The sequence below is a fragment of the Canis lupus genome, chromosome 11 (genome assembly GCF_011100685.1).
Source record: "Canis lupus familiaris isolate Mischka breed German Shepherd chromosome 11, alternate assembly UU_Cfam_GSD_1.0, whole genome shotgun sequence".
Taxonomy (NCBI): domain Eukaryota; kingdom Metazoa; phylum Chordata; class Mammalia; order Carnivora; family Canidae; genus Canis; species Canis lupus.
Genome location: NC_049232.1, coordinates 19,507,841 through 19,579,929, shown reverse-complemented (window position 1 = coordinate 19,579,929; position 72,089 = coordinate 19,507,841). Strand labels below are relative to the sequence as shown.

The window sequence follows — 72,089 nt, the reverse complement described above, 5'->3', positions numbered from 1 at the left end:
CCCTATTCCAAATATTTGTATCAACCCACCAGGCTGGCTACAATTCTGAGCCATTAGTACTCAATAACTTTGTTTTTCTCCTACATTTTCTCTGTATACTATTGGAATAGCTCCTACCATCCGTTATGACGGCTGCCCCTGTAATTCTAAATCATCAGCTTTAGCCATAAAGAATACACATTCACATGTATGTTTGTTTTTCTAGTAGAAAAACTACCCAGTTTCCTTTCTGGAGTGAATCTATCTTTTCAGAGTGACTTGCATACTTTCACATTTTGAGGACTAGTGGATCCTGCTGCTGTGACCTAACCCCTTAGGACTTGCATTTCTCAGCAGCCCCTCTTGCTCCTGGGATCATGGAAACCTGTGGCCACTCACTCACCCTGAGGTTAGCAGACAACTTGGGCTTCTGCCTCCCTGGGGCTTAAGACACCAGGCCCAGTCCAATTTCCATTTTTTAAAATGTTTTGGGGCACCTGTGTGGCATGCTCTGTTAAGCAGCTTACTCTTGGTTTCAGCTTAGATCATGATCTCAGGGTCCTGAGATCCAGCCCCACAGAGGGAGTCGGCTTGAGATTCTCTCCCTCTGCCTCTTCCTTCATTCTCTCTCTCTCTCATAAATAAATAAATAAATAAATAAATAAATAAATAAATAAATAAATAAATAAGTTTTAAAAAGAGATAACATCCTTTCTGTGCTTAAAATGAATGTTTTCTGTAGTTGTAAGTGCAGCCTTTTCTATTTTGCATTAAGTCAAGCTTGCAAATTATATTGCTTAAATTTCCTTACCCTTCTGTTTTTTATATCTATTTATTTTATCAATTTCAAAAGAAATCCAATCATGAAATGGGCAGAAGACATAAACAGAAATTTCTCCAAAGAACATATACGCATGGACAACAAGCATGTGAGAAAACGCTCTGCATCACTTGCCATCAGGGAAATACACATCAAACCCACAATGAGATACCATCTCACACCAGTGAGAATGGGGAAAATTAACAAGGCAGGAAACTACAAATGTTGAAGAGGTTGTGGAGAAGGGGGAACCCTCTTGTACTGTTGGTGGGAATGCAAACTGGTATAGCCACTCTGGAAAACAGTGTGGAGGTTCCTCAAAAAGTTAAAAATAGAGCTACCCTATGACTCAGCAATTGTACTACTGGGTATTTACCCCAAAGATACTGATGTAGTGAAATGCCAGGACACCTGCACCCCAATGTTTATAGCATCAATGTCCACAATAGCCAAACTGTGGAAGGATCCACAATGTCCTTCGACAGATGAATGGATAAAGAAGAGATGGTATATATATATACACACACACACAATGGAATATTACTCAGCCATTAGAAAGGACGAATACCCACCATTTGCTTCGACGTGGATGGAACTGGAGGGTATCATGCTGAGTGAAATAAGTCAATCAGAAAAGGACAATCATCATATGCTTTCACTCATACATGGAATGTAAGAAGTAGTGAAGGGGACTATAAGGGAAAGGAGAGGAACTGAGTGGGAAAAATTAGAGAGGGAGACAAATCATGAGAGACTCCTAACTCTGGAAAACAAACAAAGGGTTGCGGAAAGGGGAGGTGGGTAGGTGGATGGGGTAACTGGGTGATGGGCACTGAGGAGGGCACTTGATGGGATGAGCACTAGGTGTTATACTATATGTTGGCAAATCGAACTTAAATAAAAACATACTTAAAAAAATATCAAAAGAGGTGGTTTAATATCACCAACTATGGTTTTGATTTAGTGTAATGTCAGTTTTATCTCTTAAGTCTATACATACTTGGAATTTTATATCTTCCTAGTGAACTAGACCTGGACCTTTTATTATTATTATTAATTATTATTATTATTATTATTACTTTAAGATTTTATTTTTAAGTGATCTCTATACCCAATGTGAGGCTTGAATGCACAAGCCAGAGATCAAGAGTCACATACCCTACCAACTAGGCCAGCCAGGTGCCCCTGGACCTTTTATTATTATTAAGTGTTTTTCTATCCCTAATAGTAACTTTTCACTTTAAATCTTGATAATTCTTATTTTTTTTTAATTTTTTTATTTATTTATGATAGTCACAGAGAGAGAGAGAGAGAGAGAGAGAGAGAGGCAGAGACATAGGCAGAGGGAGAAGCAGGCTCCATGCACCGGGAGCCCGACGTGGGATTCCATCCCGGGTCTCCAGGATCGCGCCCTGGGCCAAAGGCAGGCGCCAAACCGCTGCGCCACCCAGGGATCCCCAATCCTGATCACTCTTAAAGCTACATCAGTTTTTGGTTAGTATTTGTGTGGTTTAATTTCTGCCATTCTTTTGCAGAGAGAGAACTTCAAGATCTCCACTCAAAACAATGAGAGTTTACTGAATTCCACAGCCACTTTAGTCAGCACATTGAAACTCAGGTCCAGGGATGCCTGAGTGGCTCAGTGGTTGAGTGTATGCCTTAGGCTCAGGGTGTGATTCCGGGGTCCTGGAATCAAGTCCTACATCAAGCTCCCCAAGGGAACCTGTTTCTCCCTCTGCCTGTGTCTCTGCCTCTCTCTTGTGTCTCTCATGAATAAATTAAAAAATAAAAAACAAAAAACTATCAAGTCCACTGTTATCTGGCTTCCATTGTTGTTGTTGGGACCTAACTGTGGCTCCTTTAAAGGTATGCACTTCAGATATGAGCTCGAGAAACAGGAAGTCCAGCTCAGACAATCCAGAGCAACTGTTCCTAGATCAAAGTCCTCTTTCTCATGTACTGAGATTATGAACCTCCTGGGCTAACCGAGAAACACAAACTTGATCTATAAGCAACTTTAACTTTTTTGGACATCAGAACCTCTTCGTTTTCACCAAGAATTTTTGCTTCAGAAATGAAAAAGTACTGAGATCAAGATTGGTTACCTAATTCATATGCCCTGTACAAAATGAAACCGTGAGGCTACTTATTAAAAATCGTAAGAGGGATCCCTGGGTGGCGCAGCGGTTTGGCGCCTGCCTTTGGCCCAGGGCGCGATCCTGGAGACCTGGGATCGAATCCCACATCGGGCTCCCGGTGCATGGAGCCTGCTTCTCCCTCTGCCTGTGTCTCTGCCTCTCTCTCTCTCTCTCTCTCTCTGTGACTATCATGAATAAATAAATAAAATCTTTAAAATAAATAAAAAATAAAAATCGTAAGAAAAAATAAACTCACAATTATATGCAGTGGGAAAAAGACAGTCTCTTCAACAAAATGGCATTAAGAAAGCTGGAAAGCTATGTGTAAAAGAATGAAACTGAACCACTCTCTTACACCATACATAAAAATAAACGCAAAATAGATTAAGGATCTGAATGTGAGACCTGAAAACATAAAAATTTTATTTTTTTAATTTTTTATATATTTTTTTATTTATGATAGTCACAGAGAGAGAGAGAGAGAGACAGAGACAGAGACAGGCAGAGGGAGAAGCAGGCTCCATGCACCGGGAGCCCGATGTGGGATTCGATCCCGGGTCTCCGGGATCACGCCCTGGGCCAAACCGCTGCGCCACCCAGGGATCCCCATAAAAATTTTAGAAGAGCGCACAGGCAGCAATTTCTCTGACGTTGGCAACACTTTTGTAGATATGTCTCTTGAGGCAAGAGAAACAAAAGCAAAACACTACTGGGATTTCATAAAAATAAAAAGCTTCTGCACAGCAAAGGAAATAATCAACAAAACTAAAAGGCAACCTAAGAAATGGAAAAAGATATTTGCAAATGACATATCCAATCAACAGTATCCAAGATATATACAGAACTTGGGATCCCTGGGTGGCGCAGTGGTTTAGCGCCTGCCTTTGGCCCAGGGCGCGATCCTGGAGACCCGGGATGGAATCCCACGTCGGGTTCCCGGTGCATGGAGCCTGCTTCTCCCTCTGCCTGTGTCACTGCCTCTCTCTCTGTGTGTGACTATCAAAAAAAAAAAAAAAAAAAAAAGAACTTATATAACTCAACACCAAACAAATTAAATAATTCAATTAAAAATGGGGCAGAAGACATACAAAACAACAACAACAAAACAAAACAAAGAAGATATACAGATGGCCAATAGACACATGAAAAGATGCTCAACGTCACTTATCAGGGAAATGCAAATCAAAACCACAATGAGGGCACCACGGGTGGCTCAGCGGTTTAGCGCCACCTTCGGACCAGGGCCTGGTCCTGGAGACCCAGGATCGAGTCCCACGTCGGGCTCCCTGAATGGAGCCTGCTTCTCCCTCTGCCTGTGTCTCTCTCTCTGTGTGTCTCTCATGAATAAATAAATAAAATCTTAAAAAAAAAAAAAAGCCTCAATGAGATGTCACCTCATACCTGTCACAATGGCTAAAATAAAAAAGACAAGAAACAAGTGTAGGAAAGGACGTGAAGAAAAAGAAACCCTCATGCATTGTTAATGGGCATGCAAACTGGTACAGCTACTAGGGAAAATAGTATGTAAGTTCCTGAAAAAAGTAAAAATAGAACTGCTCTATGAGCCAGTAGAGTATTGTAGAGCCAGTAAATACTACTGAGTATTTACTCAAAGAATATGAAAATAACTAATTTGAAAAGATACATGTGCCCCTATGTTTCCTGCAGCATTATCTATAATAGCCAAATTACAGAAATAGCCCAATGTCCACCAACTAATAAATTGATAAAGAAGATGTTGTATATATATAAATAAATACAATGGAAAAATATATACAGTGGAATATTACTCAGCCATAAAAAGAATAAAATCTTGCCATTTGTCGCAACATGGATGGAGTCAGAGTATAATACTAAGTGAAATAAGCCAGTCAGAGAAAGACGAGTGCCATATGATCTCACTCATATGTGGAATTTAAGAAACAAAACAAATAAGCAAAGGTAAAAAATAAAAGAGAGAGAGAAACAAAAAAAAACAGACTCTTAACTATAGAGAACAAACAGATGGTTGCCAGAGGGAAGGTAGGTGGAGAGATGGATGAAATAGTTAATGGGGATTGAGAGTACACTTAATCACGATGAGTGCTGAGTAATGTACAGAATTATTGAATCACTATATTGTACAACTGAAACGAACACTGTATTTTAACAACACTGGAAAATAAACAAATAAATAAACAAATAAGAATATCAAGACAGCAGTAGCAAAATGTTAAACCAAGTTTAGGATTTTTCTGAACCTGCAAACCTGTGTGACTTCACAAGTTGCACATCCATGATGCTGGCCTGAGTGAGACAGACTCTGCTTGCTGATGTGCTCTATTACTCTTTGGCACAAACAGAGCCATTTGTTGCATTACGACTTCAATGAAATTCAAAGGAAAAGAAAGCTGACCACAAGAAAGGAATCCTAAAACTTTAGAAAGAAATTGATAACCTTCTTGCAAACATACACAGACTTTTTCTAGAAAGTATATATAAACAAATGAATTGTTACAACTCTCAGCTATTGATTTCGGAAGTTAACTCATCCCTAATTGTACTAAATAAGCAGAAGTGTGACAGTGAAAAGACTCATTTACTACAACTATGAATTTAGAAGAGGGTGTACCGAGGCAGAAGGAAGAAAGAATCCAGAATTCAATTCTGTTTTCTGAACATTTATCTATAACTAACATCCATCCTTTAGATTTCAGTGTGAAAACAATAACTTAGAGGAAATAAATGCATTCTAGCAAGGAAACTGTAGTGGTGAGATCTGTGGAATGTTGGAGTATCAAAGCGAATTAAAATTCAGATATCTAATAAGATACCACGCTTTCAGTAGGTTAGACAAATAAAAAGCAATATCATTCATTCATTCATTCGTTCATTCAACAAATGTTTATTGAGTGCCTACTATGTGTCAAGTAGAGAGATAGTAAAAAATAAGATTGTATATATATGCACTGGAGATTAGTGCTAAAGAGAAAAAAAGTGGGTAAAAGAAATATGGAGCAAAGAGGAATTGAAATATTATTTTATAAATTTTAAAGATTTTATTTATTTGAGTTGTGCCAAGAGGTAGATGACATGCTGCTTGTGAAGGGACTGGCATTACACCTCATTGCTGGACACAGATGAGAACTTCTGCCAAGATTCAGCAGTTCAGCTATGATCTGTGACTTTGGGGATGTCCTCAGGGGCAGGTCCCCTGTCCCTGAGGGTCATAAGGGATAGGGAGGAAGACAGTTATGCAGAAAGGGCAGGTGATACTGTCGAGGAAGGATGTGTGGACTCTCTCTCTCTCTCTCAAATAAATAAAATTTTTAAAAACAAAAAAAGAAATCAGATGTACAGTTTGAGAGATAATCAGGCAAAAATATAGATAAAAAGAAAGGTAAGAAGTAGAGAAACTCAATACTGCTATGTTTATGAAGGAACAGAATGGAAAAGTAGTTTATATACTCTGCTAAGCATAACATAATAAAAATCCCTAAGATAGGGACGCCTGGGTGGCTCAGTGGTTGAGCATTCTGTCTTCTGCTCAGGGCGTGATCCCAAGGTTTGGGATCAAGTCCCACATCGGGCTCCTTGTAGGAAGCTTGCTTCTCCCTCTTCCTCTGCCTATGTCTCTGTCTCTGTGTGTCTTTTGTGAATAAATAAATAAAATATTTTTAAAAATCCATAAGATAAAAAAAAATCCATAAGATAAATTTTGAAATTCAGAAAAATGTTGCATAAAACAGAGAAAAGTTTAAAGTCTGTAACTAAGCCTATAAGAAAGAAAAATTCATAGGTGCCAGAAATAAAAGATAATTCATTTCTGGAGTGGGAAATGTATTAAATGCTACTAAGGCAAATTACTGGATACAACTGTTAACACTAAGAGCTGGAGGCTGGGGTGTAATAATCTTAGGAGAACATAACAGCTTTGGCCCTTTCAAAGAAGAGATATGGAACTGATACTTCCTATAATAAGAAATGACCTGTGGGAGAGTTTCCCCTCTGGGTAGACAAACTGTCAAATCAGAGAAACATCAAGGAAGTTTGCTCTGAACAGGACTCTGGGATAGAGATCTCCACTCCCCCACTGAAAAACAAAATGTTAAGTTAAGCTTTCCTCAGATGTGGAATCTGATTTTATTCTATCCCTATGGTGAGAGAACTCTCAGTCTAGTCATTAATATTAATACTGGTGCTGGACGCCAGTGAAAAACACTTAGCGTGCGGGGCAGTAGCAAATCCGAAACTGCTCTATAGGGATACTTCTTCAAAAACGATCACATGAATTTTGTACTTGAGGTTCCCAATAAAAAAGGCAAATCTGCTCAAGATACACAATAAAAAATGACAAAACATCTACATTATGTCCACGAAAACCCAAAAAACAGGAGAATAAAAAAAAAAAAACAGGAGAATAAGGAGCTCTGAGAACTTAGTTCAAAGAAATATTTCTGCAAAATATTTTTTCAAATTATTAAAAAGATGAAATAAAATAAATTTTAAAATTATTATTAATAGTAATAATGAATTTTTAAAAGAAAAATATTAAAGAAAAACAGGAAACAAAATTACAGGATAATACATATGAAAGACAGCACAAAATTTTGATTTAAAAATACATAATTTCTGTGCTCTCTTCAGCAGCACATATACTAAAAATATGTAATTTCCAAAAGCACCTGACTGGCTCAGTCAGTGGAGCATGTGACTCGATCTTTGGGTTGTGAGTTCAAGCCCCATATTGGGTGTGGAGATTACTTAAAAATAAAATCTGAAATATATATCTTTCTAGAAAATAGAAAAAAAATATTTTTTCTATATATAATTTCTAGAAATGAAAAGCAGTGATTTGAATTGAAAAATTCAATGACCTTATTAAAGATTATACACAGCCAAAAAATACCCCAGTAAAATGGATGATGAATCAGAGAAAATTATTCAGAATATATCATGAAATGATAATAAGATGGAAAATAAGGATGAGTGAAGGATGAAGGAATGAAGGATGAAGGATGAATGAAGAATACGACACCTGGCTGGCTCAGTCAGTGGAGTGTGACTTCTGATCATGAGTTTAAAACTCACGGTTGTGAGTTTGAACCCCATATTGGGTATAAAGATTACTTTAAAAAGTAAAGTAAAATTTAATTTAAAAAGAGAGAGAGAGAGAGAGAGAGAGAGAGAGAGAGAGAGACATGATAGACTGAAATGCCCAATATAGTCTGAAAGGATCTTTTAAATTAATTACTTTTTATAGGGCAGCCCCTCTGCCTGTGTCTCTGCCTCTCTCTCTCTCTCTGTCTCTCATAAATAAATAAATAAATAAATAAATAATATTAAAAAAAGAAAGTTGGTAAGAGAGTAAGTCTTAAAAGTTCTCATTAAAAGGAAAGAAAATTTGTAATTTTGATGGTGTACATTGTATACAGTATATATAAATATCCAATCACATTATATACCTGAAACTGATGTAATGTTAAATGGCAACTATAACCTCATTTTCTAAAAAGTTTTCTCATAGTATTTCGTTAAAGTTTCTCAAGCTAAGATATTTACCCTATGCAGTTCTCTAAGTTCTTTCTGCTTTTGTTTACTGGATGTTGTTACTCAGGGCAACTTTGAAAACTACTTGTTGAAGACAGAATTACCCTCAACCTAGATCCCTGAGTGAGTTCACAGATCAGACTCCCTTTACCTGTTGCCACTACTAGGAAATCCTGCGGTGGACTATTTCATGTACAAAAATTCACTTCTGTTATGTAAATGAAATTGTAAGGTTTATTTGAAGCAGCAACTAACGTTTACCTATATGTTATCACCTTCAAGTTCATCAAATATATTTTTACCAGTGATTAATATTTTTAAAAAAATATTTCTCCATACCCTTAATAGTGTGTTAGAAACTCTTGTGTTGTTTACAAATCAGATAGGTAAGGAATCCATCTTACTGGAGTCTTAAGTTGCATTTCCTTTAATGTGACTCAAGTCAAGTCTTTCTATATGTTTTCATACATTAAGAACCATTGGTATTTCCTTCTCTGTGAACTGTCAGTTCACATCCTATGCTCACTTTTCCATACAATTGTTGGTTTTTTTCTTTTGTTTATAATATTAATTGTAAGATCTTTTCCCCCAGATTGTCATTTGTCTTTTAATGTTTTTATGGGATTTGCAGGGAGTTTTTGGGTTGTTTTTTGTTTGGCTTGGTTTCTGTTTTGCTGTGCAGGAATTTTTGGGTTTATATATAATAAGTTTATTAATATTTTCTTTTACAGTTTCTGGGTTTTTCATCACACTTAGGAAAAAGTCTTTCCCACTTCAAGATTTTTAATAAATAATTCCTGAGACCCCTGGGTGGCTCAGTGGTTGAGGCTCTGCCTTCTGCTCAGGGCGTGGTCTTGGGATTGAGTCCTACATGGGGCTCCCCTTGAGGAGCCTGCTTCTCCTTCAGCCTATATTGCTGCCTCTCTCTCTGTGTCTCATGAATAAATAAATAAAATCTTAAAAATTTTTTAAATAAATATTCTATTATATTTTCTTATAGTATGTTTATAGTTTTAATTTTTTTACATTTAAGTTTTTTATCCCCCTAGATTTTATTTTGGTGTGAGGTTTTAGTTAGGTAAAGATTAAATTTATTTTTTTCCCGGATATCTGTCAGTTATTTTAACACACTATTTGCCTAATCTATCTTTGCTTCAAGACTTGAAGTGCTATCTTTGTCAAATACAGATCTTCCCTGACTTATGATGGATGGGTTTATATCCCAATAAACCCAAAGTAAATTGAAAATTATGTAAATTGAAAATGCATGTAATCTGCCTAACCTACTGAGCCTCATACCTTAGCCTAGCGTAGCTTAAATGTGCTCAGAACACTTACATTAGCCTACAGTTGTAAAAAATCATCTAGCATAAAGCCAATTTTATAATAAAGTGCTAAATGTCTCATAATTTATTGAATACTGTGCCGAAATTGAGAAATGGAATGCTTTTAAGTTGTTTACTTTCATGATTGCATGAGTGACTGGCAGCTGTGGCTCCCTGCCACTGCCCAGCATCACTAGAAAGTACACATGCCTATCCTGAGAAAAGATCAAAATTGAAAAATCAAACTATGATTTCTATTGAATGTGTAATACACTTGCACCATCATAAGTCAAAAAGATGTAAGTTGAACTGTCATAACTTGGGGATCATTTATACTGAATTCCAACACGTTACAGCAATTTTCATGTTTTCTATCCTGTTCTACTGATATGTCTGTGTGTTCAAATGCCAGGCTATTTTATCCTAATTTTAATCTTGATAAAAATTTTTGAATATCCTGCAGAGAGAGTCCCATTCATTACTTGCCTATATCATAATTTTCCCAACTATTTGGATTTATTTTTTCATGTAAACTTTACAATAAGCTTATCAAATTCTAAATAATATGTAGCCTATTTTTGGAGGAAAGAGGGGGAAAGTACCTATTTTAAACACCAAATCAGTCATTTTTGCTGTTGTTTTACTAGATCAGTATTTTCTAATCATGTAATCACCATTGTTTCTTGCATCTCACTCTGCTTTAGTTGAAATTTCTTTTCATTCAGGAAGTTCTTTTCCTGAAGGTCTGTGAGAAACTGACTCCCCTAATCAGTTTATCTAAAATGTCTTTATTTCTCTTTGCTTGTGAATGATGGTTTCACTTGATACAGAATTCTGTTCTGGGGGTGCCTGGGTGGCTCAGTCTGTTAAGCACCTGCCTTCAGCTCAGGTCATGATCCCAGCCTCCTGGGATGAAGCCCCACATCCGGCTCCTTGCTCAGCAGAGGGTCTGTTTCTCCCTCTCCCTCTGCTCCTCCTCCTTGCCTGTGTTCTCTCAAATACAGTCTTAAAAAAAATTCTGTTCTGACAGGTCTTTTCCTTCAGCACTTTGAAAGTATTATTTATTGCTTTCTGGTTTCTGTAGTTGTTGATTCAAGTGTTATCAATGAAATTGTTTTTTCAGGTTATCTTTCAGATTTTTCTTTCTTTCTAAAGTTTTTTTTAAAAGATTTTATTTAAAAAAAAAAAAGATTTTATTTATTTATTGATGAGAGAACCAGAAACAGGCAGAGACATAGGCAGAGGGAGAAGCAAGCTCCCCGTGGGGTGCCCGATGTGGGACTCAATCCTAGGACCCTGGGCTCATGCCCTGAGCCAAAGGCAGATGCTCAACCACTGAGCCACCCAGGCGTCCTCTAAAGTATTTTGTAGTATCCATCTTTTCCCAAGGTTGCCATAACAGTTTCCTTTTATTTTATTTTTTTTAAATGTTTATTTATTTATGATAGTCACAGAGAGAGAAAGAGAGAGAGGCAGAGACACAGGCAGAGGGAGAAGCAGGCTCCATGCACCGGGAGCCCGATGTGGGATTCGATCCCGGGTGTCCAGGATCGCGCCCTGGGCCAAAGGCAGGCGCCAAACCGCTGCGCCACCCAGGGATCCCAACAGTTTCCTTTTAATCTGTACATTTTGTGGTATCACTGCAGTGTGTCTGGATGTAGACTTATTTTTTAATTATTCTTCTCCAGTCTTTCTCCATTCTCCTGACTTGGGAATTTATCACATTCATCATTTCCGGAAAATTCTTAGCTATTCTATTTTCATATATAGCCTCTCCTATATTCTCTCTATTCACTCTAAAAATCATTTCAGGGGCACCTGGTTGGCTCAGTTGGTTAAGTGTCCAACTCTGGATTTTGACTCAGGTCAAAATTTTGATCTCAGGGTTATGAGATCGAGCCCTATGATAGACTCTGTGCTGTCCATAGAATCTGCTTAAGATTCACTCTCTCCCTCTCATCCTTCTAAAAAAAGTAATTATTATTATTATTTTTTTTAAAGATTTTATTTATTCATGAGAGACACAGAGAGAGAGAGAGAGACAGAGACAGAGACACAGGCAGAAGGACAGGCAGAGAGAGAAGCAGGCTCCATGCAGGGAGCCAGACATGGGACTCGATCCTGGGACTCAAGGATCAGGCCCTGGGCTGAAGGCAGTGCTAACTGCTGAGCCACCCAGGCTGGCCCTCTTACCAATGTTCAAATATGTCATGTCATATTACTGACTATAGTCACCATGGTATACATTATATCCCTATATCTTTATTTATTGTATAACTGGAAGTTTGTACCTCATGACCCCATTCATCCAGCTTCCTCCCCTCTGGCAACCACCAGTCTATTCTCTGTATCTATGAGCTTCATTTTGTTTGTTCATTTGTTTTTTAGATTCCAAATATAAGTGACATCATATAGTATTTGTGTCTTTCTGTATAAATTATTTCACTTAGCATAATACCCTCAAGGTACATCCATGTTATCACAAATGGCAAGCTTTAATTTTTTTTATGGCTGAGTGGCTCTATCTATCTACCTACATAGGTATATGTCTATATATATATATATATATATATATATATATATCTCAGATTTTCTTTATCCATTCATCCATTTAGCCATTCATTTCTGTATCTTTGTAAATAATGCTGCTAATAAACATAGAGGTGCATATCTTTTCAAATTGGTGTTGTTATTTTCTTCAGACAAATACCCAGAAGTGGAATTGTTGGATCATATGGTAGTTCTATTTTTAATTTTTTGAGGAACCTCCATACTGCTTTCCATAGCAGCTGCACCAATTTGCATTCCTACCAATAGTGCACAAAGGTTTCCTTTTCTCCACATCCTTTTCCACACGTGCTCACCAACACTTTTGTAACAGGAAGTTTAAATGGGACAGCTATAGGAAATCAGTGAAATTCATTTGGAGAATAATATGCTGAAGTTAAAACACACATGCCCTGTGATGTATGCTCTGTGAGGAATTTATACTACAGATATATATACATATATGTAAAATGAGTTTTATACAAATATGCTCAGTTCAATATTGTTTTTACTAGAAAAACATTAAACTACCTAAATACCCATAGTAGGTGTTTTTAAAAATATTCTATGACATATGCACGAAAAGACTATTATAGAAAGAATGATAAAGCTATTATGTTATTCTCTTGTTTTTATTTATTTATTTTATTTTTAAGATTTATTTATTTATTTATTTATTTATTTATTTATTTATTTATTTATTCATGAGAGACACAGAGAGAGAGAGAGGCAGAGACACAGGCAGAGGGAGAAGCAGGCTCCATGCAGGGAGCCTGACGTGGGACTCGATCCTGGACCCCAGGATCACACCTTGAGCTGAAGGCAGACGCTCAACCACTGAGCCACCCAAGCATCCCCCTCTTTTTATATGTATAATATAAAGTATACATATTTATGTATTATCAATATATAAATTATTACAACTAATGAGAAAGCTCTATACATACTGGTATGAAATAATCTTGAAGAAGTATTTTTGGATGAAAAAACAACGGGTAGAACAGGATAGGGTCATATACCAACATTTACATGAAAAAAGAATATTATGTACACATCTACATTTGTATATGCATATCATGTTACTGGATGAATATACAAGAAACTAGTAGTAATGGTTGTCTCTGTGGAGGGGGCCTTAAAAGCAAGACACAAAGATGGGGGAAAAAAATCTTTCACCATACAGCTTTTCTTAGCTTTGAAAAAAATTGTTTTTACTATGTACAGTACATAAGATATTAAAAAATAAACCAAAATATAAGAGAACAATAACATGAAGGATGCTAGAAGTTGGGTAGAAACAACTTGAGATATTTTATTTGTTTTCAACTTGAGATATTTTATTTGTTTAAAGATTTTATTTTAGAGAGAGAAAAAACACAAGCAGGAAGGGGCAGAGGGAAAAGCAGACTCCCCGCTGAGCAGGAAGCCATGGACTTTATCCAGGGACTCAAGGATCATGACCTGAGCTGAGGGCAGATGCTTAACCAAATGAGCCACCCAGGTGCCCCTATACTTAAGCTATTTTAAAGACATCTATGCAGGATAAAAATCCAAGTAACCATTGACAGAATAGATATAAAATGTATAATTCTGAAATAGAGTAGAGGTAAAGAAAAGTTAATTACTTTAGCAGAAGGCAAAAAAGTTAGAAACAAATGGAAAGCACAAAACAAGGTATGTAGTAATAATTAAAATATGTGAGAAATTGTCTTTTTTTTTTTTAATATGTGAGAAATTGTGATGAATAGGAGCTCACTAGTAAAAGGAAATGTCAGAGAGGTCCTTTTAGATTGTCCAGCCTGCCAACCAGCAGAGATGTGAGAAAAGCCACGTTAAACCATTCAGTCCCCAAACTGGCCCAGACCAGGAGGGATCATCCAGTCAACCCACACAATCATAACAATAATAAATGTTAAGCCACTATGTTTTGCAGCAAAAGCTAATTGACAGTGTTGGAATTTTAAAAATTATAATAAAGTATCTCAAGAATTTTATGTCATTAAATTTAAAAACCTTAAGATAATTTTCCAGAAAAAGATTAATTCCAGAAACAGATTAAAACTGGAGAAAAAAAAAAAAAAAAAACTGGAGAAAATGCAAATGAACATAAACCATTAATCAAAATACACCCTAATTTAAAACACCAGGTTTAAAGTTTATATGAGACTTGAAAAAACCTCAAATAGTTAATTTCTAGAGAATATTGAAGGAGTTACAAGGCACCTCTGGTATGACTTTGATACAGTATTACACAAGAATAGATGGAGAGGGATGCCTGGGTGGCTCAGCAGTTTAGCACCTGCCTTCGGCCCAGGGCGTGATCCTAGAGTCCCAGGATCGAGTCCTGCATCGGGCTCCCCTCAGGAAGCCTGCTTCTGCCTCTGCCTGTGTCTCTGCCTCTCTCTCTCTCTGTGTCTCTCATGAACAAATAAATAAAATCTTTAAAAAAGAGAGAGAGAATGGAGAAATGAAAATGAAAGTTCAGTCCTGCTGATAAACACAGATGAAAAGGCCCAAACAAAAATTGATAGCAAATACTCACACAATATTATATGTCAATTATATCCCAATAAAAGGAGAGGAAATGTTAGCAAATAAAATCTAGCATATACACATTCATACACAGAAAACACTTATGTGTATATGTATGTTTATAAATACATTATGATCAGCAAGATTTTATAGCAGGAATGCAAAGCACATTTAACAATGAGAAAATCTTTAACATAATTTCCTTATTGTATTCATTAAAAGATTTAAAAAGGAAAGCCGTTAAACCATCTCATTAGGTACAAGCAAACAGAAAAAAAAAAACCTCTCAGATGACAATCAATGGACAAAAGCTTTCCTAATCTGAAGGAGGATACTGTGCAGCTTTTTGACTTTTAGCTGTCAGCTTTATTCCTGCACTTGCTTTTTCTCTTCTATCACATGGGGGCTGGAAGCCTGACAATTCTATTTCCCTTGCTCCCTTGCTGTGGTTTGGTTGGGTTCTGCCAAGGGCAGACAATGGTGAGGATTTGAAAGGTGGCAGAGGGAAAGAAGCCATTTGTTCCTTCTGCTCCCAGCCCCAGCAGCAGGAGCAGCTGAGCCAGCTGTGCCCCAGCCACCCAGAAATACAGCGTTCCTGGGCTCTGAGAACCACTTCCACCTTTTAGCTCCTTCATCTTTTCAACAACTTTGTAGTCAGTTCCCTGTGTTAATTACCCTTTGATATTCCTAAAATGGTTTCTGTTTTTCAGACTGGTTAATAACTGATACAGACAGCAACAAACATCATTAATATTGGTGAAACATTAAAAGATTTTCCTGTGAAGTCAAAAATAGGACAAAGATGACTGCCCTTACCCCTTCCAAGGAATAGTGTACTGGAAGCCTCAGTCTGAGCAACAGGATAATTACAAGGAAATGAATTATAAGGAATTAAAAGAAGACCAGAGAACTGTCAATAGAAAAAATAGGATGTTTGGCAATACTTCATGGTGCTATATTAAATCAAAATTGATTGCATATTTATAAATGATATCTGAATGATTTTCAGAGAGGGCTCTTTGGTGTCTTTGCATAAGGATCATAACGTGTTTTAAAGGATCAGGGTACCACCCTATGACCTCATTCAACTTCAATTACTTCCTTTGAGTGCCCTCTCCAAATACAGCTGCACTGGGGGTTAGAGCCTGAAAATGGATTTGGTGGGGGGTAGGGGGGCAGACATTCAGTCCATAATGAAATGTCTACCCTGAAAGAAGGTGAGAAGCTAGGCTGCTTATGCTTGCATTCTAGAAAAACTGAGGTAATCTTAATTGCTTTTAAAGTCAAATGTCTTCTATTAAAGAGAATAACTTTGAATAACTCAGATAAAGGGCATAAGTCTCACGGAAACCAGAGACTGAAGCCAAAATTCCAAAGGATTTCATGGGAACTAGAAAGCCACCAGGGACCAAGACTGCTCTATGTTTATAGTCTATGGGCAGATTCTTTATATGGTGCTGTAGGTTGGGCAGACAATGAAAGACATGTCTCATACAATTACTAAGCTGAAGTTAGGGCGCACTTCTAACAAATACTCCATTCATTCATGCATTTAGTGTGTATGTGTATATATATATACACATATATACATATATATCCATACATTCACTCTCTACTTAACAAGAAAATTTGCCAAAGGATATTGAAATGTAAAAGTCCAAAATAACATTTATAAATTAATGTTTAATTTAGTTTTATAAAACTGTACCCAACCTGACACTGAGTCATGAGTTACCAAATATAGAAGTTATATTTTGGGGATCCTTTAGTGGCTCAGCGGTTTAGTGCCTGCCTTTGGCCCAGGGCATGATCCTGGAGTCCCGGGATCGAGTCCTGCATCGGGCTCCCTGCATGGAGCCTGCTTCTCCCTCTGCCTGTGTCTCTGCCTCTCTCTCTCTCTCTCTCTCTCTCTCTCTCTGTGTGTGTCTCTCATGAATAAATAAATAAAATCTTAAAAAAAAGAAGTTATATTTCATAACTATAAAGTCTTACTTTTTATAAGGCCACATCTTGTAAAGGGATCCTCATTATATCATAATTTTTTAAAATTTTGCTTCCAGGGTAGTTAACATACAGTGCGATATTCGTTTCAGGTGTACAATATAGGGATTCAACATTTCCATATATTAATCACTACTCATCAAGATAAGTGTACTCTTAATCCCCATCGCCTATGTCACCCATACTCCCACTAACCTACCCTCTGGTAACCATCTGTTTGTTCTCTATAGTTAAGACTCTTGTTTCTTTGGTTTGCCTCCCTTCCCCCAACCCCCCACCTTTGTTCACTTATTTTGTTTCTTTAATTCCACACATGAGTGAAATCGTATGGTATTTGTTTTTCTCTGACTGGCTTATTTCGCTTAGCTGAGGGGACACCACAGCTCTACTGCCACTCTGTGCTCTAACCAAGCCACTGTTCACATATGAGCCACTGCTTCACACTCCATGCCTGTTGTGTCTGTCACAGCTGCTTCACCTGGGCCCCCATCCCCTTTCCCTCAGGCTGCTGCTTATGCTGGTACTGCTGCCCTACATGCCCATCTTGGCCCTAACACTTGGGCTGGGGCTGGCCCAGAAGCTGTCACTCTACCTGGATAATACTTATTGCTCTGCTGCTCTGCCCTACCGTACTGTTGGACCTTGTGCTTTAGCTTCTGCTTTCAACCACAGTTATCCTCTCTGCCAGTCAGCAATACCTCACTGTTACTGCCACTCTCCCCAGGTTTCTAGTGCTCATCTTTTGTTTCTAAAATAGGTAGGGAAACAGTTACCTCTTCCTTGTTTTCTGTCCTCCTATAAGATCCTATGTCAGGACTGCTTGGGGTCTAAGGTGTTACACAGTTTAAAAAAATTTTTTTTTAACTTTTATTTATTTATGATAGTCACAGAGAGAGAGAGGCGCAGAGACACAGGCAGAGGGAGAAGCAGGCTCCATGCACCGGGAGCCCGATGTGGGATTCGATCCCGGGTCTCCAGGATTGCGCCCTGGGCCAAAGGCAGGCGCCAAACCGCTGCGCCACCCAGGGATCCCTGTTACACAGTTTTAAAGAGTCTTTAGTATTATCTGCACACTTCCCTGCCCTTATACATACTCCAACTGGTGCTTAGGATGGTGACAGAGCTTATGGGGAGGTTGCGCCAGAGGCATTGCACTGTTCCCAGCAAACCTCTTAAAATCGCAGGCCTTGTTACTTAGTTTATGCTGTCGGGCTTCCTTCCCTGAGATTGTGCCATACTTTTCCCAGGAGCTGCATAATCCACTTTTCTTATACCCAGTTCTTCAATCAATTTGAATTCCTATCATGAACACAATTTAAATATTATCCTAGAAGATGCATTAACTTGTGGCTCAGTGAATATGAATAGATCCAGTGGTAACTGTGGGCCTCACCCCACACTAAAATATGGAGGACAGTCATGCCGCATGCAGGATTTAAAAATTCTCATTTGGCTTTATCAGAGAGAAATAACTTTTCTATAATACCAACTATTCACCAAATACATACACTGTACAGATGCTTCTAGTACGTTGAGAATAAAACAAGGATTTTTCACCTTCAAGCAGCTTACATCTTAGTGAGAATACAGACAATAAGTAACAAATAGAATAAGTAAATTATATATTAGCAGGTGATGACTACAGAAAAATGGGAACAGAACAGGATAATCAGAAATGGCAGTGGTATATGTGTTGCACCTGTGTGAGGGTATGCATGCAGGCATGGGCACAGCTGTAGTAGTAAACCAGGTGGGTAGAGCAAGTCTCATTGAGAAAGACCTCTCACTAAGGGAAGACATGGAGGAAGAAAGGAAGTCAGCGAAAGAAAAGAACATTTCAGGTAGAGGGCACAGCCAGAGCAAGAGTGTGCCTGTGGTAATGGAGTAATGTGGTAAAAGAGGCAAATGACTGAAGGGGAGAGTAGAAAGAGATAAAGAGATAAATTATCAGATCCATACTCTGTTGGAGTATCTCAGAGAGATAATGGGATGTCAGATTAAGTAGGACCTTCAGCCTGTTGTTAGAATTTTGCTTTTACTCCAGGTAAAATGGGAAGGTTATTGGAGGATTCTGAACAAATGATATGGTCTATCTTACCTTTTAAAAACTCATTCTGCCTCTTAACATGGGGTTTAGGATAGAGAAAAAGAGATCATGAATAAGTTACTGGGTTAGTTCAGGTAAGAGAGAATGGTGGCTAAATCAGGGTAGTAACCAAGGAGGTGGTGAGTAGTCTGATTCTGGTAATAACTGATGGGAAAGTCAAATAGGTATTCCTGACAAACTGGATGTGAGAGATACACAACAGTCAAAGAGCTAACTCTAAGATTTTTTTTTTAGATTTTATTTATTTATTTATTCATGAGAGACACAGAAAGAGAGACAGACAGAGAGAGAGAGAGAGAGGCAGAGACACAGGGAGAGGGAGAAGCAGGCTCCATGCAAGGAGTCTGATGTGGGACTCGATCCCAGATCCTGGGATCACGCCCTGAGCTAAAGGCAAATTCTCAATCGCTGAGCCATCCAGGCGTCCCAAACTCTAAGATTTTTGACTTGAGCAGATAGAAGGCCAGAGTTGTTCAGGATGCCACAATACCAGGATGGAGAAGGCTGCAGTTGGGTCAGGTTTGAAGAGCAAGATCTGGAGCTCTGTTTGAGACCTGTAAAGTTTGAGATTTCTATTAGATATTCAACTGGAGATGCTAAATAGGCAGTTGGATATCTAAGTCAGAAATTCAAAAGAAAGGTCTAAGCTAGAGAGAAACCTTTGAGAGTTGTCAGATTAGAGGTGACATTTATAGCCCAGAGAACAGATGATATCATCAATGGAGTGAATGTGAACACAGAAGAAGAGAAGGCCCAGGACTGATCCTGAGGTACTCCAAAACTAAGAAGGTAGAGAGAGAGAGAGAGAGACAAGACCAGGTTAGCCAGAGGCTGAAAACAAACAGCTAGGGAAGTAGGAGGAAAACCAAGAGCGTGGGATCATAGAAGTCCAGTGAAGAAAGTACATTAAGGAGGAGGGAGTAATCAGTGTCATAAATGCTGCTGGTCAGGTTAGATGAAGACTGAGAACTGATGATGGGAATAATACAGTGAGGTCTTTTGATGGCCTTAACACAAACAGATTTGGTGGAGCATTGTGGGCAAAGCCTCATTGGAGTATATTCAAGAGAGGGGAAGGGGGGGATCCCTGGGTGGCTCAGCTGTTTAGCACCTGTCTTTGGCCCAGGGCATGATCCTAGAGTCCCAGGATCAAGCCCCGTGTCAGGCTCCCTGCATGGGGCCTGCTTCTCCTGCCTGTGTCTCTGCCTCTCTCTCTCTCTCTGTCTCTCATGAATAAATAAATAAAATCTTTATTTTAAAAAAAGAGAGAGTGGGAAGGGAAACATTGGAGAAAGAGTTTACAGATGGCCATTAAAAAATTTAACTGTAAAGAAAATGGCCAATACATGGAGGGGAAAGTAGGTCAAAAGAAGGCTTTTGTTCATTTTATTACAGACGATAGAAATAATGGCATGTTTGTAGGCTGATGGGAATGATTTGGTGGAGAGGGAAGAATTGCTAACATGAGCCAAGGAGCAGGTATGACTGCAGCAATGTCTGTTACTAAGTGAGAGGGGATAAGATCTAGTGCATATGTTTAAACAGAATAGAACGAGTTCATCAATGATAACAAGCCACTTTGGAGGATTTTATGTTTTATGTAGAAAATTGCATTTTTTGGGGATCCCTGGGTGGCTCAGCGGTTTAGCGCCTGCCTTTGGCCCAGAGCTCAATCCTGGAGTTCCAGGATCGAGTCCCGAGTCGGGCTCCCTGCATGGAGCCTGCTTCTCCCTCTGCCTGTGCCTCTGCCTCTCTCTATGTCTATCATGAATAAATAAATAAAATCTTTAAAAAAAAAAAAGAAAATTGCATTTTTCAATCTAACTTATATTGATTGTAAGAAAGCACAGTGTTTGTCAGATTAATGGAAAGTCACCTTTCTAGGTTGGTAGTTGTGCCCCCAGACATCTTCCTCCCGGTACTCATCCTGCAAATACATGTCTAATTCCAAGAGTGGAGTTCATGCCCCAGATATATTTGGGGAAAGTCAAAGAAGGCCAAAGACTATCTTTTTGATGGTCATTAACATTCAATTCTGGTTGAAGATGTTCCAGTTAGATTAAAACATCAGAAGGAAAGAATCACATTTTATAATCTATTGAGTTCCACTTAGGACTAGAAAGAAAGAAGAAAGAAGCAATTTTCTATTTTGAGCAAATGCACAGGGTGACGATGAGTCAAGTAAATTAGCTAAGAAACAGTGCTAGGAAGAAGGAGAGAAAATAATTTGCTATTTTTTTAAAAAAATGGCTGGGGTGACAATGATTTAATTACTTTAGCTAAGAAATGAGCCGTGCTTATGGTATCTTTTAGGGGAGAGGTCTGGAGACTTGAATCTAGGACAAATCTGGAAGCTTGACAGCAAGCAGAGAAAGAAACAAAGATTTGATAAATGGTACAAAATGATATTGTCATCTGTATCTGTCTTTCTGGGGAATCATTGGGAATGGTAATGAAAAGTTCAGGGGGCAGCCCAGGTGGCTCAGCGGTTTAGCACCGCCTTCAGCCCAGGGCCTGATCCTGGAGAGCTGTGATCGAGTCCCATGTCAGGCTCCCTGCATGGAGCCTGCTTCTCCCTTGGCCTGTGTCTCTGCCTCTCTCTCTCTCTCTGTTTCTCGTGAATAAATAAATAAAATCTTAAATTAAAAAAAAAAAAGTTCAGGGTGCTATGTCCCACATTCATGTCTTCCTGTATCCATGTCAGTCTGTTAAAGAAGTCTGCTGAGATAAAACCAATGGACAAGAAGCAGAGAGTGTATCATCTCAGGCCAAAATAGGATTGGAGGGGATTCATTTGGAATAGACACAGTAGAAACGCAAAGGAAGGGACGCCTGAGTGGCTCAGCGGTTGAGTGCTTGCCTCTGGCTCAGGGTGTGATCCTGGGGTCCTGGGATCAAGTCCCACATCGGGCTCCCTGCATGGAGCTTGCTTCTCCCTCTGTATGTCTCTGCCTTCTCTCTGTAAAAAACACACACACACAAAGGCAAGTTCAGTGATATGTAAGTCTTCATCTCTATTCATTTTGTTTGTTTTTAAAAAGATTTTGAGAGAGAGAATGGATTGAGAGCAAGAGCAAGAGTGAGACCAAAAGAGTATACAAGCAGGGGAGGGAGCCAGGCAGAAGGAGAGGGAGAAGTAGGCTCCCTGTTAAGCAGAAAGCCGGATGCAGGGCTCGATTCCAGGACACTTAAGGATCTTAAGGCAGATCCTTAACCCACTGAGCCACCCAGGCACCCCCCATTTTGTTTATGTTTCATTTAGCAATAGCTCTAGTTTATTTTGATTCAATGTCATTATCAAATAATGCAAATAATAGGTGATATGTAAAGAATTTACAAGGTGCCAGGCACTATGCTAAGTAGTTAAAATTTATTAATTAATCTCAAGAAGGGACTATTATTTTCCCTTTATAGATGAGGAAATTAAGATACAGGAGAGGTTGGATAACCTAAACCTGCACACAAAGCTAGTAACAAAACTTGTGTTATTGTCTACTCTGGAATATTCTCAGGACTTTTAGAGTGCTAAGCACTTTTTATTGTATCTGTGTGTTTGTGAAAAACGTTTTTTGAATTATGAGATTCTATCCTAATACTGAAAACTGAGGGGCACCTGGGTGGCTCAGTTGGTTGGGTGTCGGACTTTTGGTTTCAGCCGGGCTCATGATCTCAGGGTTGTGGGATCCAGACCGGATCAGGCTCCATGTTTAGTGGGGAGCCTGCTTAAGATTCTCTCTTTCGGTCCCTCCCCCACTTGTGCTTGCTCTTTCTGAAAAATGGGTGAATCTTAAAAATAGAAAAAAAAGAACGAAAAGAATAAGGGGTGCCTGGATGGCTCAGTTGGTTAAGTGCTCAACTCTTGGTTTCATCCCAGGGTCTTGGAATCAAGCCCTGGGTCAGGCGCCACACTTGGCAGAGTCAGCTTGTCCCTTTCCGTCTGTTCCTTCCCACCCCTGCTACTCTCCCCAATAAATAAATAAAATCTTTAAAAAAAACAATTAAAAAAAAGAAAACTGAGCAGAACTTTCTGGTCTTCACAGAGATTTTAAGGTAGAAAAACGTAGCTACTCTTTCTTGTGAATTCAAACAATTTCTGGGAGCATTCATCCATGTGAGCATTAAGTAATTGTTGAATCAGAGCTGTCTGGAAGGTTTGGGGAATGATATATTATTCATATTACTAATTGCCTTATCACTAAAATTATGACTTTACACAATGTTTATTGTGATATTCTTTAGGTAGAGTTTAGTTATTAAATGATTTCTGACTTTAGGTATACATATGAATCAAGGATAGCTTGCCATGTTCTTTTCAATACTGATATTTAACAACTAATAAAATATTAAATTTACACAATTCACCTACAGAAAAGAGCTGATGGGAAGTATGAAAAGAGATGGCTGCAAATAGATTAAAAAAGTGTGAGAGAAAAATGTATTTATATAAGTTAGCAGAAGCTTGTCCCCCTCTTTAGAATTGTAAAGGATGAAAAGTGAAACAAAGAAGTCAGAAGATATTCTTGTTAGGCATAAGGTCTCTCCATCCTATAAGTAGTTCATAAGAGCACTACTCCATCCTCTGGAAAAACAGAGTGGGTATTCTGGGGTTGCTTGCTTCCCCTCCTTCTTTTTTCCCTCAATGATAGTGTGCTCACACGAGAATACTATTATACTTTAAACTCTGAGGGTGGAGTCAAATTTCTTCATTTGTATTTTAGCTACTATCTAGTGCTATGCTTTGCATAGTGGAGGGTGTTAATATTGATTTAGCTGGGTGTGCCGGTTAATTTTATGTGCCAGCTTCACTGAGCTCAAGGATGTTGGTAAAACATTATTTTTGGAGAGCTGGTGGTAGATTTCAGCTTGTAAAACATTTCTGGATGTATCTGTAAGGATGTCTCTGGAAGATTAGGATTTAAACAGCAGACTGAGTAAAGATCTCTCTTATCAATGTGGTTAGGCGTCATCTAATCCACTGAGGGCCTAAATAGAACAAAAATGTTGAGGAAAGGCAAATTCATTCTTTTTGTTTGAGACATCCACCTTCACCTATCCTCAGACACTGACACTCCTGGCCTTTGTGGTCTCAGATTCAGGACTGGGAGTCTCAGGCTTTCAGATCAGGATGGACACCCCTGGGCTCCCCAACCCCCAACCCTCTTCCCGAGTCTTTAGTTTGGACTGATTATACCAGTGGCCTTCCTGATTCTCCGGTTTGGAGATGGCAGATAGTGGTTGACCTCCATGACAGTGTGAAACTATTAGTTATATATATTGGTTCTGTTTCTCTGGAAAATACTAACTACTACACAAGGAGATAGAATGGATGAGCAGATATTTAGTTTCAGGTGAGAGACACCCAAACATTTGGCCTTCAAGACACACAAAGAAGTGTGTATAACTTGGGAGATTAAAGTCAAATATACACAGGCACCAATAATGCAGAACTGTGCCCTAGTAATTAGTCCATAGCACCTGCTTCACAAAAATACCACTTGACAAATGGCTCATCCTGAGAAAAATTCCAGGAATAGTTCTGTCCTGATTTGCTTTGTGATCTTAAATAATTTATTACCTTCTATCATTCTACCTCATTTTCTACATCTATAATAGGATATTCTATCAAGGTGCCACAAGAGTCCATTAACTAAATGTGCTGTTGCAGATGGAATTAGGTGTTATGTGCTGCCTGCTTGGAAATATTTTCTGAGAAACAAGTCAAAAGTATTTTTAAAATAGAGTTATTCCTAAAACAAATGACATAATTAAATGCAAGTGTATGGGCAGAGCATTATGTGCTGACAGCTTACACTTATAGAAACTCAGTACAAAAAAAAAAAAAAAGAAACTCAGTACATCTAAGTATTTCCTGTATCAACCATTACTCATCCAAACTGATATAAAATATAGAGGAATTCGTGATCATAAGCAGATATAATCAAAACCTTATTTTGATAGATACCTACATTACAGTTACTGTGGCAACCCACAACTTTTCTTTTCCTGCATCACATATTAAAGCCACATGATGTTTTGGCAAATGACATTTTAGCAGCCCAGGTTCCAAGTACAAAAGTTAATGACCCATCTCGGTGAACTGTATTATTTTTCAGTCTTACTTGTTCAGTATTATGGAGGGAAGTAATAAAGTGCTACAGTTCCTGGAAAAAAATGGCCAAACTTTATTTTTAGTGTAAATAGTCAGAATTGAGGTATATTCACAATAAGTAACAAATATATAAAAGCTTTTAGGGAGCTTCCTAGTGCCAGACTTATTTAAATGGTAATTGATAATTTTTGAATCTATAATTTTTAAATCTTTTGAATCTTGAGCTTCACTTATTGGTTTAATTTATACCATTATTAAATAACAAAAATGTTTTTTGTTTTTCAGATATGTGTTGTGTTCAGGTCACCACACCAAGATCACAGGTAGGGGCTAACAATCTAACGTAAACTGCACTTTTTTTTGGAACTTCCTTTTTAAATAAAAGTCTTTTTTGTTAGCATAATACACACATATACAGAAAGGCACATAAACTGCATGTAAGCTCAGTGAATTTTCAAAGTGAACACTGTGTAATCCCCACTTTGATCAAAATACAAGAGCATTAGTAATACTCCAATAATTTGTTTCCAGTTTGAGCTAATATATTAGTGACCACTTTTGTATATCTTTGGTAAACATAGTTCCATAGCTCAGAGTGCAAATACTGGATCATAGGGTATACATACGTCTAGCTTTTGTAAATACAGCCAAACAGGATTCCAAAGTTGGACCAATATGCATTCCTGTCAGCAACATATGAGAGCCCCAGATGCTCCACATCCTTATCAACTCTTGTTATTATCTGTCATTTACATTTTAGTCATTCCAGTAGGCATGTAGTGATGTTGCCTTCCACTTATATTTTCCATTTCCATGATGAGTAATACAGTCGAATACCTTTTGCATAGATTCATTGACTAATTAAAAAATCCCCTGTTGGAGAGGTCTGCTCAAGTCTTATGCCCATTTTTTCTAATGTTAGATCTTTAATATACTGATTTGGGAGAATTATTTACATAATTTGGATATGAATCAGATATATGTATTACAAATATCATATTCCACTCTGCAGTCTGCCTATTCATTTTCTTAATGTATCCTTGGCAAAAGGTTCTTAAGTTTAATGTAGCCTAAATGATCATTTTTTTTCCTTATGGTTAATTATTTTTTGTGCTTAAGAAATTCCCTACCCAAAGTCATAAAGGCTTTATTGTTTTCTTTTTCATATTTAAATCTACACAACATTCAGAATGGATTTTTTTTTTAAGATTTTTTTTATTTATTCATGAGAGACACAGAGAAAGGCAGAAACACAGGCACGAGCAGAAGCAGGCTCCCTGCTGGGAGCCCCATGCAGGACTCGATTCCAGGACCCTAGGACCCCAGGATCATGCCCTGAGCCGAAGGCAGACACTCAACCACTTAGCCACTCAAGCATTCCCAGAATAGATTTTTTAGTATGGTGTGAGATATGGTCCAATATATTTTTTTCATATTAATATCCTATTCACTCACTACCATTTGTGGAAAAGAACATATTTTCTAAATCACGTTTTTGAGACAAACCTATATGAGAAGGCACATTCAGAAAACATTAAGTCTTTAAAAGCAGAACTGTATATAATCATGTGACTAATTTGGAATGCTTTAGATTGCCAATATAGATGTAAGAAATTTGATTTATCTTTTTTTTTTTTTAAGATTTTACTTATTTATTCATGAAAGACATAGAGAGAGAGGCAGAGACACAGGTAGAGGGAGAAGCAGGCTTCATGCAGGTAGCCCAACATGGGACTCAATCCTGGGTCTCCAGGATCCCGCCCTGGGCTGAAGGCGGCGTTAAACCGCTGAGCCATCGGGGCTGCCCTTGATTTATCTTTAGAGTTGGCAAACTTCTTATGTAAGGAAGGAGGCAGTAGGAACACCTGACTGGCTCAGTCAGTTCAGCATGCAACTCTTGATTTTGGGGTAATGAGTTCAAGCCCCACGTTGGGGGTGGAGCTTACTTAAAAAAAAAAAAAAAGAATGAGTAAATATTTTAGGCTTTGGGGTCATATAATTTCTGTCCTGACTACTCACTGTTCCTACAGTGTGCTACTGTAGCAAAAAGAATAGCTATAGACAACATGTAAATAAACGGGCATGGTAGTATTCCAATCAAAATTTATTTACAAAACTAAGTAGAAGGTTTGATTTGGCCTGATGGCTATGGTTTGTCAACTCCTGCTCTACATTGTCAAAAAATGACCAATAATTATGTATTTCTCTATTTCTTTGTATCAGTGAAAACCTGTTACAGGAATAGGCCTTTGGCAGACAGATGGTCTGATCCCTCTTAGGAATGGTTCACAGGAGATATTGATTCATCCAGTCTAAGCTACCTTAGCTGTTTCATGTGTATTTAAGTTAAGACTGAGTGGATCAATATTACTTCTCCAGTGAATCATCCCTAGGCAGTCCTTTAGTGAGACTTTTCAGAATGGTTTGGAAGGAAGGATTAATGTGGTATAAAGTTCCCTGAGAGGAAAGGGAATGGAATTCTTGAGGACCTGATTGGATCATCCTCCCAAGTCAGGCTATTTTATTGGCAGCTTGATAACTCTTGTGGGGACCTGAAGATCCGGGAAGTTTGCACCTAGCACTGGAAACACTGCTGGGTTCCTTGTTTTAGTGCAAATGAACTGTGTTCTCTACCTAAACTAAAGACTGTATCCTCACCCTGTGTCCATAGCCTGTTTTCGTCAATCACTTCAGAAACTCTGAGAATAGGGGCACCTGGGTGGCTCAGAGGTTGAGTGTCTGCCTTCAGCTCGGGTCATGATCCTGGGGTTCTCCTCATGAGGAGCCTGCTTCTCCCTCTGCCTATATATCTGCCTTTCTTTGTGTGTCTCTCATGAATAAATAAATAAAATCTTGAAAAAAAAATTAGAAACTCTTATGATAGTTACTTTTCTTGTTACAGAAAATAACCTTCATTGTAAGTGAATATCAGAAACTGATTTAAAAGCCACACACCAATCACAAATCAAGAAAAAACATCTTTAATCCATTTACATTTACATTTAAACATTTACATTTTCCCCTTCTGAAAATGTTCTTTTTTTGCACTTCATGATATTTTATTATCAGCTTAATGAACACTGTCAGTTTTGTATGGGTCTAAACAGAAAAGTGAAGTTGTCAATGCATTTTGCTGAGGGATTTAAGCTTCAACCTCTCGTTTAATTGTCAAATTTCCATTCACAATTTATGTATTTTAATCAACCACTATAAGTTTTAAATGGCATCATTTAAGGCTCAGTGAAGAGATCCCTGGGTGGTGCAGCGGTTTAGTGCCTGCCTTTGGCCCAGGGCGCGATCCTGGAGCCCCGGGATCGAATCCCATGTCGGGCTCCCAGTGCATGGAGCCTGCTTCTTCCTCTGCCTATGTCTCTGCCTCCCTCTCTCTCTCTCTCTATGTGACTATCATAAATAAATAAAGATGAAAAAAAAAAAGAATCGGTGAAAAGTGAATCAAATTTTATTTAAGTAGCTGCTTAATCAAATCATAGGATTTTAGAGATAACAGCAGTGGACAAGTTAGCTGCCACAGAGCATTGTCCTAAATGTTTTCTGGAAACTTCTCTCCCACTAGGTTCCTCAACTAGACACAGCTGTTTGAATCAGAAGTTGTTCCCTTCACACACATTTGGCCAACAAGCACTGTTCCTAGACAATCTGGAACTGAGACCAAGGGATTTTTAGCCTGGGTGTGGCTGCTGTCTTGAATACAGGAAATGAAAACTCAAGAGCTGCTGTTTGTGTTATTTTCCACATGTGACCTGAAAATCATAGTGAGCTGGACTACAGCAATAGTGAAAAATAAAACGAGTGCAGAGGTTGGGGTAGAGGGCGTCCCTGCATGGCTTAGAGCACACCAGTCTATTCCTGAAGCTCAGCTTCAACCCAGCTTCTGTGAAATGCACATTTATTCGTTAAACCAATTCCTTCTTCTCTCTTTCTCTCTCAAGCTAGGTAAAGGGGGTTTCTGTTAGTCATAACTAAAAATATTTCTTTTTTTTTTTTTTACTAAAAATATTTCTAACTAATACATCATGTAGTCCACACTTCTCATTGTACAGAAAGAGAAACACAAGTTCAGGAATGATAAATGATTTGCTCAAAGACCCCCTTTCAATGACAGACTAGAACCTAGCCTTCTCCCTCTTTGCCAGGTTTTGCTCCAGGTGATGCTAGATAGACATTTATTGAATGAATGAATGAATGAATGACCCCATGAATGAATTAATCTTGAATCTCAGCTTGCAATTAGCTTTTCCTAATGGGTTTGCTCTCTTCTTTTGGCCCGAATAAGTGACAAACTGCCTCTGGACTACTTACATCCAGAAGGGAAAACACTCAGCTTTAGAGTTGTGCTTCTCCTGCTCAGTTTGAGCTAATTATGGAAAGGCCTTATTTGGTATAGTAGATTCTGTGCACTGCCCAGGTGTCCCCTTCAGAAGGAGGCATTCATTTCTCTAGCTCCTGGCTGCTGAAGGTTTGTAACTGTTGCTCCTTCTAGTTGTCCCACTGAAGGGAATTGCCTTGGCAAGGTTATGCAGGTTATGCCTCTTCCTTGGGGTCTGTCCTCAATGATTGCTGATGCCAGGAAACAAAAGTCCGGTCCCCTTGCCTCAGCTCAGCACAATTCTGAAGGTCATTTCATCTCCAGGCTTCCTTTGCAGCTGTGTGGCAGTTCAACAACTCCCTCTGCCCAATCTTCCTTACTCCCTCACAGGGGCTTATTCCTGAGCACACTCCTTAATTTAAAACTTCTGCATGCACAAAGTTGGTTTCTGTGGGAATCTTATCTAAGACAGTACTACTTGCACTCTGTTACCAGAGTAAAAGATAAGTGGAGCAGAAAAGCTACATAAAGCAATTTGTGTCAGAAAGTTTAAGATCCCCCAAAGTTCTTCTATCTCACAAATGAAACTCTATTTTTTTTCATTCTAATTGATATTTTTAAAATAGTGTTAGCTGTGAATTATTTTAAACTGTTTACTTAAGACATGAAAAGTATAGCATCTTGGGCACCTGAGTGGCTTAGTTGGTCAAAACATCTGCCTTCTGCTCAGGTTAGAGTTAGATTTGGGCTCCGGGGTCCTCGGGCTGAATCCCGTGTTTGCCTCCCTGTTTAGTGGGGAGTCTGCTTCTCTCTCTGCCCCTCCCCACCTGCCATTCTCTCTCGCTCAAACGATAAGTAAAATCTTAAAAAAAATTTTTAAGTAAAAAAAAAAAAACCAACACATCTTGTATCTTGTATTCTATTAACCACTTTCTAATAAATTACTTTTATATTCTTAAAAATGCTTAATCCCTGGTAATCCCTATATAACAGTAATTACACTACAGCTGTCTCCTTTGCTGGTCTTTCCTGCTAGATTGTCTTGTCTTTGAATCTCTAGCACCTAACTTTCAGACTGTCTCTGAGCAATTCAGGTAATGTTGGTTGAATAAATAGGTTGCATTCAGTTGAAAATCAGAAAAAGATTATAGCAGGAAAAGAATTCTTAAACTGAAGGCCTGAATCACATTTCATTACATAAACTTTTAAAAAAAATTTCTTAAGTTTTTATTTATTTTAAAGATTCTATTCATTTCTTTGAAAGAGTGACAGCACAGTGGTGGGGAGGGTGGGAGAGGGAGAGGGAAGAGCAGACTCCCCACTGAGCCTGGGGAGGGACCCAGGTGCCCCTGAATAAGATTTCTTAAACTCAGAAGCCTTGAGATATTAACAATGGATTGTCAGAAAGACATTTTAGAAACTTGTTTGTCTCTAAAAGAATTAGTATCTGGAATTCCGAGTTTGGCAACATGTGAACTAAACTAATGTAGAACCATTCCCTCAACAAAATGCTGAGAGATTCAGTTTTAATTTCCTTCAATTTTTACTTCGAAAAATTTCAAAGCTACAGAAATTTTTTTCAGTTTGGGGCCATTACACTCAAAGTCTGTAAACAAACAAAAAACACTTGCCCTTTTTTTTCTTTCTCTGAGTGTCTTTATGAACTCATGGGTTATTTTTTAATTAAATTTATTAGTCCATGAGAGTCTTACTATTTTTGATCCATAAATTGTCACAAATTTGACTGAAGAGTTCTTTTGATCTGACTTCTGTATCTCTTTACATTATATTAGTCTTTTAGTATTTCTTTGCATTCTCGCTCATATTACACGGCTGACCTCACAAGAAAACAAAGGAAATTCCTATTTGCTAGAAAGAAAAGATAACTGAAAGCCAAAGCAGATTATAATTATAAACTGACACTGAGGTAGCCTGGGAGGCTGTGAGGGGACCTGGAACTGGATCTTAACAGCTAGGGTGATGAGCCCCTCAACCTGGGTGTAGCATGGAATAGAACTGAGATCTCTGTATAAAGCAACTTCAAAGAGCTGCAAGTACCATGAAAGGGGACTGAAAACTGTTCATAAGGCCAGAGAGACAGCAAAGATCCAGAAACTCTATGTGGAGGAAAAAAAAAAAAAATCCCTGGTGAGAGAAGAAAATCATTACACCATTCAGTGATTCAGGATGAATTTTAAATTACCTGAGTGGGCAGTCTGGGTGGTTCAGCGGTTTAGCCCCGCCTTCAGCCTAGGGCGTGATCCTGGAGACCCAGGATCGAATCCCAAGTCAGGGTCCCTGCATGAAACCAGCTTCTCCCTCTGCCTGTCTCTCTCTTTCTCTCTCTCATGAATAAATAAATAAAATCTTTAAAAAAAATTACCTGAGTGTTATGGACATCTCCAAGGTACTCTTGGCATACCTGGCAAAGGCATTCATAAAATCTCTTTGGAGGGACACTGTAATAATCTACAATTCCACATTAGATTTTCAGAGAAATAACAACTGCCATCCAAGATATACACACATAATCGAGACGTTAAAAGACATGAGTAATGACTGTCATGAACATAGGAGTACTGAAAATCTAGACAGTTGATAAAATAGAATATTCGGAGAGATACTATAAAATTAGTATCTTTTCTTAGAGTATGTAAGTGAGCTAGGGAGTTGGGGGGGAAGGAAGAGGAGCAGACTCCACACCCAGCATGGAGCCATTACCCTGAGATGGTAACCTGAGCTGAAATCAAGAGTTAGATGCTTAAATGACTGAGCCACCCAGGCACCCCTAAAATTAGTATCTTTTTTTTTAAATTAGTATCTTTAAATGATGAAACATATAAGGAACTATGACTAGAGATTAAATCACTGTGCAAAAGTGTATTTGATATAAAACCCAAACACAATGACCAGAAATGAAAAATAAAGTCAATGAAATTATAAGAGAAACCATGGTGTGAATAAACAGATCAGATACAGATGAATAAAGCGGTAATGAATTAGAGCAGATACTAAACCAGTAAAATTGAGCAAAGTACCGGAATGAAAAGATAGATGTCTAAGAAAAGCTCTACTAGAAAAAAACTGTAGAGAATGTTTGTGAGGTGGATAAGAAATTTCCAAAATTGAAACATGGCATGAATCCTCAGAAAAATGAAATACACAAAGTTTGAGCAGGATAAACAAAAATAAAATCCCTATCTAGAATACCAAAGAAAACACAATAATCTTAAAACCAATCATAAAGAGAGGGCAGATTAGGCAAAAGGGATTAGAATTAGACTGCTAATAAATATCTAAGCAGTAAAACAAGGTTAAAAGACAATGTAACAGTGTCTGTGAAGTGCTAAGAGCAAAAAATGCAACATAGAATTCTGTACCTAGTAAGTAAACTATTATTTAAGAGAAAGGGTGAAAATTAATATTTTCAGATACAGATAACCGCTGAAAGAGATATTAAGAATGTATAGAATAGTCAACTGCTACTATTTTTCAGTTTTTTTTTTTTTTTTTTTTTTTTTTTATTTTTTTTATATTTTTCAGTTTTTGACCAATACTACACTTAAAAAGAAAACCACTGGCTTTGTAGAATTTTTAAATAGCTTTATTGTATTATAATTAACATATTAGTTAACTATATAGAAGTAAAGGATACATATGCATTTTGTACATTTTTTGACATGTGCATACACCCATGAAACCATCGCCACAATCAAGGTAATGAACGTCTATACATCAACCTCCAAAATTTCCTCATGCAGCTCTTTATTTTTATTTTTTAAAGATTTTATTTATTTATTCTTGAGAGATACAGAGACCGAGAGAGGCAGAGACACAGGTAGAGGGAGAAGCAGGCTCCATGCAGGGGTCCTGACATGGGACTCAATCCCGGGTCTCCAGGATCAGGCCCTGGGCCAAAGGCAGTGCTAAACTGCTGAGCCACCGGGCTGCCCCTCATGCACCTTCTTAATCCCACCGTCCATCTCATCCCCTGGAAACTACTGATATGCTTCCTATCCTTATGAAATTAGTTTGCAGTTTCTAAGATTTTATATAAACAGAATCATAAAATACATACTTGTTTTTATCTGGTTTCTTTCACAGAGGTTAAGTATTTTGAGATTCATCTATGTGGCTGCATGCAGCAATAATTCATTTTCTTTTTTTTTATTCCAGAGAGGTATTTCCTTTGTATGAATATACTAAAATCTCTTTATTCATTCATCTGCTGATGAATATCTGGGTTGTTTCCAGTTTGGGGCCATTACAAAGAAAGTTGCCAGAAATAAGTCTTTTTTATTGAGATATAATTGACAATAAAACATTGTATCAGTTTCAGATGTACAATGTAATGACTCAGTATTTGTATGTATTATGAAATAATCACAATAACAATAATTAAAATAAAAGTAAGTCTAGTTAAAATCCATCATAGCACATAGTTGCAATATCTTTTCTTGGGAAGAGAACTTTAAAAATTTACTCTTAGCATCTTTCAAATATACAATATTACTAACTATAGTCACTATGTTATACATTACATCCCCATGATTCATTTTTTTTTACAACTGGAAGTTTATACCTTTTGACCACCTTTGATCACCTATTTTGCCCATCCCCCACTCCTTGTCTCTGGTAGCTACCAATCTGTTCTCTGTACCTATATGTTCAGTCTTTTTGTTTTCAGAGTCCACATATAAATGAGATCATACAATATTTGTCTTTCTCTGACTTATTTCACTTAGCATAATGTCCTCAAGGGCCATTCATGTTGTTGCAAGTGGCAAGATTTTATTCTTTTTTATAACTGAATAATATTCCTATGTATGTATGATACACACACATTTCCTTTATCCATTCATCCATCGATGACACTTAGGTTACTTCCATGTCTTGGCTCCTGTAAACTTGCTGCATTGAACACAGGGGTGCATATATCTTTTCCAGTTAGTGTTTTCATTTTCTTTGGATAAATACTTAGAAGTGATGGATCATATGGTAGTTTTATTTTTAATATTTTGAAAAACTTCCATACTGTTTTTCCATCATGACTGCACCAATTTATATTCTACCAACAGTGTTCAAATATTCCCTTTTGTCCAGTCACACCAAAACTTGTCTTTTAGATAGATAATAGTTATTCTAACAGATATGAGGTGGTATCTCATCGTGGCTTTATTTGCATTTCATTGATAGTGATTGTGAACATCTTTTCATGTACTTATTGTCCATTTGTATCTCCTCTTTGGAAAAATGTCTATTCAGATCCTCTAGTCATTTATTAAACTGAATTGTTTTTTGCTATTGAGTTGTATAGATTTTTTATATTTTTTTAATATTAGCCCCTAATCAGATATGATCTGCAAATATTTTCTCCAAGTCCACAGGTTGCCTTTTCATCTGGTTGACAGTTTCCTTTGCTGTGCAATAAAAATAAGTCTTTGCATGGATAAATACTTTTATTTCTCTTAGGTAAAAACCAAGGAGTGGAAAGTGTGGATTATATGGGGAGTATATGTTTAACTTCTTAATAGTTTTTAAAAGTTGTTATTTTGCATTGCATTCAGTGATGAGTGGGAATTTCAGTTCCCCTAGATTTTTGCCAACCCTTGGTATGGTTACTCATATTAATTTTAGCCACCAGAAAAGGTATGTAGCAGCATCCAATTGTGATTTTAATTTCTAATGACTAAAGATGTTGAATATCTTTTCATGTGTCTATTTCCCCTTTGTACATCTTTTTGATAATTTGATAACTTGAAAATTCTTTCAAATATTGATTTATTTTATTTTTAAAGATTTTATTTATTTATTCATAGAGACAGAGAGAGAGAGGCAGAGGAGAAGCAGGCATCATACAGAGAGAGCCTGATGTGGGACTTGATCCAGGGTCTCCAGGATCACACCCTGGGCTGCAGGCGGCGCTAAACCGCTGCGCCACCAGGGCTGCCCTATTGATCTATTTTAAAAGTTAGGTCATCTCCTTATTGTAAAAGTTTTTTTATATATATATTTGGGATATAAGTTCTTTATCAGTTTACTATTTGTGAATATTTTCTCCCAGTCTGTGGCTTTCTTTCTTTTTTCATTCTCTTTACAAGTTGCCTTTGACAGAGCAAAGGTTTTTAATTTTGATAAAATCGAGTTTATTAATTTTTTTCTTTAATGTATGGTGCATTCTGTGCCATATCTAAGAAATCTGTGCCTAACCCAAAGTCACAAATATTCTCCCATTGCTTCAAGGTTTAAGATTTAGGTTTTACATTTAAGTCTATGATCGATTTTGAATTAATTTTTATATATTGTGTGAGGTAGGATTAAAGTTCCATTTTTTGCATATGGGTATCTAATTTTACTCTTTTGTCATAGCTGATTTAGCTATTTATGGACCTTTATTTTTCCTCATAAATTTCTGAGTAAATTTTAGTAGTTCCTCAAAAATTCTACCACAATTTTAACTGAGATTACAATGAATTTAAAAGTCAATTTGGGTAGAATCAATATGAGCTTAAGTTTCCCCAATTACATCACAAATTCTCTTGCCTTAGTCGTCAAAACCACCTTCATATTTCTAAATCCTACTGAAATTTTCATTGTGATTACACTATAACACTGCCTCTCCAATGAAACACTTTTTTTCACTTTGCTTCCAGGACCCTACACCAGGGGTCAACAAACTTTTTCTACATGGGGACCAGATAGCAATTTTAGAGTTTGTGGACCAAACAGTTTCTCTTACAGTTACTCAACTATGCCATTACAGTATGAAAGCAGCTATAGAAAATATGTAAATGAACAAATGTGGTAGTATATTCCAATAAAATTTTTAAAAAATTTTTTTAAATTTTTAAATTTATTTATGATAGTCACACACACACAGAGAGAGAGAGAGGCAGAGACATAGGCAGAGGGAGAAGCAGGCTCCATGCACCGGGAGCCCGACGTGGGATTCGATCTCAAGTCTCCAGGATCGCGCCCTGGGCCAAAGGCAGGCGCTAAACTGCTGCGCCACCCAGGGATCCCCAATAAAATTTTATTTATAAAAAAAAGGCAGTGGGTCAGATTTAGTATCTGTGAGCCACGGTCTGCCAATCTCTTTTTGTTTTCATCCCACCTTACTGAAAACTTCTCTGTCTCTTGTGCTTATTGTTCCTCATCTCCTTAACCTCTGAACACCAAATTCCAGGACTCAACTTTCCTTCTGTAGGTATAATCAATTTCTTGGTGATTTCATCCAATATTAGGATTTTAAATACTTTATCTATATTAATGGCTGCCAAATAGGTAGGTCCAGTCCAGACAACTTCCTGAAATCCAGCTGTTACATTCTATGTCTTATTTCTTGTGCCCAAGATTGCGAATCCGAGAAACCACCATGGAGCCGACACCGATGCAAGCGCACGACAGTTTATTAGCAAGCTCAAGCTTGGGTCCAAGTATACCCGACACAGAGGAGCAGGGACTTGGACCCCGAAGTGGGTTACAGTTGGGTTTTTTATAGGCTGGTCTAGGGGATTTCCAGAAGGGATGGAAGAATTCTAAAATGGGACTTTCTACCATGGGCGTGGGCTCTGTTGTCTTTCTGATATGGGGTTCTCTGCCGAGGGCAATTCTGAGCTCTGTTGTCTTTCTGATATGGGATTACCTGCCGAGGACATTGAGGACATTCTGTAGTTTTTCCCCTTAAAGTTCAGCTCTTATTCACAGGGAACTAAGATGGATGTACTTGTGCTAATGCTAAACTTTAGGTGGGATGGTCTTAATTTTTCTCAGCCTCCACATTATTAATATCTCCACCTGGATAACTAATAGGCATTTCAATCAATACATGTTCAAAACTAAACTCCCAATCTTTTTTCATAAACCTAGTCTGCTTTCACCATAATAATTGATGACAACAATATATTTCCAGTTGCTCAGACCAAAACCCTTGGGAATCACCCCTTCCTTTTTTTTTTTTTTAAGATTTTATTTTATTTATTCATGACAGATCGAGAGAGAGAGAGAGAGAGAGAGAGAGGCAGAGACACAGGCAGAGGGAGAAGCAGGCTCCATGCAGGGAGCCTGATAAGGGACTGATCCCGGGACCCCAGGATCATGCCCTGGGCCGAAGGTAGGCACTAAACCACTGAGCCACCCAGGCACTCCCATCTTTTCAAAACCATCTAATAGCTCTGCATTTTATTAAGAGTGAAAACCACAGTCCTTGTAATAGCCCATGTAAACTGGCACCCACTCCCCACCTTGCACCACTGTATCATTTCTATGATTTCATCTCCTACTATTCACCCACTTTGCTCTGGTCACTGCATTATCTTTAAAGAGCAGCCATGAATCAGTCTTACAACACTGCACTAGCAGTTTGCTGTTTGGAAAGCTCTCCCCTTGGATATATGCATGGTTAGATGCCTTATTTCCTTGTCTTTGCTCAACTATCACTTTTTTCCTGAGATGTTCCCTGATCACAACATCACCCTATAGTTCCTGGCTTCCCTCCCTTTTCTTCCTTACCTTTCTTCAACTTACTTATCACCTTCTAATTTACTTGTTAATTTTGTTTACTATCTATCACCTCCAGAAGTAAGTTCCCCTAGGGCAGTGAATTAGTGAGACTCCCAAAAGGAAATAGATGGTACATTTAAAACAGTTTGAGAATGATTTACTTGTAAAGAGACTATTTACAAAACTATGAGTGTAGGGGAACCCACATGGATAGTAGCAGATGAGCTGTTGCAACCCAGGCCTGAAGAGGAAAGGGAAGCTCTTACCCAAACCGAAAGGAGAGAACTATACAGAACTCACCGTGAGAAAAGCTTTGAAGGGTTGTGCAGCCTGAGGCAACCTCCCAGGGATTTTGGAATGTTGAATGCTGTGAAAACAATCCAGTGGAGAGATGGGGGAAAAAAAGATTTGGTGGAGGAGAGGGATAATAATTTTAAGAAAAATGTCCTTAAATGATTCTAATATACAGTAACTTGGGATATGATCAAAGTTGTCTTATATGTAATCAGGAAAAGAATGGGCTATCTAGGGCAGCCCTGGTGGCTCAGCAGTTTAGCGCTGTCTTTGGCCCAGGGTGTGATCCTGGAGACCAGGGATTGAGTCCCATGTTGGGCTCCTTGCATGGAGCCTGCTTCTCCCTCTGACTGTGTCTCTGCCTTTCTCTCTGTGTATCTCTCATGAATAAATAAAATCTTAAAAAAAAAAAAAAAAAAAAAAGAATGGGCTATCTAATAAATGATGTTGAGGCAAACTTTTTCCATAAAAATATAAAATTAAACCCCACCCTCATATTACAAACAAAAATAAATTCTAGATGGCATAAAGGACCAAACATAAAAAGCACAACTTAAATGCTCAAAGGAAAATGTATTATAACATCTTTATGACAACAGAGTAGAAAAGAACTACTTAAAAAGGGACAAAAGCAAAATAAATAAAGGATCTTTTAAAATGGATACACTAAAATAAACTTCCATACTACTTTCAGGTTTATTATAAATAGTGTTAAAAGACAAGTCACATTATGGAAGAAGACATTTACATCACAGATAACAGGATTAGCACCAAAAATATATAAAAAGGAATCAGTAAGAAAAAGCCAGACAATCCAAGAGAAAAAAGTGGACAAAGGATATGAACACATTCATAAAGGAAAACTGTAATGACTAATAAACACAAAATGATCTACCTCACCTGTAATTCAGAAATGCATTTAAAACATGATGCCATTTCATATCCATTGATTTGACAAAAATGAGAAACCATATATAAGGATATGGAAAAATGGGACTGCTCTCACAGTGTTGACTAGAATATAAATTGTACAACTACTTTAAAGAACAATTAAAAAATTCCTGAAAGGGGACACCTCGGTAGCTCAGCGGTTTAGCACCTGCCTTCAGCCCAGGGCATAATCCAGGAATCCTGGGATCGAGTCCCACATTGGGCTCCTTGCGTGGAGCCTGCTTCTCCCTCTGCCTGTGTCTCTGCCTCTCTCTGAGTCTCTCATGAATAAATAAATAAAATCTTAAAAAAAAAATATTCCTGAAAGGATTTATGTATATACCTCATGAGTCAATGGTTCTGCTTCCTCATATAAATTCAGATAAACTTTGGGTACAAGAATCCATGTGCTGGAGTTTTTGGTAAATTTGTTTGGAATTTCAAAAAACAAGACAATACTATTGTTCAAGAGACATGGATAAGTTAGTCATTCTTATAATGGATTGAGACATAAAAGACCCAGAAATTTATGCAACAAAATAGATAAATCTCAAATAAAAAAAATAGATCTCTAAAACCTAATGTATGATGAAAATAAATTACAGAATACATGGAACATAACACTATTTTCATTTTAAGATCTCAAAACAACATATTGTTTTGAATATACACATATTTGGTAAAAGTATAAAAATAAGTATGGGAGTGATATCCACCAGTAGTAAAACAGTAATTATACCTGAAAAGAGGAGAAAGAAAAGGAAGTGGGACTTCAGCTTTTTAAGACTTTGTGACTTATAAGGAAGGACATCTTTAAACAAATATGGCAAAATGTAACCTCTGTCAAATGTGGGAATGAGATTCATGAGCATCTGATACTCTAGATGCTAAAATTTGAACTATTTCATAATTAAGTTTTAAATAAATCAGTAGTAGGAACGCCCAGGTGGCTCAGTGGTTGAGTGTCTGCCTTTGGCTCAGGGTGTGACCCCTGTGTCCCTGGGTCCCCACAGGGAGTCTGCTTCACCCTCTGCCAATGTCTCTGCCTTTCTCTGTGTATGTCTCTCATGAATAAATAAATAAAATCTTTAAAAAAATCAATCCCTAGTAGCTTAAGTACTGTACTTTAAAAATTAAACATTGTTTTACTCACTGAAAAAAAATATTTAAACATGTATTAGTTACCATAATAAAAAATCCCCAATTTACCAGTCTTTTCACCAAATCTCATTTTTGTACCTAACTACAATTGGCCCTTGAACAACAATGGGGGTTAGGGGCATTGAACTCCTCACAGTTGAAAATTGACACATAACTTTTAATTGCTCCAAAACCTACTAATAACCTCCTTGTTGGCCCTACTAATAACATAAATAATTAACATATATTTTGTTATATGTATTATACACACAATTTTAATAATAAGGTAAGCCAGAGAAAAGAAATTAAGGAAATCATAAGGACAAGAAAATACATTTATAATACTGTACTCTATAAAAAAAAATAAGGCCCACATAGAAGTGCACCTGTAAATAGTTCAAGTACTTGTTGTTCAAAGGTCAACTGTACTAACATAAAGCATATGTATTTTTTTTAAAGTATGTAGATTTTTATTTATTTGTATGTATGTGTATGTATATGCATAAATGTGGGCAAAAATACTTTTTTTTTTAAAGATTTTATTTATTTATTCATAGAGATGCAGAGAGAGAGAGACAGAGGCAGAGACACAGTCAGAGGGAGAAGCAGGCTCCATGCAGGGAGCCCCATGTGGGACTCGATTCCAGGTCTCCAGGATCACACCCTGGGCCGAAGGCAGCGCTAAACCACTGGGCCACTGGGGCTGCCCCAGTTTTTTTTTTTTTTAAGTCTATTGCTATTTTATAGTTTTGTCTGCTAATATAAACAGGATTTTTTTCTTATATATATATAAAAATATATATATCTTGAAGAAAATTTCAAAGCCACTGGTTTTAATAAAATAAACATGTAAATTATTAATCTTTACTGCTCCTAATGGTAAGTTTATTAAAAAAAAATCTGTTGAGATATTCAAATTAATGTGAATAAAGAATGGGACATAGGATTAATAAAATTCAAGGAAAAAAACTAGGAACTGCTAAAAATGTTCAGTGATACTGAAATAATTTAAAAACATTAAGTTAACCTAAGTCAGTCAATTTTCCTCCATATATATAATATAGATACTTAATGAAACAATAGTAAGTCAGGGAATTTACCAGTGACTGCGTTGTGACAACTTTCAGCATTCTATTCTAAGAGCAAATTTCAAATATGAAACAACTTTTTATGTAGGTATAATTTCCACATAAATAAAGCTAAACATGGGAGATGAAAAATTAATGTAGCAAACCTTTTGACATGCATAAACCATTTCACAGACTACTAAATACTTTATATACATATATTTTTTTTATTGGAGTTCGATTTGCCAACATATAACAGCCAGTGCTCATCTCGTCAAGCGCCCCCCTCAGTGCCCATCACCCAGTCCCCCCGTCTCCCCATCCACCCCCCTTTCCACTACCCTTTGTTCGTTTCCCAGAGTTAGAGGAGTCTCTCATGTTCTGTCATCCTCTCTGATCTAAATACTCTTCTTACAAGTATAAGAAGGCATTAAAGATAGTCAATGACTTCATGTCAAGTATAATATGAAGAATTTAGAAAAGTCTTTGATCTCCTAAAATCATTTTATTATTTTTAAATTAAATTATTTTAAAATATGACATTTCATATCCAGTATGGATATACCTATGTTTTGCCAACAAACAAAGCTTGCATTAAGAATCCTGCAAAAATTAAAAACCCTGTATCATCATTGAATGGGAGAAGAAAAACAGTCCCAGAGAACACAATGTTCACTAAGAAAAGAGAATGGTAAAGATACACAGATAAAAGAGAAACAAGAAGAATATTAAGTACAATTTTATAGTTCCCACCATTTAGATGGTAGGATGGCAAGCTGTTTTGTGATACTGCCAATCACATCAGGGATGGATGGGACATGTGGAAGAAGAGCCATTTAAGTTTTATTGATGAAAATGGGAAGAATGTAGCCACATAATACATTTTCACAATAAAGTCTAGCTGTGGTCTAAGTACACTATTTCTACTAAGGCTGTATTATATAGTTTGATTAAGGTCATTATTTCCTAAAAAAAATAATAAAGGATTTCTTTATTCTACAGTGATCCTAGGTGATTTTTATATTTTATTCATCTATCCTTGAAAGACTTATTAGAAAAATGTCTTTACAGAAACAGAGAGATATATTCTATTTCTGAGAGGAAACCAAATAATTGTTTCTTAGCTATAGAAAGAATTTCAGTGCTTTAGGAAACAAAGGCCACTTTCTGTTGAGAGTTGGCACACACTATGATTTTTTTTTGACCAATTTAATGTTTGTGGGACTAAACAAATTTAATATAATAATTTCAATCTGTTTCATTTCACATGGGAGGAAAATCTACCAGTTTGTCAAAACACTGCATTCTTAGTTAAGAACAAAATACTCTTCAAGGTCAAAGGGAAATGAATATGACATACCTCCTGAGCATTTATTTTAGTTCATAAAGTTTGATTTTCAAAACAAATGACATGTCTTATCTAATGCTGTTTAGAAATATTTAACTATGTTCTGCAGTTTTCAACAATGTTCTCTTAATGTGAAATTTAATTATGAGACTTTAATTCATTCATTTTCAAGAAGCTAGTTCTGAAATATGTGCATTTATAAAACTTTTGCCAGTGTTATATATTTAAGATTAAAAACTACAAAGACTTGATTTTATACTCATTGCTTCTGAGTTGGTGCATCACAATATGGCACATTTTCTACAAGGAGTTCTTTCCTAGGGACCAATTCTGAAAGAAAAACAAAAAGTAATTGATATCATTAAAATTAAAATTAAATGAATATACACTCTTCCTCCTAACATTTGTAACAGTAAAATAATGAATTTTAAGGTAAATCTTCCAGAAATATTTTATTTCAGTTAACTTCAAAGGTAAAGTCCTTGATTTTAAATGGAGACTGTTAACAGGATTCTCATTTCAGATTCTATTAAAATATATATGATCAACTTAACCCTTTATCATTTATATATTTATTAAATATAACTAATTACTTGAACAGAATTCTGCTAATGCACATTATCACCTATCTGATGACAGATTACTGAGAATTAAAACAATCAACTTGAAAATTTGTTAAACTGCCTACTATATAAAAAGCAAGACCATTTTCCTAATTTAAAGATTCTAAATTTTACTGAATAGTGGTTCTCAAATGGGGGTATTTTCGGTTGTCACACCAAGTGAAGAATGCTGCTGGCATTTAGCGAGCAGGAGCCAGGGATGTATGGGACAATCTGGTGCTGTAAAGAACTATGTTGTTTAAAATGTCAACAGTGCCTTACTGAGAATCCCAGTTAAACAACAACAACAAAAAAATCTTACTGGAGGGATGCCTGAGTGGCTCAGTGGTTGAGTGTCTGCTTTCTGCTCAGGGCGTGATCCCAGGATCCAGGATTGAGTCCCGCATTGGGCTCTTGCAGAGAGCCTGCTTCTCCCTCTGCTTGTGTCTCTGCCTCTGTGTGTCTCTCATGGATAATTAAATAAAATCTTAAAAAAAAATAAAAATTATATAAAAAAGCTTACTGGAGATTGAGATATAGCTAATTAAAATACAAAATTTTGTAAAGATCAATGATTTTTCCTTTTTTTTCCTCTAGAAGAGCTGAATGATTAAAAAAATGCTCATATCACATTCTATGAAATAACTTGGATATAGTCTTCAAAAATATCAGGGTCACGAAAGACAAAGAAAGACTGATTGCTTCAGATTAAGGAAGACTAAAAAACATGGTAACTAAATGCTATTTGTGTGATTCTCAACTGGATCCTAGACCAGAGCGAATTTTTCTTCTTCTTTTACAGAAAACAAGTTAGGACAAATGAAAACATTTGAATGATCGAGTTGTATCTGTATTAATATCCTGGTTTTGGTAATTACATTGTAGTTTTATAAGGGAATATCCTTGCAAATTTAGCAAACATATATGTAGGTATTTTTAAAAAATGCACTCCTTCTCCAAATCCAATCCTAGTGGGCTGTCATGATTTTAAAAATGACCATTTGGGGTAAAGAAGCATTATGTTTACAATTTATCCTCAGACCATTCAGAAAAAAATTGAAGGACGGATAATAAAGCAAATGTGGTAAATGTCAGCATTTATGGAATCTGGGTAAAGAAAATTTCTATACCCTTCAACTTCTCTTACATCTTTCCTATAAATTTGAATTATTAAAAAATTTTTAAAAGGTATCACTAAAACAAATTCAAAAGGAAAAATAACTTAAAAATAATGTTATGAGGGGATCCCTGGGTGGCGCAGTGGTTTGGCGCCTGCCTTTGGCCCAGGGCGCGATCCTGGAGACCCGGGATCAAATCCCACATCGGGCTCCCGGTGCATGGAGCCTGCTTCTCTCTCTGCCTGTGTCTCTGCCTCTTTCTCTCTCTCTGTGTGACTATCATAAATAAAAATTAAAAAAAAAATCCATATAAAAAAATGTTATGAGCCAGATTATAATTGTGGTTTACCAAAATGAAAATCAGCTAAGTCATTATTATTTAGCCATTGTTTATATCTCCTCTACTACCAATCTTTGGCGATACCACCAGAGAGCAAATTATAGTTTAGGTTTTAACTTATTAGCAATGGCAGTAAATTGTTTCACTTATCAAACACATATGTGCCATTTTATGCTGAACATCACCAAATGAAGATGCAGAGGTGAATATCTAAGGCTCTTCAGCACAGCATAATGACTACAGTCAATAATACTGTATTGCATATCTGAAAGCTGCTAAAAGAGTAGATCTTAAAAGTTCCCAAGAGAAATAATTTGTAACTATGTACCTAAATAGGCATTAACTAGACTTACTGTGGTAATCCTTTTGCAATATATATATTGAACAGAGGGGACTCGAACCTCCCCTGCTGAGGGCTGCATGCTACTGCATTTAAATTGCTACGTTGGCTATGGGGTTAACAGCTGTTGTCCTGGCAGCACTTGGAGAGCAAGTCTAATAGGCCCACGTGTAATCTGCTGTGAAAAACCATTTGTATAGTGTGTTTCATTTTTTAATGTGTGAAAATGAAGAAAATTAAAGGGAAAAAAAAGGAATCATGTACAAATGAAACTATTATTTTCAATTATACCTCAATTTTAAAAGTAAGAGATTTAATTTTCTCAAATATCAAGAAATAAAGATTAAGGCAGTCCTGGGCTACTTCATACCTCAGGTCTTTGCTACCACTAAGAAGCAAGGCTCTTTTTACTTTTTTCCTAATCATTGTTATGTACAGGTAGTCACAGGCAAACATCCTGATAGTTTTTAAGCATGAAGATTTTCATCCTTTGGTAATGGTCTCTGTGTTCTGCCCATTCCCCCAACTCTAAGATTAATGGATACTTCTTAAAGTAATGAAAAATTACAGGCCTCAGTAAGTAAATGAATTGTATGTATATCTGATCTTTTTCTGGCAAATGGAAATTGCTTGAGGCACTGATTTTATTTCATGTCAGAACTCAAAAGCCACCTGTCTGTACTGGCTATAGGGTGAGTGGGTAAGAGCAATTCTCATTTTCAACACTGCAAGACTGTAAATCTCAAGTATAGGACTCTCAATCAGATAGAAAAGTGCCCTTAGCAAAATAGTACTTCCTTCCATATTTGCTTTGCACCAACTAGCTTAATCTGCATTCATCCTCTTTTTCAATGTTTTGCTGAAGGCAGGAAGAAATAACCAGAACATCTTGCCATTCTGGTTATTTCTCTTATTTCTGTAGCCTCAGCTGGTCTTTGGTCTGTGTCTCAAGAAACACAATGAGCCACTGACCTTATGTTTCTTTTTTTTTTTTTTTTTTTTTGACCTTATGTTTCATTACTACATAATGAGGACCATCAGCCTAAAGGTTGTAAAGGTCAGGTCCACATAGTCCTATCCCCTCTCTAGTTTTTTGCCTTCCATTCAACTAATTCCACATTTTAGGTTATGTAATTTTCTGTATCCTACTTCTGATAACAACTTCTATTGTTCTTAGTTAAAAGAAACAGAAGCTGACTCTGGCTGATGAAGCAGAAAAGTCATTTATTAAAAAGGTTATTAGTCTAACTCATGCAAAGATTTTAAGGGCTTAAGCATCAGGCAAGCTTAAGGCTAAGCTTCCAGGAACAATGTATAAAAGTTATACTGCAAAACTGGCCTGATAATGAAAGCTGCTGGTGCCTACTGGGCACTAAAAGAAACTGCCACCACTTATACTACCATGGAAAACAAGATGTTACATTTCAGACGCTGCTGGAAACTCAATTTTACTACATCTACTCCTGCCACCACACCTATGCCACTTCTCAATCAGTAACTTGACTCTGCAACCACTGATGCTACTTCTGCCTGCAATAGAGATTCTAAGCCAACCCTCTTTTCTCAAGTTCATTTCTGAATATAAGTAAGTATACTGCACCTATATCAAATTCTATGCCTGAGGTATAAAGAAAACTGAGGAACTGAATTTCCTAGATTTTATAATGGGAATTTAGAACTCAGCAAGATGGATATCCCTGAAACAAAATTATCAATTCAAAGAGTGGTAAATAACCAGAAAACTTGCCAAAATTCACTACTCCATCCCTTTATCCAATTCACTTTAAATGATTTTTGAAATCAAAACCGCCTTACAATTGAATTTTTCTAAATTAACTCCTAGCACTTTCATTAGGCTAAATATATCATAGGCATATTTACATGCTGTTATGCTATTTTCATTGTAATACTGCTTTATGGATTATAAAATCCCTGATTTTGCTCTCTGTATTAGACATCAACGTATCATAACAACATAAGTTTACTGAAGTTGTCAAATCTTGAAAAAGAAGTATACTGAGATCATGATTTATTTCCTCTACTTTAGGCCCCGGAAAAACCTTATCTATTATGGTCATATGAAATATAACAATTAAAAAGTAATTTCGTCAAATAAAAAGCCTTTAATTCACTTGTGGCCCAAATCAAAATATAGGTCAAAATTAAAAATAAATAAATAAAAGAGGAAGGAGTATTTCTTTTTCTTGAAAAGATTTTATTTGTTTATTTGAGAGAGAGAGAGAGAGAAGAGAGAGCATGAGCTGGGTGAGGGGCAGAGGGAGAAGTGGACTTCCCGCTGAGCAGGGAGGTGGACTGGGGTTTGATCCCAGAACTCCAGGATTATGCATAACCTGAGCTGCAGGCAGATGCTCAACCAACTGACCCACCCAGGTGTGTGAGGAACGAATATGTCCAAACTCTTTATGAAGCCAGAATTACTCTGATACCAAAACCAGACAAAGACACTATAAGAAAAGAAAACCAGAGGCCTAGATTTATTTATGCAACCAACGTTTGTCGAATCACATGAACTTGTCTTAGAACAAAAACCATAAGATAGTTTTAGGCATAGGCATATATGAAAAACCACAGAACAGAAGTTTAAAAATGCACCTGAAATAAAGAATAGTTTCCTGGAACTTTTTTTTTAATGTAACACCCATGTATTTTGTTTGTCTCAATATATGTAAGAGAAGAAGTTAAAAAATGTGGATAATGCTGTTTAGAAATGAAGTATGATTAATATATAGCCACCCGAAGTCCTAAGTTTTCTTTTCTTTTTTCTTTTTAATATTTTATTTATTTATTCATGATAGACATAGAAAGAGAGGGAGAGAGGCAGAGACACAGGCGGAAGGAGAAGCAGGCTCCATGCCGGGAGCCCAACGTGGGACTCGATTCTGGGGCTTCAGGATCACGCCCTGGGCCAAAGGCAGGCACCAAACTGCTGAGCCACCCAGGGATCCCAGTCCTAAGTTTTCTTGTTCACAATTTGTTCAGTATACATTTTCTTATTCATAATTTTTCTAATTCACAAATTTGGTGACTGTCTATAAAATACATGTTTGATAAAGGTCAACAATGAAACCAGCTGCCAATGTTCATATGAGAAAGAGGGCTTTCACAAATGTCAATAATCAATGAACAGTGTAAATCAAGGGGATAAATTCAATATTTTTATAAGACATAGTTATTATTTTTCTATGCACTATCTAGGAAGGATAGGCTAAGACCAATGATGAAAATGATATGAATCAAAGATTATGATCAATCCAAATGCATGTACTTGAGATACCAAAAACAAATACACAAACAAGCTACACACAGAAAAAAGTAGGGGATAAATGGAAAGAAGAGTTTCCCTAACATTTTTTCTTTGTCCTGCCCCCAGTTTCCCCAATATTTTAAAAAAGATTTTAGAAATAATGAATCAACAAAACTAAAATTCAACCTATGGAATGGGAGAAGATATGTGCAAGTGACATATCCAATAAAGGGTTAGTATCCAAAATATATAAAGAATTGATACAACTCAACAGCAAAAAATCCAATTAAAAATGGGCAGAAGATATGAACAGACTTATCTCCGAAGATATACAGATGGCCAATAGAAATGAAAAAGATGCTCAACATTACTCATCATCAGGAAAATGCAAATCAAAACCACAATGAGATCTCACCACATGCCTGTCAGAAGGGCTAAAATAAAAAAGACAGGAAACAAAAAGTGTTGAGGATGTGGAGAAAACAGAACCTTCAATCATTATTGGTGAGAATGCAAACTGGTGCAGTCATTGAGGAAATATGGACATTTCTCAAAACATTAAAAATAGAACTACTCCATGAGCCAGTAATTCCAATAGTGGGCTTTTACCCAAAGAATAAGAAAACAATAATTCAAAAAGATATATGCACCCCTGTGTTTAGTGCAGCATTATTTACAATAGTACATAGGCAGAGGGAGAAGCAGGCTCCCTGCGGGGAACCCAATGCAGGACTGGATCCCAGGACCCCGGGATCATGACCTGAGCCAAAGGCAAACACTCAATCACTGAGCCACCCAGGCACCACTGTTTACTGCTCTTATAAATACAACTCAGATCTAATAATTTCTGATATATTCTCATGAACTAAAATTAAAGCTCTGTAGGACTTACACTATTAAATATGAAGATTTATTATGAGGTTGCAATTATCAAGACATTATGACATATGATTCATGGATAGAAACACTAATTAGATTATAAAGTTCAGAAACAGATATATGCATATATAGTTATCTGATTTTACAACAAGAGTGATCCTGCAGTGCAGTGGGGAAAAAGTGTTCTTCTCAATAAATGAGGCTGGATTATTAACTGGACAGTCACATGTAAAAAAGTAATTTTTGACAAATAGCTTATGATTTCACTTCTATGTGTGACCAATAAACAACAAAAACAATGCATTAAAAAAAAAAGCAGAAAGAGACCTAGAGATACAGAGAACAAACTGGTAGTTGCCAGAGGGGACAGTGGTGGGGGAGTGGGCAAAAGGGGGCTAAAGGGGAGTAGGAGCTACAGGCTTCCAGTTTTGGAATAACTAAGTCACAGGGAAAAGGTACAGAATAGGGAATATAGTCAATGATTATCATATTACACAAAGTGCCGTCTGATGACTAATGGAAGCTACACTTGGGATTAGCATAGCATGTACAGTGTTGTTGTATCACTATGCTGTATACCAGAACCTAACATAACATTTTGTCAACTATACTTCATTTCAAAAAAAAAAATCTTGACTATGTCACACCATATACAAAAATCAATTCTAGTTGATATGAACAACCACGTGAAAAGATCAAACAATAAAGCTTTGGGAAGAAAGTATAGGAGAATCTCTTTATGACCTTGCTTGAGATAGACAAAGATTTCTTAAACAGGACTCAAAAGTATCTACAATAAATGAAAAAACTGACAAAGATTACATTAAAATTAAGAACTTCTTAGCAAAAGATAACATTACCAAAACAAAAGGCAAGTCACCAAATAGAAGATTCTTGCATATCCAACAAAGAATATGTATTCAGAACATACAAAGAATTTATTCAAGTCAAAAATAAAAAGGCAGATAAGCCCTTGGAAAAATGGGGAAAAGACTTGAACAGACATTTTATAAAAGAGAGTATCAAAATGGCCTTTTAACAACTGAAAAGGTGCTAATACTTCATAGGTTACCAAAGAAATGCAAATTAAAATCACAATGCACTAACATTACACAACCACCAGAAAGGCTAACATTTCAGAGATAAAGAGTACCAAGTGTTGGTGAGGGTGTCAAGCAACTGGAGCCAGACACTGCTGCTGGAAGTGTAAATTAGTCTAACCACTTTGGAAAACTGGTTAGCAGTATCATACATTAATTTTGATAATTACAGTGGAGTATTACAAATGTATTTTTCTCTTATGATTTTAATACTTTTCCCTAGCTTACTTTACTGTAAGACTATAGTATATAATATATATACAAAACATGTGTTAATGTACTGTTTATGTTCTTGGTAAGGCTTCTCATTAATAGTTGGCTAACAGGGGCTAAGTTTTTGGGTAGTTAAAAGTTAAATAAGAATTCTTTTTTTTTTTTTTAAGAGAGAGCGAGCAATTAAGCAGGGGGTAGGGACAGAGAGAGAATCTTAAGTAGGTTCCATGTCCAACTCAGAGCCTGATGTGGGGCTCTTGTCCAAGACTCTAAGATCATGACCTGAGCCAAAATCATCAGATGCTTAACTAGTTGAGCTACCCATGTGCTCCTATACATTAATTTTCTAATGTGCAGGATAGCAACTCTAGCCCCTGCGCTGTTCAAGGGTCAACTGTACACACACACACACACACGTAAATGTATATGTAAATATATGTAGAAAATTTTATTTTTCATATATGTATAAATTTTAAACCAAAAGGCACATTCAATAATGTTCAAGGAATCCATATTCATTATAGTCCAAAACTAGGAATAACCCAAACAAACAACAGGAAGGATAAACTGTGGTATATTTAATCAGTATTTTTTTTTAAAGATTTTATTTATTTATTCATGAGACACAGAGAGAGGCAGAGACATAGGACAGGCTCCATGCAGAGAGCCTGATGTGGGACTCAACCCCAGGACCCTGGATTCATGACCCGAGCCAAAGGCAGATGCTCAAACGCTGAGCCACCCTGGTGTCCCTATTCAAACAATATTTATAGAATTGTTACTATAGAACAATACAGATGAATCTCCCAAATACAATGTTGAGAGAAAGAAACCAGACAAAACAGTAATCCTATATGATTCCATTTACATGAAGTTCAAACATTTTATTATATTAAATTAAAAATCTACAGTATTAACAGTTAGGATAGTGGTTAGCTTGTTGGAAGGCGGTATCTGGAAGGGACATGAGGGGCTTTGGGGATGTTGGTAATATTATTAAATAGCTTACTATGGATGTTGGTTACATGGATATTTCACTTTGTGAAACAGGATGCATAGTTACAAATTGTGCACTTTTCTGTTTGTATGTTATACTTCAATAGTTTACTTTAAAAAAAGAGAAGGCTTTCAAAAATTTGAGTATCATTTTTGTTGTTGTTGTTGTTGTCTCCAAAGACACTTTAGAGAAATTTTAAAAAATGTAACGTGAAATAAAAATTCTGCTGAAGCCCTATAAACAGTCTGGAGGTATAATGGAGGATCCTCAACTATATTTCCATTTCCTAGAATTATTTTTAAAGTAACTCTAATCATAGAATAAAAGGTAAAGAACTAGATAGTCTAGGCACATGATAAATGGTAAATGTTAAGAACCCCAAATATGATGAAAAACAAGTCATACTGTCTTTTAACTATAGTTCTGTAATGTAACCAGTAGTTAAGATTAAAAAGAAAAAGTAAACTTAAAAAAGAAAAAAAAATCTAGTACAAAAAAAGAAAAGTTTCATAATCTAGCATTTCTAAATAGTAGCCTTACAAAAGTACACAAGATATACTGCATTGTCTGGCAAAATCAAGCTGTTTTACTAATCAGCATTAAAAGTGCTGCAGTTGCTCAATATTTTAAAATGCAATGAAGTCAGAAAACATTTTTCTTTAATTTTACTTACTTAGTGTATTGTGGTCTGTGTGAATACCTTGTATAACAGATGTTCTGAGTAACAATTCAACATCGGAACCTATTTTTATTAGCTGTTAAGAAACCAAACAGAATAAATCCTTTGGGTATTTTTTTCAATGGTCCATATGAATGCACTGTTTTTGAAAATTGTAGATTTACTGTTATTTCTTTTTTGGTAATGCGGCCTTTAACTTACCATTTCAAGCATACAGGAAACTCAGACATGTGTGTACTTTTAACTTTTATCCATCTGTTCTGTATTTTGTTTCAAAATAGATTCAGAGTATTTTTTGTTAGAATATATATTTTATGTTTAAAATTCTGTTTTCTTTTTCTTTTGGAGGAGATTGAATCTTTTTTTTTTTAAGATTTTATTTATTTATTCATGAGCGACAGAGACAGAGAGAGAGAGGCAGAGACATAGGCAGAGGAAGAAGCAGGCTCCATGCAGGAAGCCTGATGTGGGACTCAATCCAGCCATTCCGGGATCACACCCTGAGGTGAAGGCAGGTGCCCACTGCTGAGCCACCCAGGTATCCCTGAATCTTTTTTTTTGTTTGGATATTCTAAACACTAGGAAAAAAAAAAAAAACAACACTAGAAATAATACTGAATCAGGAGTTGGAACAATTGAATTCCATAAATGGCTCTATCATTAAGTATAAGGCTTTGGGTTAATAACTAAGTTTCAGTACTTATATGCAAAATGAAGAAGTGGACTAGAACAAAGATTCTCAAAGCTGAGGATCCCTGAGGGACCCTGAGACCCTTTCAGATATCATGAAGTAAAAATGATTTTCTCAATAGTAGAGCTTTCTGCATTGTTTGAGTTGTAAGCAGAAGTAGAACCTGCTCCATGGAATACCATTTTATATGAATGAACCGCAGAAAAAGTATGATCATTCAGACTTGGGTATATGGCAAACATTTCCTTGAAAATGAACGAGCTGACTCTGTTACTTCAAGAAAACAACTGTATTTGCTAACAATAATGAAATTCAAGTTTTCAAGAAAAAATTAGAATTCTAGGGAAATTGTATCTGCCACTATGAGCTTGATAGTTTCTCAATAATTACAGATTTTTCTGATAAGATATTAATATTAATCAATACAATTTTAAAATATTATATACTGAACTATGTCAACATTTAGAAGATATGTATACTTGGTGAACCTATATTTTCCAAATCAATGGTACAAGACGTTACAAAATCATGCATGGTTAAAAATCTATTCAAAGAGAAAGATAGGGATCCCTGGGTGGTGCAGCGGTTTAGCGCCTGCCTTTGGCCCGGGGCGTGATCCTGGAGACCCAGGATCGAATCCCACGTCGGGCTCCCGGTGCATGGAGCCTGCTTCTCCCTCTGCCTATGTCTCTGCTTCTCTCTCTCTCTCTCTGTGTGACTATCATAAATAAATAAAAAAATATTTAAAAAAAAAAAAAAAAAACAAAGAGAAAGATAGATTAAATCTATTGGTCTAGTAAATGAAGACTTGAGGGCAGCAGAAGAACATCCTAGGAATAAGCAACAGCATAAATGCCCTGAGATAAGAACATTCTCGGTAAATTCAAGCACCCTCAAAGAACGCACTGAGACTGGAAGAGTAAGAGGGATGGAGTGAGCTAAGGTGGGAAGTTAACAGAAGTCAGATGACAGAGTCTTATAGGTCATATTAGGGACTTTAGATTTTACTTTGGGATGAAGCTAGGGGGTTGTGAGTACAGGAGTAATGTGATATGCCTTCTTATTTTTTTTTTAATTTTTATTTATTTATGATAGTCACACACACAGAGAGAGAGAGAGAGAGAGAGGCAGAGACACAGGCAGAGGGAGAAGCAGGCTCCATGCACCGGGAGCCCGACGTGGGATTCGATCCCGGGTCTCCAGGATCGCGCCCTGGGCCAAAGGCAGGCGCCAAACTGCTGCGCCACCCAGGGATCCCGCCTTCTTATTTAAAAGGCTCAATCTGCCTTTAAAAGTACTGAGAATAAAAAAAAAAAAGTACTGAGAATAGGATGTAGGGAGTTAGAGAGGAAGATGGGAGACTCACTGGGAGACTGTTGTAACAATCCAGTGAAAGACGATGGTGGCTAACTAGGAGGTAATGATGGGGACGATGAGAAGTGGTTGAATTCTGGATATATTTTGAAGGTTAAGCCAAGAAAATTGGCTGACAGGTTGGATATAAGTTCGAGAGAAAGACAGCAATCAAGAAACAGAACACCAAGTTTTTTGGTCTGAGCATTAAAAAGAGGGAGCTGCCATTAACTGACATGGAGAAGACGTGGAAGAGCAAAGCCTCATCTCCTAACAGGATGTGAGAAGGGACTTAGGAAGAGAAATAAAAATGGGCCTCCTTATCCATTGAAGGTACATAAACTGAATTGACTCATAAGTCAAAGGCAAGAAACAAGGTTAAAAAAAAAAAAAAGAAAAGAAACATGGCTAGATGAGGAATAAGGGATAAGGGAAAAGCATAAAGGATGAGCAGGTGATGGTCTATATGAATCCTGGAGCCAAAAAAAAATAAAAACAAAAAACAAAAAAACTCACCAAACAATCTCTTATCTACCTATTTACCTCTCCCCACCCATTCATCTAACAGGTAACGGAGTTCCACAATGCAATTAACCTATAAGGAAGTTTACCATTTGTTGAGGTGTAGTATCAAAGAATATCCACAATTTATTTTAAAGGCTATTATATGTTCCTACCCTTTCCCAACTACTTATCTGTGTGAGCCTCAATTTTCTTCATGTATTGCAAACATTGCACCAGATTGAATAAGGAACTATGTAATGAACTTATTATGTTTAGACAACAAATACGTATTTCAAAAACTTGGTTTAATTTCTACTACAGTAAATATGGAAAGACATACCACATGAACTACACTTTTTGGGGTCTTCAACTTTAAGAAGGTCTGGAGACCAAACAGTTTGAGAACTGCTGGTGAAAAAGATGCCTAAGATTCTTTTTAGTGTCAAGATTTCATGAACCCTACAATACACAACAATGTAATTATCTAAAACCTACTAAATATTTAATCTATGCAGAATTATAAAACATACAAAATACACATTTGTATATAACAAATACCTCATTTCTAGACTGCTTAAGGTTAAATTAGTGCTTTACAAGTAAAAGGAATTTAGAAGACTGTAGTTCATTTCCCAGTTTAGTTGATACAAAGACATGTCAATTAAAAAATTTGTTATGATTTCAAAATTTTAAAAAAATTACCATAGTTATTAATCAGCCTACTGAGTAGCAAATTATACAAACTTTTGTATACGTCTTTTAATTTCTCTTCAAGTTATGACTTGATTATGATGTCTCTTAACTTTTCCTGTGAATAAAAATTACACCACCCGTTTGCCTTATCAAATGGTTATACAAAATCTTTCCCTTTCATTCTTTTATCACTTAGGCTATCTCATTTTGACTCATTAAATTATTACAGATATTTACTATTCTAAAAATTGCATTTTTCTCTTCTAAAAAATAAATGCATTTTTATCAAAAGTAATTTTAACATGTAGAAATTTTATTAAACATGGAATATTTTCTCTAGTTTGTACTTTCCTCTTTATGAAACCAATTCTTGGAATTATAAAGGCTACTACAAATAATTTTCCATTTTTTGTTTTCTTTCTAAGGGTCCTTTCCCTACATTTACACAAAGCTAGATAAAGGAACACTTAGGAAGCTCAAAACAGAGACAATGTATATGTATATGCAGTATGATTTTATACAAAAAAGGAATCATTATTCATTATTTTAAAAGAACATGTATTAGGAGTATTAGGAAGTTCATATATTAGTGTCAGTAGACAGATTGTCTTCAACTAGAGCAAGTGACCAAAAGCCAAAGCAAGCATAGCTCATAAATTGTGGCAGATTAACTTTTATTGTCAAGATAGGAATTAAAATAAAGTCTGTATAGTTGAGCTAAATGAATAGAAATTCCTTCTGTAGTTCTAATACTTATTCTCCTTAGTTTTAGTCACCTGCCGTAAAGACAGAAATTTTGTGGGTTTCTGGGTTGGTTCAGCTGCTCTTCCTTTGACCACAGCTACATTCATGTTCTTTTCAACCGGCAACTTGCTGTCTTAGAGCAAATGACCCTAAAGAGGTGAGCCATACCAAACAAGTGAAGGTTATCTTATAGTAGTGATGCCTTCAACTATCAAGTAGTAATTTTTATGTCATATAACCCCTCTATTTTCATCATTTCCTCTTAGTGGCTAAGAAAATTATAAGGGCTTTGTAATAATTGAAAGACTCAATTACTATACCTCTTCTATTTTCTTGGGAGAAGTTTCACTTTTATTACTTTTGAATTCTTCATTTATCTTTATTCTGGCTGCTAGAGAAAGAAAAAAATATATAATTATTTCTTTTCTAATTCATAATTCCTATCCCAAGAATGTATATGTTACTTGTTATAAATGACTACTTCTCTAGTAGTCGAAATAGTTTTGCCCCATGTGAAACTAATTCTAAAAAATTAGGTATTTATTTAAAAAGTGTCCTGGAAGCCTTTGACAGGCTGGCAAATTTGTAATTAAACCTAATGTATTCTAATACTTTTGTTTCCTGCTTTTTACTTCCAAGTTCATTTGTATACTTATAGCTATCAGATTCCAATGAATAATTTTCAATGCTTTCTTTCCATGAATCTAAAAATTTAAATTAAATGCCTTAAGATGGCAAAACTCAATACATACAAGCATGTTAAATTTCACACACACACACACACAAATAAAATAAAGACACAGTAGCAAAATATATATATAAGTGGTTTGGGTGGCACGTAAAGTGAATGATAAATAAACCTTTTGTTCCTGTATACCACTGACACTTTAACATCATTATAGCATAATATAGTCTAATCTGAAACTCTTATTGTTGCTGTGAGCATATAATGGAACAACCCATGTAAAGTGCATGGTAATTATGCAATGTTAGTAGTTCTCATATCATTTAATAACACTTAAAATGCTGTTGATGGAGAAGAGCCAGAAAACCTTCCTTCTATGCTTTATATATTTCAGTATAAGGTGGTGAAGATTGGGATTTGGAGTCAAACTGCTTAGGCTAATTCCCAGGTCTACCTCTTACTACTAAGATGTGGGACAAATCCTTTCACATTTTGTCAGTTTTTTCCCATTGGAAAAAAAAACAGAAATTATAACAGTAACTACCTCACATGGATCTATGAAGATTTAAATGGGGCGGTCCCCGCCGGGGACGAAGAAGGGCGGCGGGGAAAAAAAAAAAAAAAAAAAAGATTTAAATGAATTTGGTAAAGTATATATAACATGAAATATATACTTTAATGTTCAAGAAATTATTCTTGGTGAATTACAAAAACTTGAATTCCTGATGGGGATACTACCTAGGTGTATCCTAGGTGCCCTCTTAAAGAGCTGCAGAAATCTATGTAGTATTGCACATGACCAACACAGAACCTAAGCTTTAGAGCTATGACTTCCAGATATAATAGAAGCCACTTAAAACGTGAAATAATAAGTCTGTAATCATTTGGAATACATTCTCTTTCATAGCTGCTATCACTTCTAGAATGATATAATATGAAGTATCTGGTCCTAGAGAGTGTGAAAATGTGATTATATAATAGAGAAATAAGTTTAATGACTTGACAAGCAATGGAGCATGCTGAAATTCTGATGTTTCCTGATTCTTTTTTTTTTTTTTTTTTTTTTTTTTTTTTAAATTTTTTTTTTTTTTATTTATGATAGTCACAGAGAGAGAGAGAGAGAGAGAGAGAGGCAGAGACATAGGCAGAGGGAGAAGCAGGCTCCATGCACCGGGAGCCTGATGTGGGATTCGATCCCGGGTCTCCAGGATCGCGCCCTGGGCCAAAGGCAGGCGCCAAACCGCTGCGCCACCCAGGGATCCCATGTTTCCTGATTCTTTATGAAAACTTGATCTTTGAAAATTTTTCTTTAAGTATATACTCCTCAAACTAGTGTAATGTAAAGTAATCTTTATACAGCGTAACATTACAGGAGAGATGTGAAGATCATTCTCTAAGATGGGTCTTTAAAAAAAAAAGATGTTATTTATTTATTCATGAGAGACACAGAGAGACACAGGCAGAGGGAGAAGCAGGATCCATGCATGCAAGGAGCCCCATGCGGAATTCGATCCAGGGACCCTGGGATCATGCCCTGAGCCGAAGGCAGACGCTCAACCACTGAGCCATCTAGGTGTCCCTCTAAGATGGATCTTTTTTTTTTTTTTTTTAAAGATTTTTTATTTATTTATTCATAGAGACAGAGAGAGAGGCAGAGACATAGGCAGAGGGAGAAGCAGGCGCCATGCTGGGAGCCCGACGTGGGACTCGATCCAGGGTCTCCGGATCACGCCCTAGGCTGCAGGCGGCGCTAAACCGCTGCGCCACCGGGCTGCCCCTCTAAGATGGATCTTGATCATACAAGTTCTCTTGGATATATCAGTAGCCATGTGAAGAACTGACTTACTCCAAAGTGGCAAAAAATGAACCTACCTTTTTAATTTTTTTTAAAGATTTGGTTTATTTATTCATGAGAGACACAGGCAGAGGGAGAAGCAGGCTCCATACAGAAGGCCGACATGGGACCTGATCCCTGGACCCCAGGATCACGCTCTGGACCGAAGGCAGGTGCTAAGACGCTGAGCCACCCAGGGATTCCCTAAACCTACCTTCTAATGCTCTGGTATCATTTTTAAAAACCTGTTGTCTGGTCCTGTGTAATGTTTTAAAGAGCTGTAAAACCTGTAAAAAAAAAAAAATCAGAATTCAGACCTTAAAAAAGATTTATATTTTATGTAATTACAAGGATTACAAAGTGTTTCTCTTCTGCTACTTAGACTATTTTTCAAAATAGCTGGTGAAAACCAACGTTTGCCAAAACAACTTTCCATTCGTTATTTACTTTTAGATTGTAAAAAATTAGCTTTATTTACAAAAATAATACCAAATTCTTTGAAAAAGAAAAACAACAAAGGATGGTTAAAAAAACGTTAATAATCTCTCTGCCAAAATCAGACTGCTATAGTAACAAACTTTGTCCGGTATGTATTTGTTCTCACTTTTCTTAACATACTGAGGCCTTTCATCTGCTCTTAAAGTTTACACACAGATACACAAACTCATGAACTTATTATATCTTACGAGAGCCCAGAAGGAAGATGTTTCAGATAATTTAGTAAAATGTAATTGTGATTTCCCAAAGAGAAGTGGAATGCTGATACTTCAGAATATACTAAGACCGTTAAAAAAATAGAAGAGCCTGACATTTTGGTAGAAGACAGATTGTGTAGAGGCTTTGGTGTTAGGCCAAGCCTACCTCATACTTATCAGGTTTAAAAACGTACTCAATATTGTTCCCTCAATATTGCTTTTTCTCCTGTCTTCTCAATTGTAGAGAATAGAAGACACTGAGTTTTTCAAGTTGGAAATCTCTAGGCAATTCTTTAAATCTACATTACTCTTTGTGTAGAAATTTTAGGAATGCTTGTTTTTGATATTCTCCATCCCTGAAAATTATTTAAGTTCAGACCCTCCCATCTCCTGTTTAGACTACTTAACACAGATTTGTCACTCTGCCACTATTCCCTCCTTTCCTTCAATCCATTCACTAGATGAAATAGCTAATATTTATTTACTAAGTATACCCTGTGTGCTAGGCAGTTTTAGGTATTTACATATATTAGAAAATCTGTAACATGAAAGGCAGACATCAAAACAGAAACAGGAAACATGGAGCAAAAAACATAAAAACAAAAATCAAACCACAATGAACTTCCTCAGAAACATAAGTAACTGCAAAGATGGAATAATAACAAAAAGAAATCATAGCAAATTAAAAAAGGAAAGTTCAGAAAACGCCCCAAAGCTCTCAGACATCAAATGAATGATAGCAAATATTAAGGTGAGAAAAAACAGCCAAGAAATAGAATAAAAACACAGAAATTGAGGGGAGAAATGAAAATTAAGAGAGTAGTCTAGATGGACCAACAGTGGGATGCCTGGGTAGCTCAGCGGTTGAGCATCTGCCTTTGGCTCAGGGAGTGATCTTGGGGCCCAGGGATCGAGTCCCACATCAGGCTCTGCACAGAGAACCTGCCTCTCCCTCTGCCTATGTCTCTCTGCATCTCTCATGAATAAATAAGTATCTTAAAAAAAAAAAAAAAGATGGACCAACAGTTACATTAATAGGGTTTATAACAAGAACAGTGGGGGGCCTGGGTGGCTTGGTTAAGCATCCATCTCTTCATTTCAGCTCAGGTCATGATCCCAGCATTCTGGGAAGGAGCTCCTGAGTTGGGATCTGCATTCAGCACGGAGTTTGCTTAAAATTCCCTCTCTCTCAAATAAACAGATCTTAAAAACAAAAAATAAAAAACAAAAACAAGGGATCCCTGGGTGGCGTAGCGGTTTGGCGCCTGCCTTTGGCCCAGGGCGTGATCCTGGAGACCCGGGATCGAATCCCACATCGGGCTCCCGGTGCATGGAGCCTGCTTCTCCCTCTGCCTGTGTCTCTGCCTCTCTCTTTCTCTCTGTGTGACTATCATAAAAAAAACAAAAAAAAAAAACCAAAAAAAAAAAAACAAAAACAAAAACAGAGAAAGAAGACAAAAGAAATTAAAAGGAGAAAAATGTCACCAAGTAAGGTGCAAAAGTTACTTGATTGAAAAAACTCCAAGTGCCAAATCAAAACTTGTACTATAGTACATCATGATAAAAATTCGGCACAATGCTAATAAAAAGAAAAATTTCGAAGATAAAAAAAAGTTCACATACAAAGGACAGAAAATCAGAACATCTAACTTCTAAATAGCATCACTGTGAGAAGACAATAGTCTAATTTCTTCAAGTTTTAAAAAAATACCCAGCTTAGAATACCGTATATAGCCAAATTATCACTTAATGCAGCAGGAAACAGACATTTTTTTAAAATGTGGAGTGTCTTACCTGCCATACATCCTTTCTTGTAAAGCTATAGAATAATGTGCTCCACAAGGGGATGAACTGGTGAGACAGGTGATCCAACACAGAGATGGTGAAGGACAAATACATGTCAGCATTTGTGCAGCCAGCCTAGAAGGCAACTAGTCTGGACTACAGAAAAAGGTTGAACTGCTCCAGAAAAGATGTTCCCAGGAAAAAAAATCAAACTGACACTGATTTTGGGAACAGATAAGTAGGAAACCAACCAATGTTAATAAAATCAAGGCTATTAATTTCAAGAGAAACAGAATTAGAAAAGAAAGGCAATGTAATCATATATTAGAGGACTCAGAGGTGGACAATTTAATACAACCATAACAAAAAAAAAGAAAAAGAAAAAGTGATTCACCAAGATTTGTGTAATGAAAGGACTAAGACATAAGGGGGGAGCTTAGTCATCAACTTTCCTTTTTTATTTTATTTATTTATTTTTATTTTTTAGAGATTTTATTTATTCATGAGAGACACACACACACAGAGGCAAAGACATAGGCAGAGGGAGAAGCAGGCTCCATGAAGGAAGCCCGACATGGGGCTCAATCCTGGGTCTCTAGGATCACACCCTGGGCTGAAGGCGGCGCTAAACTGCTGAGCCACCAGGGCTGCCCAACTTTTCTTGTTAAAAGTCAGTAAATAGCACCTCCAAAGAGAAAAAATTTAATGAATAGCAGTTTAAATATGTTCTTTAGAAACATGGAGGCAAATATGAGAATAGCTAAAAGACTTAAAAGCACTTTTCTCTGGGGAGCCAGAATTGGGAGTATTAGAAGGAAGTACACACCTGTTAGTTTCTATAGTAACACTATTTGATTTCTTAAACCTTACACATTTATCAACTTTATAAAAACTAAAAAAACTTACTTTAGAAAGAGAAAGGGAAAAGACATTACCAAAAAAGAGATTACACAAGCCTTGACTGGAAGAAAATATTTGCGAACCATATATCTGGTAAGGGGCTATTATCTGGAACATTTAAAGAACTTTTACAATCAGTAACTAAAACATAGACAAAGGATTTCAAAAGACATTTCTCTAAAGATAAACAAATGGTCATCAAGGCCATGAAAAGATGTGTAATATGATTTGGTATCTGGGAAATACAAATTAAATCTCAGTGAAGTACACTTAGGCCCAGCAAAATGGCTGTAATGAAAAAGAAAATCAGGAACGAGTATTGGGAAGAATGTGGAAAACCTGGAACTCTTTTGTTATTATCTGATCTAGCAATTCCATACTTAGGTATATACCCAAGAGAAATGAAAACATGTTTACTCAAAAACCTATACATGAATCATCATAGTAGCATTATTCACAAGAGTCAAAAAGTAGAAACAACTCAATTCTATCAATTCATGAACAAATAGATAAAATGTGGTATATCCATACTGTTACCACTTGAACTGTGTTCCCAAAAAGGTCATGTTGTAGTCCTAATTCCTAGTACCTGTAAAATGTGACTTTATTTGGAAAAAGGGTCTCTGCAGATGAATTAGGTTAAGATGAGATCATTAAAATGGGCTCTAATACAATATAAGTAGTATTTTTTTTTAAAGATTTTATTTATTTATTCATGAGAGACACAGAGAGAGAGGCAGAGAGACATAGGCAGAGGGAGAAGCAGGCTCCATGCGGGGAGCCCAATGTGAGACTCAATCCCAGACCCCGGGATCACGCCGAGTCGAAGGCAGATGCTCAACCGCTGAGACATCCATGTGTCCCTATAACTAGTATTCTTAAAAGAAGAAGCAAATGCCATGAGAACACAGACACACACAGACGGCCATGTGAAGACAAAGGGAGGGCTCAGAGTGATGCAAGAATAAGCCAGCAAGCCAATGAGCCGATGGACACCAAGGATTGACCGCCATTATCAGAAGCTGAGAAGAAGCAGGGATTCTACCAAGTTTCAGAGGAAACATGGCTCTGCTGGCACCTTCATTTCAGACTTCCAGCCTCCAGTACTGTGCAGACAATAGCTTTCTGTTGCTTTAAGCCATCTAGTTTGTGGTATTTTGTTAGAACAGCCATAGGAAACTAATACAGATTTTGGTACTGGGAAGCAGGGTACTGCTAATGAGTACCTAAAAATATCAGAAGTGGCTTTGGAATTGAGATGTGTAGAGACTGAAAGAATTCTGAGGTGTCTGACAGTAAAAGACAAGACTGCCTTGAAGATTGTTTGTGGAAATATGGACTTTAAATGTCCACAGAAATCCAGGCAGTTTAATATTACAAGTTAGAAGACAAGTTGCATGGGATTAAGAGTGGAGAGTTAAATAAATCTAATCATTTTACAAGTTTAGGGAAAAAAGAAAGTAATTTCATTAACACAACAGACAGCATCCCTAATTTAAGAACTAGTATACACAAAAATAAATTCAAAATGGATTAATGGGGCAGCCCCAGTGGCACAGCAGTTTAGCGCCACCTGCAGCCCAGGGCGTGATCCTGGAGACCCTGGATCAAGGGTGCTTCTCCCTCTGCCTTTGTCTCTACCTCTCTCTCTCTCTCTCTGTGTCTCTATGAATAAATAAATAAAATCTTTTAAAAAAATGGATTAAGGACCTTAATATGAAACATGAAACCATAAAAATCCTAGAGAACATAGGCAGTAACCTCTTTGATATTGGCTGTAGCAACTTCTTTCTAGATATGCTTCCTGAGGCAAGAGAAACAAAAATAAACCACTGGGAATACATCACAATAAAAAGCTTCTGTGCAGTGAAGGAAATAATAAAACTAAAAGGCAGCCACAGAATGGGAAAAGATATCTGCAAATGACATATCTGATAAAGGGTTAGTATCTAAAACAAAGAACTTGTAATACTTAATACCCAAAAAATGAATAATCCAGTTAAAAAAGAAGACATGAATAGACATCTTTCCAAACAAGACATACAGATGGCCAACAGACACATGAAAAGATGCTCAACGTCACTCATCAGGGAAATACAAATCAAAACTACAATGATTTGGGATCCCTGGGTGGCGCAGCGGTTTGGCGCCTGCCTTTGGCCCAGGGCGCGATCCTGGAGATCCGGGATCGAATCCCACATCGGGATCCCGGTGCATGGAGCCTGCTTCTCTCTCTGCCTCTCTCTTTCTCTCTCTCTGTGTGACAATCATAAATAAATAAAAATTAAAAAAAAAAAACTACAATGAGTTATCACCTCACACCTATGAGAATGCCTAAAATCAACACAAGAAGCAACAGGTGTTGGTGTGGATGTGGAGTACAACTGCACCAATAGGTACTTACCCACAGAATACAAAAATACTAATTCAAAGAGTTATATGCACCTTGATGTTTATAGCAGCATTACTTACAATAGCAAAATTATGGAAATAGCCCCACTGTCCAGGGACTGATGAATGGATAAAGAAGACATGGCATATAAATATACAATGGAATATTACTCAGCCATAAAAAAGAATGAAAATTTTCCATTTGCAATGTTGTGGATGGAGCTAGAAGGTATTATGTTAAGTGAAATAAGTCAGAGAAAGACAAATATGATGTGATTTCACTCATATGTGGGATTAAAGAAACAAAACAAATGAGTAAAGGGGAAATAAAGGAAGAGAGGCAAACCAAGAAACATACTCTTAACTATAGAGAACAAACAGATGGTTATCTGAGGGGGGATGGATTAAATAGGTGGTGGGGAATAAGGAGTGCACTTGCTGTGATTAGAACCAAGTGTGGTGTGGAAGTGTTGAATTATGATATTGTGACCTGAAACTAAAATTACTCTGTAGGTTAACTAACTGGCATTTAGATAAAAACTTAAAATAACAGAACTAGTATAAGAAAAAGAAAATGTCCTCGGTACTGTCTTGGAACTATTAAGAGCTAATGTTACCTTGGAGTCAATAAATTTTTATTAAAATGCAAAAAACAAGGTCACAGATTATCTTCTCTCCCTCATTTACTTATACTAACTGGATAATTTAGGTAGTGTAAATGGCACGTGGATTCTCTACAGATCAGTTGGAACAAGATATTGTTACTTACTGTAAACTTGGACAAGTTACTCAGCTTTTTTGTCTACATTTTCTTACATAATGTGTTAATATTAAAGATGTATGGGGTAATTTCTGAACTAGGTTTCAATTTAGTTATTACCTACCTATCTCTTCTAAGTCTAGGTTATATGCCCTTCCTGAGTACATCCACAGCACTGAGCACTTACTATACTGTATGGGAATCAAATGTTTACTTGCTGTAGTCCCATACTTCCTCAAAGGCTATGTATTCTTTACACTTACCGTAAGTTATCTTCTATATGTGGTAGACCTCCTCAAAAGGGTTTTTGGAATGAATCTTACTTATTTTGTATTCAGGTTTTCCAAGCAATTTCCCACTTCAAGGACTTTCCATTTACTACTTCCTCTTTCTGAATTACTCTTTCCTCTCTTCTTCTGGCTAATTTCTAACCAAATTTCAGTCCTCAACTTACCTTTTAATTCTAGGAGAGCCTTTTTTTCTTCTTTAGAGTAGGCTCCCTGATGGAGCCTAACCACAGGGCTCCAACTCAGATCCTGAGATGAAGACCTGAGCTAAGATCAAGAGTAGGATGCTAGGATGCTCAACTGAGCAGGCACCCCAAGATTTTTTTTTTTTTGCATCCCTCTGGAGAGGTTAAACCCCAGTTATAAGCTCACAAAATACATCATATTTCAATTCAAAATCTCCCTACCTGCTAAATTTCTTGATGAAGGCAAAAGTGGTCTGTTTACCGTTGCATCCACTATGTCTAGACAGTGTAGGCTAAATGCTGGCTGGAAGGTATTATTGGCAGCTATTATGGATAGTCAATAAATTATCTGAATAACTCTGTACAATTGTTTCTACTGGTGTTCTGACAGATACTAAAATGTACTGAGAACACCAAAGTAGTACAGGAGGCACCGCCTGATGGTTCCTTATTACTGACCAACCATAAGCATTGCTTTTTCCTCACTGTACTGTAACAGGCCTTTCCCCCCTCTTTACCATGCTTATATTGCAGCCAGTGACAGGGACAGGACTCGACTGGCCATGCTGATATTTAAAGTTAGGGACGGTCAGTCTCTGAGAAGTGTGCACCAGCCAGGAACGTGCATCAGTTGGACAAGAGCTGAATCTGAGACCAGGTCCTGAGGAAAGCACCCGATGAGGCCATCACTTCCCAAGGTCATTTCGAGTACTCAGGTCTCGTGTTCATTTTTGGCAAGTGATTCTGCCGCGATTTTCCGGTTATCTGACTAAATTTTTCTCCCATCTGACCTTTCATTCATTAGATGGTTGCAAACGCAGGCTGCCTTTGTCGTCTCGTCCACCTCTCAAGGATGTTAAAAAGGTCCCTCAGACAAACACTCGGTGTGGGGATGAAACAGGTGCAGAGTTTGCATGACGGAGAAACAAACTATTTGCACCCTAGGAGGCGAGGAAGGAAGCACTGGTACCACCCTCCCTCCTTGCACCCGCGCAAACCCTCCACTGCCCTTCGACGGTGGTCACCGGGCTCCTCAGCGGCAACGTTCACATGCTCCGTGGGGGATCCTGATCCCCCATCTGCTGAGATTCCAGACAACCTGTGCAAGGCCGTCCATTTCCCCTCCCTGTCCGCAACGCACCCAAGCCCTCCTGGCCCCCGTCACCTTGGCCGCCTGACCCATGGCTCTCCTCACCGCGGCCGCCACCTCTCCTGCGGTCGAGTCGCCCCGCCTCTCGGCGACCAATCACTGCCCGGCGTGGGCCGTCCAACTTCGAAGCCACGTTCCTGAAGTGACGCAACCAATCACCGCGCAGAATCCCCTTTTTAGCCCCGCCTTCCACGGAGGAACACCGGAGACGAGTATGCTACTGGTAAGACCGCGAGAAGCTGCCAAGCCCAACTACTGGAGAGAGGAGAACGGAAATGACCTGAACGCCATGTTAGTTAGGGGCAGAGCCACTTCCGGTCTGTTCTGACGCGGTCAAGTGGCGGAGGGTGGGTTGAGAGGTAGCGGGTGGCTTTGTCGTCTCTACGTTAATCCTATTGTTTGGGGGTTGGGGTTAACTATTAGAGAACCTTTATGTTAACGTTTCCCAAATGGGATTGTCTCCTTGTGAAAGTGCATAAGAGCCAAGCCGTAACTAGTACAACTGTCGTTAATTGGAATTCTGGCTCCCCAAAGCGCTGTTTGTACATTCTCTCAATTCCCGTTAAAGGTGAGGTAGAGTTACCTGCTCTAGACCTAGGCTAGAGGGGTGCCTGGGTGACTGGGTGAGTTAAGGCTGACAACTCTTGATTTCAGTTTAGGTCGTGAACTCTGGGTGGTGAGATTGAGTCCCCTCCCCCCTCGGACTCCGCGCTCAGCGGGAAGTCTGCTTTTCCCCTTCTTCCTCTCCGCTTTGCTCCTCCTTGCTCAGGTGTTCGCCCGCACACTCTCTCTAAAATAAATAAATCTTAAAACAAAAACAAAACCCATACAGCTGGTAATGGAAGTCTGAGACACAAATCCGTATGCCTGATCTCAAAAGCCTAGCGTTAACCCTCTACACAAGCTCCCTACTCTGGTTTTGCTGCTCAAGAGGTAGAGAAATGTTATTTAAGTATATTTAACTTAGGACCTGGCAAACTTCAAGAAAAATCTCAACCTTTTCCCCCATCGCATAACCATTGCTTTTTTCCCTACTTAACAGCCTTTCAGATTAATTTCTAGCCTTTCAGATTAATTTCTAGGTAAAACTGACTTTTAAGTTTTACCTAGTAGGAGAGAACGATTTGAAGCAATGGATCTTAAAGACCTTTTTCCTTCTCTGTGGTTTATGTCATTTTAAAGAATATTGCAAGTCATCAAAATAGCAAGATAATAGTTGACTTTTTAAGTTATAATTCATTAGATTTGCTAATGAGTGTTTAGCTTAACCAAGTTTTTTTTTTTTTTTTATTCATGAGAGACACAGAGAGAGAGAGAGAGAGAGAGAGAGAGACACGAAGAGTGAGGGAGAAGCAGGCTCCTTGGAAGGAGCCGGATGCGGGACTCGGGGATCACGCCCCGGGCCGAAGGCAGGCGCTCGACCGCTGAGCCACCCAGGCCTCCCTAGCTTAACCAAGTTAAACCAAATATACTCTGTACTTTTATATAGGAAACAATAGATGATCTCGTGACATTGCATGATGGTGCCTTCTAATTTTTAAAGAATGATTGAAACATGCTTATTTTCATTTCTAATTTAGAATCCTTGCCCAATTTCCTGAAAATTCATAATTTATTGTTATAATTTCTGGCTAACTAGGGTCCTGTATTCAGTTAACTAAAACCCCTCATCTGCCAATACTTGAAAATATAGTTCCCACAGGGCCAGAATCAGTTCAGTACTGAAGCTTCTCTTAGGTAAACCTGTATGGTTCCTTCAGCTGTTGCATAAACAAGATGACTATTTTGGTTATTCTACGAATATGTCCTGGTTTGTTAACATCTCAAAGCATGAGACCCAGAACTGAACAAGAAATTCCAATTTGTTCATCCCATAAGTTCATGGAACTATAAGTAGGCAGAATAAAGCCCTCCAAAAGAGGGCTTTCCTGTTTAAATCCCAGGAATTTTTTTAATGTTACCTTCTATGACAAAAGGGACTTTATAGATGTGATTAAATTAAGACTTTTGAGAAGGGAAAGTTATCCTGAATTATCTGGTGGGCCCAACTGTAAGTAATCAAAAGGCTGCTTTTAAGTGGAAGAAGGAAGCAGAGTCAGGGAGAGATTTAAAGATGCCCTGCTTCTGAAGATGGAGAAAGAGGCCTCAAGCCAAGAAATGCAGGGAGCTTCTAGAAGGTAAGGTAAATGTTCTCCCCTAGAGCCTCTAGAAGAAATGCAGCCCTGCTAACATCATGATTTTAGCCCAGTGTAATTCAGATTTCCAACTTCCAGAATGTTACCTGTTTGTGTCCTCTTCCATCTTGAAAGCCAATAGTAGGGCATCTTCAATCTTTCACCGCCACCTCTGCTTCCATCATCATATCTCCTATCTCTCCCGTGTCCCTCTTTCATTTATGAATGCCCCCATGATTACATTTAGCCTACCTGGACAATCAGGAATCTCATCACTGCAAGATCCTTTAATGACATCTGGAAATCCCCCTTATCATGTAAAGTAACATATTCATAGGCTTCAGAGATTGGAACATGGGCATCCTCTGCCCACCACATGCAGTCTGGTTAACACTGGTCAATAATCTTGAAATGCATGGGCCTGAGATCATGTGAGAACCCTATGCGCCAAGGTAAAGATTTTGGATTTAATTCTGTCATGAAATGCTTAATAAGCAAGACAATGAGATCATGATTTATATTTTACAAAAATCACTTTCTGTGCTGAATGCCAAATTGACTATAGTGGAAGCAGAAGCAAGCTGGAAGGCACTCAAAGTACAATGGTTTGGATTAGGGTGGTGTAGTAGAAGAGGTGAAAAGTGACTGGATTCATAATATATATTCCAAGTGTAAAAGAGAGGAGTTAAGGATGATTTCAAGGCTTTTGACGTGAGCTATTTGGTGGATGGTACTATGGTAGACGTAGAATTTGCAGGAGGAGATTTTATCATTTGTTTATTGTACAAAGAGTAAAAATAAATTTGAAGTGCCTGGTAGACATCCATATGGAGGTGATAAGTAGGCAGTAATATATATACCATAGGCCAATCTAGAATTAAGGGGAAAGGTAGGTCAGGAGATGATACATGCTGGAAAATCATTGTTCTGCAAATGATAAAGCCTTAGTGAAAGGTGACCACATTTATTATCCAAACCAGTATATATCTCTTCTTAATTTTGTATTTTTACAATTTAAGTCTTACAGGAAAGTTGCAAGAATAACAGGATTTGCATATACCTCTCACTTAGATTCCCCAAATGTTAATATTTGACTACAATCACTGTATCCTTTTCTCTCTACATATGAACATTTTTTGGTATTTTTTTATTGTTTGAAAGTGAGCTGCAAATGTGATACTCCTATACTCCTAAATACTTCATTATTTTTTATTCCTGCAAAAAAAAAACAAAAAACAAAAAACAAAAAAAAAACCCCACAGCAGTCTCTTATATCAGTGGCACTCAAAGTATGATTCCAGGGCAAGCAGCAAATGTATCAATTGGAAACATGTTAAAAACCTAAACTCTAAGACCCCCACACCAGATTAACTAATTTTGATAATTTTGCTGTGGTTATGTGAGGAAATTAACACAACTTTCAAAACTATCTAATTTATAGGCATTATTTAGAATTTTGCCAATTGTCCCAGTAATGTCTTTGATAGCAACAGTAGCAAATGGGCCACTTTTGAGATTCAAAGGATCCACTATCAATAATTTTTATTAGCAAGGGACAAGACAAGACAAACTGGTAAAGTATTATCATGTTGAGTACTCCTGGAGCTACAGTTAATTTTTCTTAACAAGGGCATGTGGAAATTAAATGTTGGCTAGAGAAGATGGCTAAGAATGGAACCTATTATGAAGTCTGGAACTGGAGGCTTACTGTGAGGTTGAAATAGCAACCAGAGGGATAGGAAACACTACAAACGTGGAGACTTCCAGAAAAGAGGAAATGATCAACATTAGCAAATGATGCTAAGAGGTCTAGTATGATAAGAAATGGAAATGTTCAGGGACGCCTGGGTGGCTCAGCAGTTGAGCCTCTGCCTTCTGCCCAGGGTGTGATCCTGGAATCACAGGATCAAGTCCTGCATTGGGCTTCGTGCATGGAGCCTGCTTCTCCCTCTGCCTGGGTCTCTGCCTCTCTCTGTGGGTGTGTCTCTCATGAATAAATAAATAAAATCTTAAATAAAAAAAAAAAAAAAAGGAAAGGAAAGAAATGGAAATGTCCACAGAATTTTTTAAGTGGAGGTCCTCAAAAACATTGGCAAGAGCGAAATGGGTTTAGAAAGGATGAGAAAGTAGACACAGAATAAAGAAAAGTTTTAAAAAATCATCAAAGATATGAGGGGGTATGTCAAATTAAGGAAGGTGTTATTTCGTTAAGATGGGGCATGTTGCATTATGCTGATTACTTCTGGGGAGAAGTCTTTGTTTTACAGTGGAGGGAGAATTACAAACTACGGATGCCTGAGTCCCGACTCCGGAGTCTGATTGAATTGATCTGGCCAGGTTCAAGAGGATTTTTCAGAAGTCCCCCAAGTGATTTTAACGTGCACCGAAAACAACTGCTCTAGAGAGGAAAAAACAGTGGTGCAAACAGAGCTTACTTCCCGGAGCCAAGCCCTTCTGTAGCCGAGAAGTTAAGTTGTTAGGGTGTCTCAGCACCCATGACCAGCAGCACTTTTTGGATTATCAAATCTTTTCAGTTACAGTACCTAATTTTTCCTACAAGTTCCATAAAGCAAGTGAAGAAGGGCGTATACAATAACTCTACTCCCCAAGACACACTCAAGGAAATTAAAAAAAAAAAAAAGAAAAAAAAAAAGACCTCAGCGCGGCTCCCTAGAGCCCCAGACCAGGAACCTCCCTTCCGCCGGGTCTCGACCGGCTGCTGCGAGAGGCTCCCGCGCGCTCCCTGCACCCGCGGCGCCCGGGCTAGTGCGCACGCGCAGGACCAGTCCGGGCGCCCGAGCAGCGGTCCCCGCGCAGGCTTGGCCGCGCACTCCCGCCCTCCGCCCGCCGCCCCGGCTCCTCCCTCCTCCCGAGCTTCTCCCCGGGGCGGCCGCGCGGGAGGAGGCCGCGATGGCCGATGAGATCGCCAAGGCTCAGGCCGCCCGGCCTGGAGGCGACACGATCTTCGGGAAGATCATCCGCAAGGAAATCCCAGCCAAAATCATTTTTGAGGATGACCAGGTAGACAGC

General features: G+C 37.4%; 2 protein-coding genes across 5 annotated transcripts in view; one reads left to right on the top strand and one right to left on the bottom strand.

Annotated features, from left to right (window-relative positions):
- Positions 1–41,832: 41,832 nt before the first annotated feature.
- On the bottom strand, positions 41,833–67,120 carry LYRM7 (LYR motif containing 7). 4 transcript variants are annotated; one of them, XM_038552069.1, is made up of 5 exons: positions 66,877–67,120; positions 58,947–59,019; positions 56,534–56,601; positions 52,223–52,304; positions 41,833–43,025 (listed from the first exon to the last, which is right to left on the bottom strand). In XM_038552069.1, the coding sequence occupies exons 1-5, from the start codon at positions 66,916–66,918 to the stop codon at positions 42,955–42,957; spliced, it is 336 nt and encodes a 111-aa protein (XP_038407997.1). In that variant the 5' UTR covers positions 66,919–67,120; the 3' UTR covers positions 41,833–42,954. The 4 variants fall into 4 exon arrangements, with proteins under 4 accessions (XP_038407997.1, XP_038407996.1, XP_038407999.1 ...); XM_038552068.1 differs by having other exon boundaries at positions 56,534–56,604; positions 66,877–67,119; XM_038552071.1 differs by having other exon boundaries at positions 66,901–67,111.
- A 4,652-nt stretch (positions 67,121–71,772) lies between these two features.
- The window catches only part of HINT1 (histidine triad nucleotide binding protein 1), a 4,318-nt gene continuing 4,001 nt past the window's right edge, over positions 71,773–72,089 (top strand). Inside the window, exon 1 of the mRNA XM_038552067.1 lies at positions 71,773–72,080. Within this exon, the coding sequence (XP_038407995.1) occupies positions 71,970–72,080 (111 nt within the window). The 5' untranslated portion in view covers positions 71,773–71,969. The remainder of the gene's footprint in view (positions 72,081–72,089) is intronic.

Excerpts from the sequence above, each read along its gene's own strand:
- LYRM7 (XM_038552068.1), bottom strand. The coding sequence starts at position 66,918 with ATGGGTCAGGCGGCCAAGGTGACGGGGGCCAGGAGGGCTTGG. Across the intron at positions 59,020-66,876 it reads CGGGGGCCAGGAGGGCTTGG|GTTTTACAGCTCTTTAAAAC; the intron begins GTGCGTTGCGGA and ends TTTTTTTTACAG. Across the intron at positions 43,026-52,222 it reads CACAGACCACAATACACTAA|AATTGGTCCCTAGGAAAGAA; the intron begins GTAAGTAAAATT and ends TTTTTCTTTCAG.